We start from the raw sequence: 71,538 nt of genomic DNA, 5'->3' as shown, positions 1-71,538 counted from the left end.
AACTGAGGCTGGCTGCGAACCCAGATCCTCCTGTCAGCCTCCCAAGTACTGGGATTACAAGCATGCGCCACCAGGCCCAGCTCCCCAACCCTTTTTAATTTTTTTTTTTTTTTGTAAACCGGGCGTGGTGGCACAAGCTTGTAATCCCAGCATTTAGGAGGCTGAGACCTGAGGATCGCGGTTCGCAGACAGCTTCAGCTACTTAGTGAGGCCCTCCGCAACTCAGTGAGACCCTGTTTCAAAATAAAGAATAAAAAATAGGACAGAGGATGTAGCTCAGAGGTCAAATGCTTCTGGGTTCCATCCCCAGACCCGCAAAAAAAAAAAAAAAAAAAAAAAAAATTGCCGGGCGTGGTGGCGCACGCTTGTAATCCCCGGGCTTGGGAGGCGGAGACAGGAGGATCACGCAGGTTCGAAGCCAGCCGCGCTGGCTTAAGAGACCCTGTTTCAAAAATATAAAATAGGTCTGGGAGTGTAGCCCAGAGGTAGAAGGGCTTCCAGGAACCCCAGTACCACCAAAAAAAAAAAAAAAAAAAAATTGTGGTACTGGGGTGGGGGTGGCCCAGGGGCTTTCTACCTCCAGGCTACACCCCCGGCCTTTTTTTTTTTCTTTTGGTGGTACTTGGGGTGGAATCCAGAGGCTTTCTAACTCTGGGCTATACTCTCAGACCTATTTTATATTTTTTATTTGGAAACAGGGTCTCACTAAGTTGCTGAGAGCCTCACTAACTAGCTAAGGCTGGCTTTGCACTTGTGCAATCCTCCTGTCTCAGCCTCCCAAGCGCAGGGATTACAAGCGTGTGCCACCATGCCCGGCTCCCCAGGCCTATTTTTATAATTTATTTGAAAACAGGGTCTCACTAAGTTGCTGAGGCTGGCTCAAACCTGTGTGATCCTCCTGTCTCAGCCTCCCAAGCGATGGGATTACAAACATTTGCCACCACGCCCAGCACTTTTTTTTTTTTTTTTTTTTTTTGGTGGTACTGGGGTTCCTGGAAGCCCTTCTACCTCTGGGCTACACTCCCAGACCTATTTTATACTTTTTTATTTTTGGAAACAGGGTCTCTTAAGCCAGCACCGCTGGCTTCGAACCTGCGCGATCCTCCTGTCTCCGCCTCCCAAGTGCGGGATTATGTGCGCCACCACGCCCTGCTGGCACTTTTTAAATTTTGGAACAAGGTCTCACTAAGTTGCTGCAGCTAGCCTTGAACCTTTGTTCCTACTGTCTTGGCCTCCCAACTACTGGGATTGCAGGCATGTGCTAGTCCCAGCTCAGAGAGGAAGATCTGTTTGACGGAGGCCCTGAAGAGGGAGTGGGTTATGCAAATATTCGAAGAGAAGGTGTTCCAGGCAGATGGTACAGCAAGAACAAAAACATTGAGACAGATGTGTGCTTTCTATATTCAAGACAACAAGAAGAGGGCCAGGTGGCTAGAAAAGGAGGTAGCAACAGGAGATGAGGTCACAGAGACAAACAGATTCGTTTGTTTTGTTGAGAGCAGACTCAAGCGGCGTGCGAGGGGTGAAATCGAGGCAAGGGGTAACAGTGACTTGGAATAGCACCAGTGCCTGTGAGAAGTCAAATTTTGCATAAATGTTGAAGGTAGCACTGACAGGATTTGCTGATGGTTCTTGGACAAAGAATGAGAAAGAATCAATGGCAGCTGTGTGGTGTTTAGCCTGAGCAGCTGGAATAGAGAGGAGACTGGAAGAACAGGTGTCTGGGGATGGCGGGCAGCTGTTCTATGCATACAGCTTGAGAAGCCAACCAGGCCACAGGGAGAAGGCAGTGTGTGACGTGGGTGTGCAGCTCGGAGGAGGCCTGGCCTGGAGATGTGCATTTGAAAGCCAGCAGCAGATGAGAGTTACTGAAACCCAGGAGACCAGATGAGCTCAGCAAGGAGGAATGTGCAGATCAACGGGAGAGGAGCTCGAGGATGAATCCTGGGGCAGCCGCAAAAGAAAATGGCCAGGGAAAACAAATGTGGGCGGGAGAGAGAGCCCCCGCCCTCCAAGGCAAAGGGATGCAGCCATCTCCAGGACAGGGATGAGGTCTTCTGTGTGAAGCTGCATGTGACTGTTGGATTTGGCCATGCGGCAGGAGCTGGAGACAGGACAGAAGCAGCTTCCTTGGGTTCGTGGAGGGTCAAACCCCGACTGGAGTTGTTTGTTCAAGAATTTGAGGATGGGAAGGAGACAGGACTGACAACACTTTTGAGAAGTTCTTCTTGGAAGGGTAGGAGTAAGAAGACCATTTCCTAAATGGTAGTGTGAGGGCTCCCCAGACCCTTCTCTCCTACAGAACAACCATAAGTAATGAGAATTACTTCAAAAAACAATGTCTACATTGGGTACTGTGGCACACTCCTGTAATCCCAGTACTTGGAAGGTTGAAATAGGAGGACCGTAAGTTTGAGGCCAGCCTCAGCAACTTAGTAAGGCCCTCAGCAACTTAGCAAGACCTTGTTTGGGGTTTTTTGTTTGGCTGGGGTTTTGTTTTGTTTGTTTTTTGGTACTGGGGATTGAATCCAGGGGAACTCTACCTCTGAGCTACAGGAGGGTGTTACTAAATTGCCGAGGCTGGCCTCGAACCTGCCAAGTATTAGGATTATAGGTGTGTGCCGCTATGTCAGAGGTAGAGCTCCGCTGGGTTAAATCCCTAGTATCAAAAGAAAAAAAAAAGCAACATTTTAATTCCTTGGAAATTGTCCTAAGGGCACAAAGCAAATGAAGAAACTTTTAAATCTGTGAAATCTCAGTAGGAACAGGGAGTACGCAGCACTGAAATCTCCATCTGTGCCCTCTCTTGCCCGTCCCCAGCTCAGAGCGATGGGGACATCTGAGATGGAAGGTCCACTCTGGGCAGCTGTGGCCGTGAATAGCGCTGCCTTCCATGTCTCCAGTCAAGGGCTACACTGCTTCCCTGGGAGGGGCAGGCCACCAGCATCTCTCCGACCCCAAACTCTGTGTCACAGAGGCTCAACACCAGGGTGTTGCTGCCAAGCGGCTGGACCGTCTTTCTTCTCCCAGCCCCAGCCCCACTAGCGGGTCAGAGGCTCTACCCAGGTTTGGCAAGCTGATGATCCCGGGTCCCCAGTCACTCTTGCCCTGGTTTTCTCACAGGACAGACGTTCCACATGGGGAGGGGCAGGCCAAGAAGTCCAGGAGCTGACTGTCCCACACAGTGCTTGGCACAGGCAGCATAGTCTCAAACAAGCCAGTTACTTGTCCCTACCACCAACTCTGAAGCATCATTCCAGAGCCTTTGCCCAGGGGAGAGGTATGCTATGAGAACAGTGTCAAAGCCTCCCCCAAGGACACTGGTGTGTGTGTGTGTGTGTGTGTGTGTGTGTGTGTGTGTATGTGTGTGTGTGTGGCACTGGGGATGGAACCCTGAGGTTTTCTACCTCCAGACTATACTCCCAGATCTATTTTATATTTTATTTGGAAACAGGGTCTAAGTTGCTGAGAGCCTCACTAAGTAGCTGAAGCTGGCTTCAAACCTGTGTGATCCTCCTGTCTCAGCCTCCCAAGTGCGGGGATTATAAGTGTGCGCCACCATGCCGGGCTAAGACACTGGTTTTAAGTGCAAAAGAGTGTGGAGGAGTTCAAGCCTAAGGACACTTTTGAAAGCAATGGAGGTATTGCTGTTAAGAAAGTAAAAGGAGGCTGGCTGGTAACTCCGTGATAAAAAAAAAAAAAAAAAAAAAAAAAAAAAAAAAAAGCTAAACGGCAGGACTATAGGCTAGCTAGTTCATCAGAAAGGACTGGGGAAGTATCACGTATCACTGAATAGCCTTCCAGTGCTAGGGAAGTGGCTCAGGGTAGAGCACCTGCTTAGTATGTACGAGGCCCTGAGTTCAATCCCTAGCGATGTGCACACACACACACACACACACACACACACACACACACATACAACAACCAGAATAAAACATAGCCGTCAAATGGTCTGAACAGACCTCAAAACAAACCAGCATGGTGGCACATTCTTGTAATCCCAGTACTTGGGAGGCTGAGACAGGAGGATCACAGAGTTGAAGACAGTCTCAGCAGGTAGTGAGACTCTCATCAATTTAGTGAGACCCTGTGTAAAATAATAATAATAATAATAATAATAATTAATAAATAAATAGTAAGCTGGCACAGTGGCACCCACTTGTAATCCTAGCACTTGGGAGGCTGAGACAGAAGAATCGGAGTTTGCAGACAGCCTCAGCTACTTAGTGAGGCCCTTTGCAACTCAGTGAGACTCTGTTTCAAAATAAAGAATAAAAAATAGGGCTGGGAGGCTGGGCATGGTGGCACATGCTTGTAATCCCAGCATTCGGGGGGTGGAGACTGGAGGATCACGGTTCACAGACAGCCTCAGCTACTTAGCAAGGCCCTTTGCAACTCAGTGAGATTTCGTTTCAAAAACTAAAAAGACTAAAAAATAGGGCTGGGGATGTAATGTGGAGATACAATGCCCCTGGGTTCCATCCCCAGTACTGCCAAAAAAAAAAAAAAAAAAAAAAAAAAAAATAGGGCTGGGGTGTAGTTCAGAGGTAGAATGCTCCTGGGTTCAATCCTCAATGCCATAAATAAATAAATAAATAAATAAATAAATAAATAAATAAATAAATAAATAAATTGTTCTCAAAACTATCAGCATGTCTCACAGCTATAGTACTAGCATTTGGAAGGTTGAGACAGGAGGATCACAGATTCAAGGCCAGTCTCAGCAACTTAGTGAGACCCTCAGCAACTTAGTGGGACCCTGTTTCAAAAATAAGAAAAACAAGCCAGGTAGGTGGCACATGCTTGCAATCCCAGTACTTGGGAGGCTGAGACAGGAGAATCACAGGTTTGAGGCAATCCTCAGCAATTTATCATGACAGTGTTTGGAAGTAGAATGCCCCTTGGTTCAATCCCCAGTATAAATAAATAAATGCTTGAGGTATAGTACCTTAGAGGTAGAATGCCCCTGGGTTCAATCCCCAGTACCAAAACAAAAAAGAAAACAACAGTAACAACAGCAAGAACTACCATTGCAAAGGGGCCCAAGTTTAATTAGATTGAACTATTGAGAATATGGCGTTCTTGTTCCTCATTGAAAACAATAGAGCAATCACTTGAAAATTAGTGGAACCCAGAAACTGGGTGAGAATATAGATGTAAAAATCCTCACCATAATACCAGCAGACTGAATCCAGCAACATATAAAAGTGACTATACATTCTGACCAAGAAGTGGGATTTATCCCCCAAATGCAAGGTTGATTTATTTATTTATTTATTTATTTTTTATTTTTATTTATTTATTTATTTATTTGGTGGTACTAGGGTGGAACCCAGAGGCTTTCTACCTCCGGGCTATACTCCCAGACCTTTTTTATATTTTATTTGGAAACAGGGTCTCGCTAAGTTGCTGAGAGCCTCACTAAGTAGCTGAGGCTGGCTTCGAACCCGTGCAATCTTCCTGTCTCAGCCTCCCAAGTGCGGGAATTACAAGCGTGCGCCACCACGCCCGGCCTTGCAAGGTTGATTTAACATCTGTACGCCATTTAATATAATTTGTTCTATAAATAGACTAAAGGATATAAATCCCATAATCATTTCAATGGAGGCTGAAAAAAAATTGGATAAAGCGGGGCATGGTGGTGCACGCTTGTGATCCCAGCATTTGGGAGGCTGAGACAGGAGGATCATGATTTGTGGCTGTTAAGTTGGGTCCTGCACTCATGTGACTTTGTGTCACATGACCTCTGCAGGGCAAGGGAGGGGCTGAAACCCCCCGCGAGAATTGGGCGTTCCCGCGAGTAAAACCCCCATCTCGCGAGATGCATACCTTGAAAAGGAGAGCCCGCGTCCTCAAGCTTCGGACAGGCGCGCGGGCCCCACGGTGCCTCGCCCTGATCCCCGGGAGAGCCGTGCCATTAAAACTTTACATGCCACGTGCACCGGACCTCTCTCGTGTTTTTCACACTCCGCCGAACTCACTTATTTTTATTTTACTCGCATTTAATTTTTTATTTTACTTATCATTTGGTGCCGAACCGGGAGAACTCTTGGGTCCCTCCCCATTTTTTTTCCTTTTTTTTTTTCTGTTTTCTCTTTTTATTTTTACTCTCTTTTTGAGCCCCGGACGCTCCGACCCGCCAGCAGCTCGACTGTGAGGTCCCACACCAGCGCTCCGCTTGCAGGCGTTGCTCCCACCACTGCCGCTTGGACCTCCTAAAACCGCCGTTCCGCCTGCCCACGCCGCCCGCCGCTGGAATGGGACCGCGCCGCCTGCGGACTGCGCCCCGCCGTGCGCCTATGTCTTCTCCGCGCCTGGCGTTGCTTAGACCCGCCTGCCGGGGCCGCCTGCCTCCTCCATCTAGGTGGCCGCCACTCTGCTAAACAGCCCCCAGCCCGCCAAGTCCAGCCCGCGCTCCAGCTGGTTCCTCCACTCGGACTCGCGCCCTGGCGCCCTTCACCCTGTGCCTGCCCACCCCTGCTGCCTGGGCCTGGCCATTCCGGTAAGCAGCCACATGGAATTACTGGGGGGGGGGGGTCGCCAGCTTTGGCCCGCCATCTTGGACACGTGGAATCACTGGGGGGCCGCCATCTTGGCCCCACCATCTTTAACCCCTCCCACCTCATGGCCTCACTGGAGGCCTCGCCATCCTTAACCCCTCCCACCTCATGGCCTCACTGGAGGCCTCGCCATCCTTAACCCCTCCCACCTCATGGCCTCACTGGAGGCCTCGCCATCCTTAACCCCTCCCACCTCATGGCCTCACTGGAGGCCTCGCCATCCTTAACCCCTCCCACCTCATGGCCTCACTGGAGGCCTCGCCATCTTTAACCCCTCCCACCTCATGGCCTCACTGGAGGCCTCGCCATCTTTAACCCCTCCCACCTCATGGCCTCACTGGAGGCCTCGCCATCTTTAACCCCTCCCACCTCATGGCCTCACTGGAGGCCTCGCCATCTTTAACCCCTCTCACCTCATGGCCTCACTGGAGGCCTCACAATCTTTAATCCCTCCCACTTTCCACTCCTAACCAATCCTAGGAGTCGGCGGCCATCTTTCCGGCCTGAGCCAGGCAGCTTGGCACTTGCTCTGCCTGCCAACTGCCTGCGCGGGCCAGGACCTCTGCCTGCCGCTTGGACCTCCTAAAGCACCGTTCCAGCTTGGTTCTCCGGTCACCGCCGGGACCTCTGGCCGGTTTGCCCCACCCGCCCCGAGCCAGGCTCACTGGCGGTGCTCCTCGGGGCCCAGCCTCAGCATCTGGCGCGTGCCTGGAAGCCATTTTGTCTCCACGCCGCGGGCCCGGCAAGCCACGCCGCCTGCGCGCCCCCACTGATCCCGCCAGCCGCCAGTGCCGTCCACACCAGCCACCGGCATCTGCGCGCCCTGGCTCCACCGCGCCCCCAGCAGCTTCTCAGCGCTTGTCACAGCCAGCGCTGGCCGACAACACTATACTCCGGTAAACTGCCTCCTTCCCTTGGTTAGCGGGTTCCGGACTTGGGTCTTCCGGTCCACTGGGACCCAAAAATCCAAGCGCTTGGTGACCCATTGTCCCCCGGTCCACTGGGACCACGCTGCGGATGACCAGGTCATCCTCCGGTTTTGAGAAGGAATGAAGACGTTCTTCCCTATCTCTTAACCTCCGTTTCCGAACGATTGAGCAGGGAAATCGGGGACGCCCATTTCCTGTTCTTCATTTCCGCCCGCGAACCAATTATGGGGAGTCGAACCTTTATACTAGCAGATGCCCTGAGAGCCTGTCTGCCTTGATACGAGTTGGGAAATAGGTTGCGGTGGCCCAGGAACAGTTAGGAACTTTTCTAAGTGGTCTGGTATCCCTCCAAATGCTCTCCCCCATCAGCTTCCATTTATTTTCCCGCCAGCTGCCATTTTGTGATGGCGCATAGTCGCTGCCTGGTGATGTCACAGTCGCCATCTTGGCCCTCGCCAGACTGCAATTTTGCTGGGCGGCCCGCGTGGGCGCGCCCTAGGTGCTGTGGGAAACGCCGGGGCTGGGGCGACACCCTCTGCCCGTGGGGAGTCTGCGTTGCCATTCTTGCTGGACACCAGCCCCGGGATGCGCTCTTTGTGAGTATAGGTCTGTCACAGCTGACAGAACCTTAACATAGCATCTAAGTTTTAATTCCAGAGAGAAACAGGCGGAAATGGAGCGTACACTCCGACTTTGCCAAAAAGCAGATCCCTGGTAGCTGCCCTTCAGCTGGCGGTGGCGGCTCAGCCCCCTGGAGTGCCACCTAGGTGTGGAGGACTGCAACAACAACTACCTCCAGGAGCCTGCCTGAAGTGGGGCGAAGCCACGCCCACCAATCAGACTGTGCGCGTGTGGCCAGGAGGGCCACTGGAACAGTGCCCTTGGAAAAGGGTGAGCCGCAGGTGCCTCAACACAAGGGGAGCACCTTTCCAGACCAGGCCCTGCCGCTGGCTCTACTCAGCCTGGCTGAAGACTGACGGCTCCTGGATCCCTCAACCTCCATCCTCTTTGCCAGCTCAGGCCCTTGCCTGTTCAAGCCTCCTCAAGCACACATCACTAAGCTGTCCAGGGTAACCTCCAATTCGCACTGCAGCTATGCACCCACCTGCACCCCCTTCTGGGGGACTGAACTCCCGACTCCTCCTGGCCTGGGGCCCCTGACGACGCCCCTTGACAGCAGGAAGAAGCTAGAGGGTCCAATCGTCATCCATTATCCCTACCATCAAAAGGCCGGAATGTTAAGTTGGGTCCTGCACTCATGTGACTTTGTGTCACATGACCTCTGCAGGGCAAGGGAGGGGCTGAAACCCCCCGCGAGAATTGGGCGTTCCCGCGAGTAAACCCTCATCTCGCGAGATGCATACCTTGAAAAGGAGAGCCCGCGTCCTCAAGCTTCGGACAGGCGCGCGGGCCCCACGGTGCCTCGCCCTGATCCCCGGGAGAGCCGTGCCATTAAAACTTTACATGCCATGTGTACCGGACCTCTCTCGTGTTTTTCACACTCCGCCGTATGCACATTATTTTTATTTTACTCGCATTTAATTTTTTATTTTACTTATCAGTGGCCAGCCTCAGCTTCAAAGTGAGGCCCTCTGCAACTTAGTGAGACCCTGTTTCAAAATAAGAATAAAGCCAGGCATGGTGACACACACTTGTAATTTCAGCATTCAGGAAGCTGAGACCAGAGGATCGTGGTTCGCGGACAGCCTCAGCTACTTAGTGAGGCTCTCTGCAACTCAGTGAGACCCGGTTTCAAAATAAAGAATAAAAAAATAGGGCGGGGGGGTGGGTAGCTCAGAGGTCAAATACCCCTGGGTTCCATCCCCAGACCCGCAAAAAACATAAACAAAAACAAAACAAAATAAGAATAAAATATAGGGCTGGGGGTGTAGCTCGAGGTAGAATGTCTCTGGGTGCCAGTACTGCAAAAGAAAAAAGAAAAAGAAAAAGAAAAGGCTCACAGCTGGCACCCTTATTTTGTTTGTTTCTAGCAGCACTGAGGAAGGAAACAGGACAAGCACGCTATTAATTAGCTACATCTACTTTCTAGTTTTTCCTTCTTTCCTTCCTCCCTCCCTTCTTTCTGTCTTTTCTTCATTTTCTTTCTTTCTTTCCTTCTTTCCTTCCTTCCTTTTTTCCTCTTTTGTACTAGAGCTTGAACCAAGAGGCATTCTACCTCTGAGCTACACCCCCAGCCTTGTGATGTTCTTGTCTCAACCTCCCGAGTTCTGGGTAAGATTACTGGTGTGCAGTACCACACTGGCTTCCACTTCTTACTTAATATTATCATATTGGGTTGTAGGCTTTAATATGGATTTTGGGGTAAATAGACATTAAATCCATAGCAGATGGCAATACTTCCCACCTATAAATTGCTCTGTAGATTCAATATAATCCCTATCAAAATGTTAACTGGCTTCATACAAACTAATAAGTTGCTGCTAAAATTTATGTGGAAATGTAAAGGGCCCAGGTTAGCCAAAACAATCCTGAAAAAAAAAAAAACAAAGTTGGAGGGATCAGTTTTCACAATTTTAAAACCTACCACAAAGCTATAGTAATGAAGACCATGGTGCTGATGTAGAGATAGACATATAGATTGGGAGTCCAGACAATCAGTTGACCACCTATGTGTGTCTCTTTCTGGGGCAAACCCTTTGAGTATATTACCTAAAAGCCCATTGATAAGTCGGGTCCCTCCCCTCCCCAATGTGATCTCACAGCGGGAACAGGAAGTGGAACCCCAGAAGCCAGAAGTGAGATAACGTGAGACTTCAGGTGCCATGAGACATGCTTGAGATCGCGAGACTACAGATGTCGCGAGAGAATCGGCATGCCTATAAAACATCGGTGCCTCCAATCCACCACGTGACTCAGCTGGCTGATCAGGACTATGCGCAACTCTCCAGACGCGTGGCCCATCGGTTCCATCCCCCATGGCCGGCTGACTTCCCAGAGGGTGCCGGGTCCAAATAAAGCAGCGGTCTCTGATAACCCAGTTGATGTTTTTACCTCCCTCCTAAACTCCCTAACTCTATTTTAAACTTTAACCCTGATCTAGGAGGTTTTCTAGGTTAACTGGTGGGAACAGGAATTATTCCTGGCTGTATGAGCCAGGAGTGTTCTTCCCTCCAAACCTTTCAGGATAATCCTCCCCAGCCTGGGGATAATTTGCGACACACATGTGCCAGTGATAACTCAGTTGAACAACCGAATAGAGGCCAGAGCCTTTGCAGATCTCTGCATGTCCCTTTTCTCTCTGGTACTCTTCCCGACAAACTCTAGCTGTCTTGGTCACTCTGGACTCTGCTTTGTCCCTTCAACTTAGGGAGATCACAGAGCTCCTCTGGGGAGACCCCCTTCAAAGTCACAATCTTCAAAAAGCTCGGACAATTCTAAGACTCCCCTTGTTTGTTCTCCTTCTCTCAGGGTTCATTGCCTTTTATTATTTGATGTTTTATGACCTCAACACCAATGTTTCAAGCCAGGTGTATAATGGTGCACACTTGTAATCCCAGCATTTGGGAGGCTGAGACAGGAGGATCACAATGCGTGGACAGTCTCAGCTACTAAGTAAGGCCCTTTGCAACTCAGTGAGATTCTGTTTTAAAATAAAAAAAATAAACAAAAAATAAGGCTGGGGGTGTAGCTCAGAGATAGAATGCCCCTGGGTTCAACCCCTAGTACTGCAACAACAACAACAACAATATAAAAACAACCAATGTTTCATTTATTATGTCTTTTTTCTGATTTTTTTTGTGTGTATGTGTGTGTAGGGGTATTGGGGATTTAACCCAGGAGCATTCTACCTGTGAGCTACACCCCCAGTCTTATTTCATATTTTATTTTGAAGCAGGGTCTTGTTAAGTTGCAGAAGGCCTCGCTAAATTGCCGAGGCTGGTCAACAACCCGCAATCCTCCTGTCTCAGCCTACCAAGTACTGGGAATTTAAATCCACCATGTACCAGTATTGGGAATGGCCTAGGAAAATTTGAGAAAGCTCTGATTATTAATATATTTCAAAAATAATTGTGTCAAAATGGCAGCAGACATGGGTAAAGAAAGGACTTGATTTCTGCCTAAAACACGTAGCTATTCCAATGTAAATTAACCTAGCTCAAAGTAATTAACCAGTCAATAGGAGAGGAGAACTAGGCCTTTCTTTATCTAAAGACAGATCTTAAGAGAGGAGAACTAGGCCTTTATCTAAAGACAGATCTACATGCTGATCTAGGGAGGATGGAGAAGGGTTTGACCTTGCCCTTCATGAAAGGAGACACCCTGCCACACCTTGCTGAGGAAGGTACCTTACAGGGTAAGGGGAGGTACCTTAAAGGGACGTTCACTATGTCAGGATTACGTGAACAAGATGGAGTTCATGGGTATAAAAAGTCCGGTCCACGTGCCAGCCCTTTGGTGTATTCATTTCGAGTCACCCCCCCCCCCCATGCCATTTTGGCATGGGGCTGTATTTCTATTTTCTGTATTTCTATCTTTCTAATAAACTTCTTTAAATCTTCAGCAACTGTCCAAGCTATGCATATTTATTCTTAGCTTAGGACAAGAACCTGCGGTAATTTTCTGTTTTTGGTCATTTTTGGTTTTGTTATGGTTTGAGGGAAAGTGTGTCCCGGACCCTTCCAGGGGTCCCCAGGACCAGTTTCCCCACAACCACATTCTCTCTAAATCATAACACACCATGCCCAGCTTTTTCTGATTCTTAAAGAGAGGAGTGCTTATCTGTTTCCATATTCCATCTTGGTTGCTGGGGAAAATCTGGCACTATTCCAAGTGCTGGATCTATTAGAAATTCTTGGCTTCCATTTATATTCTAGAGAGAAAGGTATAGAAGAAAAATTAATATGCAAAAATACATGATTTAGGAAGATGAGTGCCATCAACAAAATAAAATGGTAATCTAATAGGCCGTATAGGTCTCTGAGGGTGAGGGTGACCTTTGAGGAGACAAATTAGGAAGGAGACTCACTTGAAGAGCTAAGAATGTTCTAACATAAGGACATATGACAAGTCCAAATGTTCCAAAACAAATATGCTTGGCTTGTTTGATGGGGCAGATACAAGGCCAGTATATCTTAGGGGGAGATGAGATTGGTGCAGGAGACAGAGCTCAGCAAAAAGGACCTTGTAGTTCATTGTTCCAATGATCTATTATTGCATAACAAAACACCCAGAAATTAGTGGTTTAAATCAAACAATGATTAAGTTTGCTTGCAATTGGGATGCCAACAATTCCTACTAAGAGTGTCTTATGTGGTTGCCATCAGGTGGTACCTGGTATCATTTTAAACCTTCTTCATTTGCATGTAAGAATTTGGGCTGGGTAGACAACTGGAGGCTGAAACATGTCTGCACCTTTGGTGAATGTTTCTTTGTGGTCTCTCCATGTACAGTAGAGTAGCCTGACTTCTTACATGGGTGTGTGAAGATTCTTAAGCAAGGATCTCAAGAAAAACTGTCAGAAGCTACAGGGTATTTTCAAGTCTAGCTTTAGTTGCTACTCAGTGTCTCGCAAAATTGCTGAGAGCCTTGTTAAATTGCTGAGGCTGGCTTTGAACCTGCACTCTTCCTGTCTCAGCCCCCTCACAATCACTGCAAAGAGTTTGAATTACATTATCCCAAGGGGAAACCACTGGTGGACTTTTTTTTTTTTTGCGGGTTTGGAGATGGAACTCAGGGGCATTTGACCTCCGAGCTACACCCCCTGCCCTATTTTTTATTCTTTAATTTGAAACAGGGTCTCACTAAGTTGCAGAGGGCCTCACTAAGTAGCTGGGGCTGTCCGCAAACCGTGATCCTCCGGTCTCAGCCTCCCAAATGCTGGGATTACAAGCGTGTGCCACCACGTCAGCAACTGGTGGACTTTTAACAAGATAATGATGTACAGTGATTTACAATTTGAAAAGACCACTTTGTCAAACGAGACAGATGTAGTGGTACACAACTGTAATCCCAGTACTTGGGAGGCAGAGACCAGAGGATGACAGATTTGAATTTAGCCTCAGCAATTTAGAGTTCCTCAGGAATTTAGCGAGACTCTGTTTTAAAATAAAGAATAAAAAATAGGTCTAGGGGGTGAAGCTCAGAGATAGAATATCCCTGGGTTCAATTCCCAGTACCTCAAAAACAAAATAAAAGAATCCCCACTGTGTTAAGATTAGTAGACACAAAGTCAACATTCAAGAATAAACTGCAAGCCGGTCGTGGTGGCGCACGCTTGTAATCCCAGCATTCGGGAGGCTTAGACCTGAGGATCGGTTTGCGGACAGCCCCAGCTACTTAGTGAGGCCCTCTGCAACTTACTGAGACCCTGTTTCAAAATAAAGATTAAAAAAATAGGGCTAGAGGTATAGCTTGGAGTTAGAATGTCCTTGGGTTCCATCCCCATTACAGCAAAAGAAGGAAAAAAAAAAAAAAAAAGAAAGAAAGAGAGAGAAAGGAAGAATAAAATGGGGCTGGGAGTGTGGCTCAGAGGTAGAACACCTCTCAGTTCAATCCTCGGTACCAGAAAAGAAAACAAAATGGAATCAACTGCATTTTTATAAACAGGCAAAAATAATTAAAAAATAAAAATTGTAATGACTTACCAAAACATTAAAAAATACCACTTACTAGAAATATATAAGTCTTTTTGGTAAACGGAATTGAAATAATTTAGTATCTACATAGAAAGAAAGAAGGAAGAAGTCACATACAGAAATACATGCACATATGCAATGGAAGACATACAAGAATGTTCATAGCAGCAATATTCATAATATCCTAAATGTGAGACAATTTATAATCTAACAGAACGAATAAAATGTGATATATAATTTATAGCAACAAAAATGAATACATTAAAGTCTCATACAGCATATATGAATCTTAATTAAGATATATACGATATAATTTCACTTATTAAACATTCCAAAGAATGGAGAATTGATGTTCTTGGTTGTATAACAAAATAACACTGTCAAGAAAGACAAGTGAGGGTTGAAGGGTCCGAGAATTGCCCACCAACCCAAATATCGAAGGAGTCACAAGAGATGTAAAATGCAAGCGAGGTTTATTGTGCTGCAGCTGTCCCGGCTAGCCAGGGGTCGAGACCAAGACGCTATGGCCGAGGCTCGACCCCTCCCCACTCCACGCTCTGAATTTTATAACCCTAGGAGGGAGTGATTACACACGAGGGAGTGGTTACACACGTCAGAGCCCGCCAAAAGTTCGAGCCGGCCAACCTTAGAATACAACCAATCAGATACAAGGACAAACAAGTACAACCAATAATTTTAAGACATGCATCCACACACGTCAGAGCCTGCTCTGCCTTTCCCACCCACCTTGGCTGGGCCAGGCTTATCTCTGCACTGAATAATCTGCCTGGAGAGCAGATTAGCCTGGCCTTGTTTGCTGATCTAGCTCAGAGATACGGGGATGGGGGTCCCATTTACAAAGACCTTGGCCGGCAAGCTGAAGATTAGAGGCTTTGACCTTGTGGGTCCCCTACCCTCATCCTTGAATCCTGCAACCTGGGCAGCTGGGCTTATGGATCTTTATTCTATTTCTAATCCTACCTTACTTCTATATCTTAACTCTATATTTTAATACCTTATTTCTAATCCTAATATGGAAGAAGACTTCTCTAGTTAACTTCTAATACTGGGGGGAAAGCGCTTCTTCCAGCCCACTTTCCAGCACCCCTACAAGGGTAAGGACCATCTTTACAAGGGAGATGGAGCCCACATTGGGAAGGAGCAAGGAGCATGTTCTAGAGTTTGCGTTATAATCTATTAATTTATCTAGATGGTGGTTATGTGGTATTTGCTTTATAATTATTCCTATAATAATTGTATGTGAGTTTTTCTTTTGTGTGTGTGTGGTACTAGGGATCAAACCCAGGTCTCCTGCATGCTAGGCAATTTCTCTACCACTAAGCTACATCCCTCAACCCCTTTTTACATTTTATTTTGAGACAAGATCTTGTTAATTTGCCCAGCTGGCCCTGGACTTAAGGTACTTCTGCCTCAGTCCTGGAGTAGCCGGGATTGTAGGCCTGTGTCACCATATGTCTATGCGCTCCTTTATGTGCATGTATATTTCACAGACTTTTTTCATTTTTTGCTGTACTAGGGCTGGAACCCAGGGGTGTGTTACCACTGAACTATATCCCCAACCTTTTTTTTTTTTGTTTTTATTTTGAGACAGAATCTCACAGCCTCCAGAGTACTTGGATTACTGGGGTGCCCCATGGAACCCGGCCCAGGTTCACTACTGATGCCCAGCAGGTGGGTAAGTGTGGATCCTCGAGACCTAAGTGTCCAGTAGTCATGGTGGAGGCCTGGACTAGGTGGAGAAGTGGTCTGATTTAGGCAGTATTTTACAGGTAAACATAATAGGATTTGATGTAGAATGTGAAAAGAGTAAAAGATAATGTTACGGTGAAATATGTTACAGATTGGGAGAATATGGTTTCGGGGAAACTGTCCCCGAGGACCCCTGTTAGGGTCCCGGACATAATTTCCCTCAAACCACAATAAAACTCAAAAAAGAGAAAAACAGAAAAAAACCGTGGGTTCTTGTCCTGAGCTAAGGATAAGTATACATAGCTCAGATACTTGATGAAGATTTTAAAGAAGTTTATTAAAAAGATAGAAATACAAAAGATAGTTACAGCCCCATGCCAGAATGGCATGGGGGTAGGTGGTCTGAGCCAATTCACCACTCCCAAGATACAGCACGTGGACCAGACTTTTTATACCCATGACCTCCATCTTGTTTAAGTAATTCTGACATAGTAAATGTCCCTGTAAGGTACCTCCCCCAGCAAGGTGTGGCAAGGCGGCTCCTTTCTGAAGGACTTAAGTCAACCCCCTACTCCTGATTGATCCTCCCTAGACTATCATGTAGATCTGTCTTTAGAAAGAGGAAGCCCTAGCTCCCTGTCCTATTGACTTGCTTATTACTTTTAGCTAAGTCAAAGTTTCAATAGCTGTTTGCTTCCTGACCAAAGCCAAGCCTTTCTCTCTCCAGTTCTGCCATTTTGACACAATTATTTTTGAAATATATTAATAATCAGAGCTTTCTCAAATCTTCCTAGGCCATTCCCAACACTGATACTGATAAGACAGCTAACCACACTGATTCATAAAACAGAGTAACAAAGTATGCAACAGTATTGACAATGCAGCCAGGCATGGTGGCACTCGCTTGTGATCCCAGAATTTGGGAGGCTGAGACAGGAGGATCATAGTTCATGGACAGCCTCAATTACTACTTAGTGAGACCTTTGCAACCCAGGGAGACCCTTTTTTTTTTTTTTTTTTTTTTTTTTTGGTGGTACTGGGGGTAGAACCCAGAGGCTTTCTACCTCCAGGCTATACTCCCAGACCTTTTTTATATTTTATTTGGAAACAGGGTCTCACTAAGTTGCTGAAAGCCTCACTAAGTAGCTGAGGCTGGCTTCGAACCCGTGTGATCCTCCTGTCTCAGCCTCCCAAGCGCGGGGATTACAAGCGTGCGCCACCACGCCCGGCTCCTTTTACAAAATAAAGAATAAAAAATAGGGCTGGAGGTGTAGCTTGGAGGTAGAATGCCCCTGGATTCCATTCCCAGTACCAGGGGAAAAAAATTGACAATGTTTTCCAACAAAATATTACAGATAGCCCTCTATATATGTGCTTCCACATCTACAGATTCAACCAACTGCAGACTAAAAATTTTTATTTTATTTTTTATTTATTTTTTTATTTTTTTGCAGGTCTGGGGATGGAACCCAGGACATTCGACCACCGAACTACACCCCCGGCCCTATTTTTTATTCTTTATTTTGAAACAGGGTCTCACTGAGTTGCAGAGGCCCTCACTAAGTAGCTGAGGATGTCTGCGAACCGTGATCCTCAGGTCTCAGCCTCCTGAATGATGAAAATTTTTATTTTGGGCACTAGGATTTGAACCCAGGGGCATCTACCTCCAAGTTACATCATCAGCCCTTTTATTTGGAGACATGGTCTTGCTAATTGCTGAGGCTGGCCTTGAACCTGTGGTCATCCTGCCTCAGCCTCCCAAATATAGTATAACTAACTACTATATGTCATTTGTATCATATCAGAAATCGTAATCTAGAGATTATTTGAAGTATACAGGAGGATCTATGTAGATTATATGCACACATTATGATACTTTATATAATGTCCTGGAGGATAAGGGCCCTGGAATCAATCTCCCAGAGATATGGAGGGATGGCCATGAGACATGCCAACATGTGTGACTAGGTATTAGAGCACTTTTGTCCAGTTCCTTCAGAGACTTTATAGGAAATCCAGGAAAATGGACCATTTGTGCTAGTATTGGGAAATGGCTTTGGTACTAATTTCAAAATGTATTGGGAAATGGCTTTGGTATTAATTTCCAAAATATAGAGAGTAGTCAGACCTTGGGTGTGGCACAGACACTCAGGCAGGGAGGAGGAGGCAGCCGTTACCTTGCAGAAGTAATGGGCACCAAAAGTGATTAGCAAGAACACAAAAGAGTTATAGTCCAGGGCCTTTGTATTTTAAAGACAAGTTTACATAATAAATAGCTTCTAGCAGACAGGCTAAAATTTCCCAAGGATGCAGGAGGATGGTACAGGTTTTTCTCAAAGAAGACAGATACCATGTGACCCCTGACTTTGTTAATCAAGTAACTTATTTTGGGTCTTAACAAAGACCTGGGCTTGTACATGAAGCAAGGGTGGGCCTACACCTGCATCAGGTCAGGAGCAAATTGCAAGGACTAAACAGGATGTAAGATAAGTGAATCCCCATAATCATATCAAAAGGCTTGCCCCAGCGTTGATAGGCAGATCTGTACCTAGTCAGGTCAGGAAGACTACTGGTTAAGCAAAGATGCGAGATAATAATCTTTATAAAAACTGTTCGGTATTCAATAACTTCAGTGTCTTACTTTCAAGGCACTCCACTATGTCACACTCTCTCTGACATAGTGATTTATAATTTCTGTCTCTTCTACCTTCGTAATAAAAAAAATTGCTTAAGTTTATAGCAGAACAGTTCTGGCTATTTTTCCCCCCTAAAATTAGCTAAGAACAAGAACCTGCAGCTCTGTCTCACAAGGTTACACAATTGACATAGATTACAGAGACAATGTGGGGATGAAGGGATAACAGATTTATCTGTTGATCGTTCACATGTAGATTATATGCCAGTATGGGGAATGGCCTAGGAAGATTTGGGAAAGCTCTGATTAATATATTTCAAAAGAAAATAATTGGTATCTTTCAAATTAGTTGTGTCAAAATGGAGGCAGACATGGATAAAGATAGGACTTGGTTTCGGCCTAAAAACAGACAGCTATTCCAATGTAAATCAACCTAGCTCAAAGTAATTAACTAGTCAATAGAGGAGAGCTAGGGCTTCCTCTTTCTAAAGACAGATCTACATGATGATCTAGGGGGGATGGGGCAGGGTTTGACCTCGCCCTTTATGAAAGGAGACACCTTACCACACCTTGCTAGGGGAGGTATCTTACAGGGACGTTCAAGTCAGTCATGAAAACAAGATGGAGGTCATGGGTATAAAAGGCCAAGTCCACGTGTAAGCCCTTTGGTGTACTCATTCGAGTCATCCCCTCATGCCATCTTGGCATGGGGCTGTATTTCTTTCTATTTTCTGTATTTCTATATTTCTAATAAACTCCTTTAAATCGTCAGCAACGGTCCAAGCGATGAATACTTATTCTTAGCTTAGGACAAGAATCCACCGTTTTTCTGTTTGTTTGTGTGGTGGTGGTGGGGGAATTACTTCTCCCCTCACACACACCACGCACATTTCACACCCACCCCACACACACACAACAGATTAATGCCTATTGTCTGACATTTATTTAGTTTTGGTACTGGGAATTGAACCCTGGGACATTCTACCTTCAAGCTATACCCTCAGCCCTTTTTTATTTTGAAACAGGGGTCATTCTAAATCATAGAGGGCCTCATTACATTGCTGAGGCTTGCTTTAAATCTGTGATCCTCCTGTCTCAGCCTCCCAAGTATTGGGTTTACAAGACTGTATCCCCACACCTACTTCTATGATATTCATTTGGATCCACAATTAAAAGGTGTAGCAATTATTCAATCACAGTAGGCATTCCATAAATTCTGACTAAACTATGAAGTCACTGTGTGTGTGTGTTACTGAGGATTCAATCCAGAGGCATTCTACCTTTGAGCTACACCCACAGCCATATTATTTTGAAACAGAATCTTACTAAGTTACTCCACAGTGGCCTCAAATATGTGATCTTCCTGTCTCAGCCTCCCAAGTATTGGGATTACAAGGATGTACCACCACACTCAGCGGAACAGACACTATTCTAAGAACTTTACCTGTATTAACTCATTTCTTTCAACATTGCTGTGAGATTATGGTTTTGTTTGTTTGTTTGTTTTGGTGGTACTGGAGTTCCTGGAAACCCTTCTACCTTTGGGATACACTCCCAGACCTGTTTTTTATACTTTTTTATTTGGAAACAGGTCTCTTAAACCAACACGGCTGGCTTCGGAATCCTGTCTCTGCCTCCCAAGCACGGGGATTACAAGCGTGCGCCACCACGCCCAGCGAGATTATGTTCATTTTATAGGTGAATAAAAGAAGGCACTGAGAAACTAGTTAAGAACTTAACTGAGGGTACAAACCTGGAATTTGAAGGCAGGTATTTTATTTTTGTGGCAGTGGGGATTAAACCCAAGAGCTCTCTTCCACTGAGCTACAGCACTTTTTATTTTTTGTTTTGAGACAAGGTCTGGCTAACTTGCCCAGGCTGCCCTCCAACTTGCTATCCTCCTGTCTCAGCCTCCCAAGTACTAAAATTACGGGTGTGAGCCACCGTGACCAGCCAGAATCCATATTTTTAATCAAGGCATTTCACTATGTCTTGTTTTTAGACAAAAAGGAAAAGGATAGCATAATTTCTGGAACTTCCTTGAGCTTCTCCGTACTGTTAACTTATAAAACCATGGTGGCATTTTAATATGACATATTGTGGGTATGGTCAGAACATAGTGTTAGGCTTCCCCACCTCCCTTTGTTAAATGCCACTGTTAGACGAAAATAACTAAGCATGTCCTTAAGACGTCATATTGCCCTGGCATGTTGCCGGTGATGACTTATGAAGACTGTTATTTCTTCCCGTATGTCATCGTTATTACTTAATCCTTTGGCTTTCCAGTGACAACCACAGTTATTTTCTATGGTGATTCCTAGAGTTAAAAATCTGAGCTTTTTTTTTTTCTTTTACAGCAAGCACGTATTTGTTATTTAAAAGCACATCACATCGTTTATTCAATATAACCATTAGTTAGCCTCCTCAGTTACAAGTCTGTTTTGAAAAAAAGAAAAACTCCATTGAGGTTTTGATGTTAATGATCCAAGATAAACAAGATTTTCAGCTTTGAGGAAAATGGATGTACCTTATAGTTATGTATTGGACTTGGTGTTCATTACTTTCCAGCACTTAAAGGGCCATTCAGGAGTGAGTAATATTATTACCTTACATCGTTAAGAGTTACAATTGACATCTTTTTTTTTTTTTTTTGGTACTGGGGCTTGGACCCAGGGGCATTCTGTGTGTGCGTGTTTGTGTGTGTTACTGGGAATTCAATCCAGGGGCATTCTACCTCTGAGCTGCACTTACAGCCCTATTTTGAAACAGGATCTTACTAAGTTACCCTACACTGGCCTCCTACTAAATTATCCACCATGCCTGGCTTGACATCATCTTTTCAATCTCCTCAAAAAAAAAAAAAAAAACTGGAAGGGGGGATGGCACACGTTTGTAATCCAGGTACTTGGGAGGCTAAGACAGGAGGATCGAAGGTTCACCGCCAGCCACAGGTACTTAGTGAGGCCCTCAGCGAATTAGTGAGAAATAAAGAATTTAAAGAAATAGGGCTGGGGGTGGGTGCCGTTCCCAGGTAGAATATCCCTGGGTTCAATCCCCAGTACCTCAAAAACAAAACAAACCGGGAAAACGATGCAACTTCCAAATCGCGGAGAATGGTATTAGAAAGTCACTTATCTGCTGGGTCAGGAGTTTTATAACCTGTTCATGTAACAGACACAGTGTACAAACGCCATAAAAAACATCGAATTATTCTGGAACCAGTCACACCTAGCCAGACTAGCTGGGAAACAACAGATGGTCAATGGAATAAAAAAGTTCCTTATATAATGGGCTTGTATTTCTTGAAGTTACGTCGTACCAACCCTACCCTAGTCCACATATGCTGTCCAAAGCTTAGCTAACTGGTCTCCTCGGCCTTTGGGGCTCCTCCAACAGACCTTCCTGGATGCCCTCGTCTGCCCCCTGGGAGACAGCCTCCGCCCCCGAAGGCCAGTGTGGAGGGAAGACCCGCAGAGGGGAGGAGACGAGAGCGCGCGCCAGCCAGCGCCGGGGTCCACCCCTCCTCAGCTCGGGGCGCTCGGGCCTCCCCCTCCCCCGGGCTGAGGCTGGAGAGGAAGTGGGAGGGCTGCAGCCCGCGGCTCTCGCCAGCGCCCTCCTTCGCACCCCCGCCCTTCTCCGCGCCCGGATCGCGCCCCTCGCCCCGGGACAGGAGCGGGAGCGGCCAGCGCGGCCGTGCTCCCGGGGAAAGGCCGGCGTCCAGGAACGCGGCGGCGGCGGCGGAGGAGGCCAGCGAGTCAGGCCCCGGCGCAGCCCCGGGGAACGCGGCGGCCGGAAGCGCGGCTGCGTCACTTCCGGGCGGTGCCGCGGCGGCCGCTCGCAAGATGGCTGCGCCCTGTGGCTCGGAGCTGCCCGCCAACTCGCCGCTCAAAATCCCGAAGATGGAGGTGCTGTCCCCGGCCTCTCCCGGCGGCCTGAGCGACGGAAACCCATCGCTGTCCGACCCGTCCACGCCTCGGGGCGCCTCCCCGCTCGGGCCGGGCGGCGCGGCGGGCTCGGGGGCCGCGGCGTCCGGGGGTCTCGGGCTGGGGGGCCGCGGCGCCGCCTCGGCCTCGGTCTCCTTCTCCCCCGGTGGCGGCGGGGGCGGTGTCGGGGCCGCGGCAGCCGCCGCCGCCGCTTGCCGGGGCATGTCATGGACTCCGGCCGAGACGAACGCGCTCATCGCTGTGTGGGGCAACGAGCGGCTGGTGGAGGCGCGCTACCAGCAGCTGGAGGGAGCCGGCACGGTGTTCGGCAGCAAGGCCCCCGGGCCGGCCATGTACGAGCGCGTATCGCGGGCCCTGGCAGAGCTGGGCTACGAGCGGACCCCGTCCCAGTGCCGGGAGCGCATCAAGGTAACCGGCCTCCCGGCCTGGGGCCGCGAAGCGGAGGCGGAGAGCAGGCGGGCAGCGGGCCTCGGGGGCGGGGGCCGGGCCGAGCCGAGCGCGGGGCTCCGCTCCGGGGCCCGGGGGCGATCTCGTCTTCTCCGCCTCTTTCTTCTTTCCCCGGGAAGGGGGCTTTTTTCCAGATGGCCGCCAGCCCGTAGGTTTCCTGAGTTTGAAGTTGGGCGTGCCACTGCCGCCGCCCCTCTTTCTTGCCAATTGAGGCTGTTCTGCGCTCTGAAGTTGGTAGTTGCTCATTGTGCGCGGTGAGGCGCTCCCCATGCCGCCCGCGCTGCTCGCCCCCAGCGCCGGGCCCCTCGCTTTGTTGCAGGCGGAGGGGCTCCCAAGCGAAGGCTTTCCAGCTGAGGCAGGACAGAGAAGGACCAAAGGGGGGGGGCGTTGAGCCCCCAGCTGAGGAATGTTCAGTCAGTGGCGAAGCCATCTACAAAACGTCTTGGGACGACTGGCCAAGCTCTTTGCTTCTAACTTGAAGTGCAAGGGACAAGTGAGATGCTTTTGAGAGTTGGAAAAGACCTGATTGCAGCCCGTTTGTGTCTTGTTAGCGTGGAGTTCCTGGGCACCTTGAAAGTTAGCCTGGCCAGGGAGTTCTGGAATTTAGATTGTGGATGCCTTCAGAGAGAGGTTGGCTTGACGCCTGTTGTTTCTGGCGAAGCCCCTTGGAAGCCAGCGTTCCCTGTGTAGTTACTGCTGGATGTGGCGAAAAGTAGAACACTGTGCGTCTGGCGGTTCTTGTGTATCTGTCTGCATGTTTAAATGCAGAGGCTTAATGTGGGCTAGAAGTTTTGCTTATTCTTTCGCTGCTTCTACTGACTTTTATCTAGGTGCCTGTATTTGTTTTATTGGTAGATAAAGAGTTGTATCTTAGTTAAGGTCTTTCCTACATCCTAGCGTCTGCTGAAAGATTCCGGTAGGATTTTCCCGGTTTTCACTGAAAATATTGTATCACTTAGTCATAGTATCTTTGTGCTGCTTTTTTAGTAGGGCTGGAACTTTTTCTGGGAACTCCTTGGGTAAAAACCACCAAGAACAGTCATAAGTAAGAAACAGTTACTCGAATGATCATAAAACCCAGTATGAACAGTTGTAGGGAGAGAAATTGTGAAGTTTCCCAGTTTCCCAGGTCTTGGATCCAGTAGTGTTCATTTGTGGATTTTGTTGCTTAGAACATTACCAACTATTGTTCAATTAATTTGCATCCATTGCTAAATTAGATTAGTTTGGTAACATATGCTTCTGGGACTTTTAATGGGAACCAGCTATTGTTCTTTGAATCTCCTTCGTTGTTCTACTCAAGGTCATTAAGGTAAAATTTGGGGAGAGTTCTAGCACTGTTCTGGACAGATCTATCCATTAACTTTTCTTGAGTTTAGGCATTTGTAATCATTTTAGTTTGCTTAATTTTTGTCCATAGAAATTTCCCAGAGGGGGAAATTGTACTATCAATACCTTGCTAAATATAAATTTCTCCATAAAATTGTTTCTCAAATAACCAGGGAATATCTAGTTGGAATGCTTCATTGTCCAGTTATGAGAAGGAAACCTAAAGCAAAGGAGATTGAGCCTCAGAAGAATTTTTAAAAGAGGAACAGTATACCTGTCTCCAGACAGGTAAGACCAAGTTGATCTCAGACTCTGAGAATACTTTGAGAATGTACAGATGATGATGGGTTCTCTCATCCACAGTAGTGGTTAACAAGAACAGATAACTTGTTTTTTTTAATGTGCTCTGCTGTTTAAATGGTATCCACTAAGAAACTCAAGACTTCTTCCTAAATAATGTTGATCTTTCTTGCCAGAATTAAAAACTCTTTAAGGACAGATTCTGGTCTCCCCTATTCATTGTTGTACTAACATACAGTAGGCACTGAATACTTATTACATTCACCAAATGAAATCTAAGAAGAGAATTTGGGGAAGTATAAAAATCTACAATAGTGTTACTGGAACTTTAACTCACATAGACTTTGGAACCCAATTTGAAAAATACTGCATTGAAAACTAAACTGTGTCCCTTTAGGAGACTTAGTATGAATATGATTCAGAATAGAAGCAAGTGTCACTTGAAATCATAGCCTTAGCTGCTATGAGGTGAGTGTCCAAGTAATTGCAGTCTCAAACCTCTTTACAGACATCTCTCAAACAAACCCTTCCATTCCAGGTTCAGAAATGCTAGCATAAAACAAACAATGCAGCTGGGCATGGTGGTGCAAGTTTGTAATCTCAGCATTTGGGAGGCTGAGACAGGAGGATCCCGGTTCACAGCCTCAGCTACTTAGTGAGGCCCTATGCAATTCAGTGAGACCCCGTTTCAAAATAAAGAATAAAAATTAGGGGTTGTGGGTATATCTTGGAGATAGAATGCCTCTGGGTTCCATCCCCAGTAACACACACACACACACCAATGCAGAAATTTTTTTCACTGTATTGGATTGATGAGAACTGAAAAAAGAGCCTCAGTAATACTTTTTGCTTTGCTTTTACAGAATAGAAACAAAGTTTGTAAGATAAAGACAAGTACTTCCTATACAGGCTAATGTAGCTCACTTATTATTATTATTATTATTATTATTAATTATTGTACTGGGGTTCCTGGAAGCCCTTTTACCTCTGGGCTACACTCCCAGACCTATTTTATACTTTTTTATTTTTGGAAACAGGGTCTCTTAAGCCAACGCCGCTTCGAGCCTGCGCGATCCTCCTGTCTCAGCCTCCCAAGCACTGGGATTACAAGCGTGCGCCACCACGCCTGGCGTTGTAGCTCACTTAAATGTGACCTCAGGGCTGGATGTAGCTAAATGTTAGAGTATGTGCTTAACATGCATGAGGTTCAGAGTTCAGTCCCTAGCACCACCAAAGCAAAACAAACAGCACAATGTCAGAAGTTTGCAGGGAGAAAGAAATAACATGTGAGTTGATTATGATCTTAGTTGAAATTTAAAAATTCCATTACAAAAATTTAATAAATAATTTCTTCCAAGTTTGAAAGGAAGAGATAAATAGTAACCGTTTTTTTCCATTTAGCTATTCTCAACATGTTGATGTACCCTTCCTCATGAAGGCAACAGAAAGCCCATGCCAACTCCTTCCCTGACCACCTCCTGAATAACCTTTAAGCATATCGGTTACTTTCTCTGGATTACACTTATTTGATGAATATATTAAAATTATAAATATTAAAAATTAATAGCCAGATGTGGTGGTATACCCCTGTAATCTCAGTATTGGGAGGCTGAGATCAGAGATTGCAGGTTTGAGGCCAGCCTCAGTATCTTAGCAAGACCCTATTTCAAAATAAAAATAAATAGGGCTGGGGTGTAGCTCAGATGTAGCATGACCCTGGGTTCAATCCCTATTGCAAGAAGGAGAAGGAAGAGGAAGAAATCATAATACTAAAAGTTCCACCTTTTTCCTCCATCCCTTTTTATTTTTTGTTTTGAAGCAGAATCTTGCTAGGTTGCTGAGGCTCACCAAGTTGCTGAGGCTGTCCTTGAACCTGCTATCCTCCTGTCTCGGCCTCGCAACTCCTGGGATTAGAGGCATATACTTCCATGCCTGGCTAAATTCCACGTTTTAATACTGTTCAAACAACTATTTCTAAGAATGCAAGGTATTAATTGAAAGTCAGGTATAAACATTTGTTTAGAGCTACAAAGAGTTTCATTTTCCTGTCTGTCATATTATTGGTATTTGTTCTCCCTTTTGGATAAAATGAATGTGTTTGAGACTTCCTTGCCACAATGATTGTGGTTTATTCTAAAGTTTTGTGGATTTTTTTGATGCCAGAAGAAAATTTGTCTGCCAACAATTTCAGCCTAATTTTGAAGTCAGATAAACAAATCTAGAAGTTGTTTTAGATAATCCTTGCATGCTTTTTCTCTTTTCTATAAACCTTCATGTGTCCAAACCAAATATTTGAGAGCTTACTATGTGTAGGGTTGTCTGTTCGGTGTTAAGAGTGAAAAAAAGAACTGTTAGCACCTGGTTTCTGTAGTGTAAGAGCTTGCAGTCCAGCTGAAGCTTGTGTGCACATATCAAAGAGTTAAAAAGCTAGATGAAACAGTACAAGGCAAGGTATGCAGGGTAGTATTTGATGAAGTGTCATATGGCCAAAGCCAACTGTAAGTGTGATTTCAGAGGGGGCAGTGATCTCATCACCATCCATACCATAGTAGTTGAAAGTTCATCTAGACTTGAAATCATGAAAGCAATAGTTTCTGAGCCAGATGCTGCATTCACACTTGAGTTAGTTACTCTGGTGCACTGCAAAACTCATTTTCAAGTCCCATATTTTTGGGTGTTCTCCAAAAATTTGCCTCTTGAGAGTTGACTTTATGCCCGAAACAGATATGTACTTCCATGTGAAATGCAAGTGATCATATGCCACCCAAAAGACTTGTTTCTGCTGAATCCATGCTGCTTGCTCATCAGACCTGGGGGTGGTGGTGGTGCTGGGGATCCAACTCGGGGCTTCACGCATGCTATGCAAGTTTTCTACTGCTGAGTCCTCGTCAAATTTAAAAGAGCTAAGGAGTCTTCTGGCTTGCAAACCAAAAGATTAATTTTGTATGGGTATTATTTAGATTTTTTTTTTTTTTTTTTTGGTACTAAGGATGGAATCCAGGGGCATTCTACCTCCAAGCTATACTCCCAGCCCTATTTTTTATTCTTTATTTTGAAATAGGGTCTCACTGAGTTGCAAAGGGCCTCACTAAGTAGCTGAGGCTGGCTGCAAACCACGATCCAGCTGTCTTAGCCTCCTAAATGCTGGGATTACAAGCTTGCACTACCATACCCAGCTGCATTGTTTAGATTTATTTATCAGAAATTGTCATTACTGTTAGAGAAAACTTTGTATTTTAGCATATAAATCATAGTATAGTATATTTGGTCTATAATTTTAGCCATCAAGCCTTACTTTTTGTTTTTGAGAACCAATAGGACAGAGCCAAAAGATTACCAGTGTCCACATTTTAGCAGACCACCCATATCTGAGGACTTTACTTTTGTAGACAAAATTTTGTTTGTAGACAAGATTTTTCTTTTGCATTATCATTTTTTTAAATTTATTTTTGTGGTACTGGGGATTGAATCCAGGAGCATCCTACCTCTGAGCTACACCCTCAGCCCTGTTTTTTATTCTTTATTTTGAAACAGGATCTCTGGATTCTGGAGGGCCTAAGTAGCTGAGGTTGGTCATGAACCTGTGATCCTCCTGTCTCAGCCTCCCAAGTACTGGGGTTACAAGGATGAGCCACTAGGCAGGGCTGCATTATCATTTAAAATCAGACCTATCATTTTCTGCATATTTAACTTTTGTTGCTCCCATTCTACCAGCACTTAAAGCTTAGGCATTCCAGTTTGTTGAAGCTCAAGAAGCTGAGGCATGATATGTATTTGTCTTAAAAGAATAGATCAGTTGGATATGGTGGCACAGGCCTGTAATCTTAGTACTTGGGAGACTGAGACAAGAGGATATCAGGTTCAAGGATAGCCTCAGCAACATAGCAAGACCTTGTTTCAAAATGAAAAATAAAAAGGCTAAGAGTGTACTTAGAGGTTGAATGCTGGTTCAATCTTCAGTACCCAAAAAAAAAAAAAAAAAAAGACTGACTATGCTGGCTGGAATTAAGGCTTTCAGTTGGAAAGAAAGAGATCTAACAAGCACATGCTAACATTGACTAAATAGCATTCTAAGTTTTTTTTCCAGGCAGTTTTGGAAATCTAGTGAAGAATAGTGTTAAATATTCTAAATACTTCATTAAGATACTATGTGAAAGGAGGAAAAAAATTTAGAAAGTATGTAGCATAAACAGTGCTTAGGAGGATGGCAGGTTCATGGCCTGCCTCAGCTACTTAGCGAGGCCCTGTTTCAAAATAAAGAATAAAAAATAGGGCTGGGGGTGCAACTCAGAGGTAGAATGCTCTGGATTCAATCCCCAGTAACACACACACACACTTTTTTGTGATTATGGAACTGTTCTTTCTGTATCTCAGTTCAGTATGGTAGTAGACACAAGTACCTGTGGCTGTTGGGCCCATGAAATGCGGCTAGGGTGCCTGATGAATTGAATTCTTATTTACTTTAATTTTAGTTAGTTTGGCTTCAGATTTAAATAGCCACATTATGTAGCCACCATATTGAACATTTGTATGGTAAAAGCTATTGCAGTATTTTTATTTTATAAAAGAATTCTCTTTGACTCATATTCATGCCTCTAGGGGGAGTTAAAGGTTCCTTCTTGCCCTCCCTGTCCCTTGAATTTATTTATTTTTTTTTAGTGCTGGCATTGAACTCAGGAATACTACATCTGAGCTACACCCCAGCCCTATTTTATTTTTTATTTGGAACCGGGGTCTTGCTAAGTTGCTGAGAGCCTCACTAAGTCTCTGAGGCTTACTTTGAAGTGCTATCCTCATCTCAGCCTCCCAAGTACATCTTTTCCCTTTTATCTGATTTAAGAGACAGATTTGACCAGGGATGTTCCCAGTGTGTTTGACAAGACCCCATTGATTTAGGCCAACACCCAGTCAGGGACACCACCTGTCATTGTTATTCTTAGATGTGCTATGCTCACAAGCTCAGCCAGCTGCCGCCCTCCAGCTCGGCCTTCTGCACCCCCTCACCTGCACCCATCCCTCTGAAGGCACCAGCTCCTGTTTATCCACCTCCCAGCCACCACTGACTGTTCCAGGGTCAGTGAGTTCTTTGCCAGGAAAGTTCTTGCTGCCCTACCTACTGTCTCTTCATCTCCAACTTGGAGTATTTAGAAAGGTGGTCACAATTATTAAATTGATTTCTCAACTAATGGACTATAACCTACAATTAGTTAAAAGAGAAGAGATACTGAGGTAAGATGAAGATTTTTCAATCACTGTGCTCATTTTTCTTTTTTCGGTGGTACTGGGGATTGAACCCAGGAGCATTCTACCTCTGAGCTACAACCCCAGCCCTATTTTATTTTTATTTTTGAACCGGTCTCACTACGTTGATGAGTCTCACTAATTGCTGAGGCATAGTCCTTGAACCCATGATCCTCCTATCTCAGTCTCCCAAGAATGGGATTCCAAGCATGCACCACCACACCAAACCATTGTGCTCTTAAAGATTTAGAATACCAAAATTACAGAGACAGTGATGGCACCAGCTCACATCCTAGACATGCCTGTGAAATGCTTTATGTTTTAGTTCCACAGAGTTGGATCCTGGTGTTAGAGAGTGAATGATCAAGGGATTGGCCAAGAAAGAAGAATGACACTGGAGACATGAACAAGAGGTCAAGTGATGTGCCAAAAAGCTTAGACTTTGTCCTCATTATCAAGGCATTTTGAACCATGTAGTAACCATGTTAGTCCTAAATTTGATAGCTGTCACTGGCTGTAAGTGGAGGATGGAAGGAGGCTTGTAGTAAGTTAGATGAGAGGAGAAGTTAGGAGTTAGGAGAGAGGACAGACTTCATGCACAGCAAATTCAAGGCTGTCTGGAGAATCTGGAAACTTTAAGGACAGGGTTTATTAGATCTTGACCTGTAATGCAGTTCACAGCACCAGCTTAACACACCGTTCTTGCTGCTGTCACTGGACACTTACACTGCTTGATAGCTTAAGTTTTAAGGCTTCATTTCTCGGAACCCAGTGAGCTACAACTAGGACACTCTATTAGAACTGCCCTGTGTTGCCTGTAGGACGCTGCTCTATGTACTTGCAGATTCTAGTCTGTTCCCTTGTCTTCATAAGTAGTTGTCCTGCTTCCTTTCCCTCTTTTTATTCACATTATCAAAGACTAAGGACTATAGTCATATCTAAGATTTCAATTATCATTCAGGCATCCTGAAGTATACTAGGTTAAGATAGAATCATAGCTTACCCCTTTGGAAAGCAGTATCTGTGTAATATTTTAAAAATGAGATATAATGGTGGGAGAGAGACAACTTTCTGAGTTTAGAAACAGCAGTCTAGCCGGGCATGGTGGCGCATGCTTGTAATCCCAGCATTTGGGAGGCTGAGACCGGAGGATTGCGGTTCGCGGACAGTCTCAGCTACTCAGTGAGGCCCTCTGCAACTCAGTGAGACCCGGTTTCAAAATAAAGAATAAAAAATAGGGCAGGAGGTGTAGCTCGGAGGTCGAATCCCCTTGGGTTCCACCCTCAGACCCGCCAAAAAAAAAAAAAAAAAAAAAAAGAAACAGCAGTCTAATACTGTAAAGTGCTTTAGATTTTAAACAGTTGTTAGGATCACAGTGATAATTGATAGGTACTCTTGAATTTTATTTCTGTTGTGGGGTCCAACCGTTGTGTTCTGTTCTGCCTATTTACCTCTGTAGAAGCTTCATTTGGTGTTTAGTAAAAATGAATGCCTAATGAATCTGTACCTTTTATGCATAACAGTCTATGCTAAGTCTTTCTCCCATTCTTCTCAATATGAAATTGAAGCCAGGTGTGGTGTCACACGCTTGTAGTTCCAGCATTTGGGAGGCTGAGACAGGAGGATCATGGTTCGGAGACAGCCCTAACTACTTAGTGAGGCCCTTTGCAACACAGTGAGACCCTGTTTCAAAATAAAGAATAAAAAATAGGGTTGGGGGTTGTAGCTCAGAGGTAGAATGCCCCCTGGGTTCCATCCCCAGAACCACAAAAAATATAAAATAAATATATAAATAAATAAACAATGGAAAGGTGTCTGCATTTAGGAAAAGGCATATATTTAAATCTGTATAATTCTCACCTGTTTGTAGTTGAGTCCTCAAAAGCCAATGGTAATACTTTTCTTCTTGGCACTAACCCAAGGGAGTATTAACTTTTCACTTAGTAGGATGTGTTATTACTCTTAGTAAAATAACCTGTTTGTTCTCAAGCATTTTAGGAATAGTAGTCTAAATTTTTTGTGTGTATGATAATGGGGATGGAACCCAGGGGCATTCTTTTAGCCTTTTTATTTTTTCAAACAGTCTTGCTGAATTGCGAAGAGCCTTGCTAAGCAACTGAGACTGTCTGCAAACCACGATCCTCCGGTCTCCACCTCCGAATGCTGAGATTACAAGTGTGCACCACCATGCCCAGCCTATCATTTATTTTTATATGCATGTTCTCAGCTGTATTCTTAAATTACATATTTGAGTTATCAACATAACTTAATATATATTGATGCAGCAGAGTGGAAGCTGTTTACTTAGTTATGTTTTCTAGGTGCATCTTCTCAGCCCATGCAAGACTACTTTGTTGTAATAGTGTGAACATTTGAAATTTACAATACTATTTCTCTGTTATCTGCCTTCAGATTACTTCATTTATCCAAATAAACCAGTTATGTTTGTAATTAATATTAAGGAAACCAGAATAAAAGTTTATATCTACCCAAAACTACTTTTACTACTTTTTAAATTTGCAGATACTTTTCTCTAAATGTAAGATCTGATTTGTAATTTGTAAAGAATATGATAGATCAAAAAGTACTTGGTATGTGATAGTCTTAAGGAATTTATATTCACTCATTCATTCATTTATTTGCACATCAAAATTTCATTGGGCCCCTTCTATGTGCCAGTCATTGATAGAGGTACTGGGGATATATCAGCAAACAAAACTGCTAAGAGCTTGCCTTCAAAGAGCTTATATTCTGGTAAAAAGTGATAAGACATTTTAAATATGTAATTAAAACAACACAATCAAAAACTCAAATAGCTGGGTGTGATGGCACACGCTTGTAATCCCAGCATTTGGGAGGCTGAGACAGGAGGATTGCGGTTCGATGCCAGCATCATTCACTTAGTGAGGTCCTTTGCAACTCAGTGAGACCCTGTTTCAAAATAGGAATAAAATAAAGCCAGGCGTGGTGGCGCACGCTTGTAATCCCCACACTTGGGAGGTGGAGACAGGAGGATCGCGCAGGTTTGAAGCCAGCCGTGCTGGCTTAAGAGACCCTGTTTCCAAATAAAAATATAAAAAAAATAGGTCAGGGAGTGTAGCCCGGAGATAGAAGGGTTTCCAGAAACCCCAGTACCACCAAAAAGAAAGAAAGAAAGAAATAGAGATTGAGCCAGGTGTGGTGGCACACGCTTGTAATCCCAGCATTCGGGAGGCTGAGACCGGAGGATCGCGGTTCGCGGACAGCCTCAGCTACTTAGTGAGGCCCTCTGCAACTCAGTGAGACCCGGTTTCAAAATAAAGAATAAAAAATAGGGCAGGGGCTGTAGCTTGGAGGTCAAATGCCCTGGATTCCACCCCCATACTCGCCCCCACCCCCCCAAAAAAGGCAGCCCCTATCATGCTCAGCCTTAGCAGTCAGAACCTATACTTATAACTACTTGATAATGTTGCCTCCTTATTAGTCACATACACTTTTTAGTACATTTTGACGATTGAGCCTGGCGTGGTGGCATATGCTTATAATCCCAGTACTTGGGAAGCTGAGATAGGAGGATCATAGGTTTTAGGACAGCCTCAGCAGGTAGTGAAATTCTCATCAACCAAGCAAGACCCTGTTCCAAAATCGGGCTGGGAATATAGCTTGAAGATAGAATGCCTCTGGGTTCAATCCCCAGAACCACACAAAGATAAATAATAAAACAAGGGTGAAAATATTAATGACGCCTTTATTGTAAAAGAGTCATTCAGTTATTCCTTCGAGTCTTTATTTATGTGATGGTATTCATTGGATTACCAACTATTCTTAAAAGGACTAAGTTTGAATGAGAACAAAATAAGTATTTACAGAGTAGACCTACTTTTAGTAGTGAAAGGAGGTAGGTCTGAAGCTTACCCAAGGAGGCTGTAGAATGTGTGCATTACCTCCGCCTCCCATTGCTTGCCTAATGTTCACATAGTTTGGGTACTTAACTTAGAGGTAGATGGTGGGGATGAGATGTATCATGATGTATTCAAGTAAGAACAAGTTGGTCAACAAGGATCTGCTTAAAAGATGGTCCTAAAGATCATAATGAAGCCAAAATTTTCCATCCATCTGGTCATGGCTCTGTAGTTGCTCTGATGTCCTAGGGCAAATTCAACATGTTTATAGTGATGCTGGTGTAAACAGACTGACTTTTCTGCTAGTCCTGTAAAAGTATAGGACATGCAGTTATAGGCAGTGTATACTTGATAATTAATGACTGTGTTACTGGTTTTTATATTTATTTTAATCATTATTTTAGAGAACTCAGTTTTTCTGTTTTTTGGTTGTTGCTTTTTTTTTTTTTTTGCGGTACTGGGGATTGAACCCAGGGGCATTCTACCTCCACGCTACACCCCCAGCTCTGTTTTTTTTATTCTTTATTTTGAAACAGGATCTTCACTGAGTCCCAGAGGGCCTCACTAAGTAGCTGAGGCTGGCTGTCAATCCGTGATCCTCCTGTTTCAGTCTCTCAGTACTGGGATTACAAATGTGCGTCACCATACCCAGCTCTAGAGTAGGTTTTTTTTTTTTTTTTAAGCACGGTATTGGGGATGAAACCCAGGGGCATTGTACCTCCAAGCTATACCCCCCAGCCCTATTTTTTATTCTTTTTAATGTTTTTATTCTATTTTTTAGTCTTCATTTTGAAACAGGGTCTCACTGAGTTACAAAGGGCCTCACTAAATAGCTGAGGCTGTCTGTCCTACAACTGTGATCCTCCTGTCTCAGCCTCCCAAATGCTGGGATTACAAGTGTGTGTCACCACGCCCGGCTCTCTAGAGTACTCTTAATACTTATGTATTTACTTACTTTAATGGTGCTGGGAATTGAACCCAGGGATTTTGCACATGCTAGGCAAGTGCCTTACCATTGAGTGACATCCCAGCTCCATTATACTTTAAAAAGTAAACTGTAAGCCAGGAGGATCGCACAGGTTCAAAGCCAACCTCAGCTACTTAGTGAGACCCTGTTTCCAAATAAAATAGAAAATAGGTCTGGGAGTATAGCCCATAGGTAGAAAAGCCCCTGGGTTCCACCCCCAGTACCACCAAATATAAATAAATAAGTAAATAAATAAATAAAGTAAAATGTAGCCAGGCATGGTGGCGCACACTTATAATCCCAGCATTTGGGAGGCTGAGACAGGAGGATTGCTGTTTGCAGACAGATAGCTTCAGCTACTACTTAGTGAGGCCCTTTGCAACTCAGTGAGAACCTGTTTCAAAATAAAGAATAAAAAATAGGGCTGAAGGTGTCGCTTGGAGGTAGAATGCCCCTGAGTTCCATCCCCAGTACTGAAGAAAAAAAAAAAAAAAAGAAAACTGTAAAATAGTATGCCATTTATGCTGGCATCAGCCTCATCCATCTCACATTCATTGCATCAAGAAGTCACTGGGAGTGACTGACCTACACCATTCAGATTTATGTAAACACACTGTGTTTTTCATACACCGAGAAAATCATGTAACAGTGCATTTCTCAGAACTTACCTGACCTGTGGCAGTCAGGTGGCTCATAACTGTAATAAATACAAAAAAATTGTGCATGCATATTGAGAAAGCTAAAAAGTCAGAAAACAAATCAGAGAATACAGGCTATATAGCAGCAACCTAGGTAAATATGGTTACTTCAGCTACTTATGAAAATGAACTATGAGCTTCCCAGAAACTATTTTGAATGTTTCATGAAGAGAAGTATAGGAGGTCCTTTTCTCAAAACCTAAGATACATTTACATTAACGTGAGGTAAGCCTTTAACTTTTTCTGTTTTAGGTTTCTAGTTTAAAAGAGAGATGCCCCATGTATCTGTATGTATGTGAGGCATTGCCGAGATCCCTCCCAGGGATGAAGCACTTGCCCCCAGCTGTCAGGAACACTGGCTGCTGGTAGCTTCTGGTTGAATTCCTCCAATACTATCCCTTTGCCCAAGCGAGCTGCTGTGTGTTGCCCAAGGTGAGGCCCACTCTGGTGGCAGCCCAAATCCAGTCACTGGTCAGTGGTTAAATACAGAGGTCTAGCCTTGCCTGAATTTAGGACATCTCTGAAGAGTCACCCAGGTTTGACCTGTGTTGACAACTATGCTGCACCTCAACATCTTTCTCTGCCCAGCTCCGCTTCTCAGTCTCTCTCAGGTGTAATTCCTTAGAGTACACCCCCTTAAGTCCCTGCACACAGTCCCTGAGTCTGTTTCCTGGAACATTTTAACATTGTTATAAGAAAGAGGAATAATAGGTGTATGTGTAGCTCACATCTCTGCACACAGTAAGCACTTAGGAAATGTAGGCAAGGAAAATATTTTTTTTTTGTAGAAGGTACAGAGGAGTTCTTCTCAGTGGCTCTTTTTCTAATCAGTCCTCATAAAGCTAAGAATATAAAAGTTCTTCCAGATGAGCTATAAAAATAGTGTTATGATCACCTGAATTGCTTCCTATCAACTTTCTAAATAAGTTCAGGTTACACAAAGACAGCTGATTATAATAGACTTAAAACTCACCTGTTTGCTTTTCTTTTTTATATTATTTTATTTGGTGGTACTAAGGATTGAACCCAGAAGCATTCTACCTCCAAGCTACACCCTCAGCCTTGTTTTATTTTGAAACAGGATCTTATTAGGTTGATGAGAGTCACTATTTGCTGAGGCTGTCCTCGAACTGGCAGTCCTCATGTCTCAGCCTCCCAAGTACTGGTATTATAGGCATGCACCACCATGCCTGGCTAAAGCTCACCTATTTTCAGATTTTTCATAGAAATGGTATATATCAGGATGTGTGTTTGTATGTTACTGAGAATTGAACCCAGCCAGGGGCATTCTATCTGGGAGGTATACTTCCAGCTCTGTTTGTTTATGTATAGTACTGGGGATGGAAACCCTGGGGCATTCTACCTCTGAGCTACACCCCCAGCCCTATTTATTATTCTTTATTTTGAAACAGTGTCTCACTGAGTTGTGAAGGGCCTAAGTAGCTGAGGCTACTTAGTGAGTCTGTGAACTATCTTCTGGTCTCAGCCTCCCAAATGCTGGGATTACAAGCCTGCACCACCATGCCTGGCTCTTTTTTATTTTTTATTTTGTTTTTTAATTTTATTTATTTATTTATTTATTTATTTATTTATTTATTTATTTTGCGGGTCTGGGGATGGAACCCAGAGGCATTTGACCTCCCAGCTATACCCCCTGCCCAATTTTTTATTATTCTTTATTTTGAAACAGTCTCATTGAGTTGTGGAGGGCCTCACTAAGTAGCTGAGGCTGTCCTCGAACTGTGATCCTCCAGTCTCAGCCTCCCAAATGCTGGGATTACAAGCGTGCGCCACCACACCCGGCTTTTTAAAAAAAAAATTCATTTTTTTGAAATGGTCTCACTAAGCTGCTGAGGCCGGCTGAGAACCAGCCATCTTCCTGTTTCAGCCTTCCAAGTACCACAACTGGCTGGCAATTTCAAGTAAGAAAATAACTACAAAATGGAGGTAGTCACATAGTCAACATATGAAAGGAATAAATTGGCCCATAGTTTCAGGGGAAGACTGCTCTGGACAGTTTCTCCTTTTGTAAACATCTTTATAATTAATAAAAAGCCACCTTTGTATTTGGGGAGCAATATTGTAATGATAAAGCTGTATGAATTTGTGTGTGTGTGTGTGTGTGTGTGTGTGTGTGTGTGTGTGTGGTGCTGTGGTAGAACCCAGAGGCTTTTCTACCTCTGAGCTATACTCCTAGACTTATTTTATATTTTATTTGGAAACAGGGTCTCACCTAAGTTGCTGAGAGCCTCACTAAGTAGCTGAGGCTGGCTTTGAACCTATGCTATCCTCCTGTCTCAGCCTCCCAAGCACTGGGATTACAAGCATGCACCACCACGCCTGGCGAAATATTTATTTATTTATTTATTTATTTATTTATTTATTTATTTATTTATTTTGCTGGAACTGGGGTTCCTGGAAGCCCTTCTACCTTTGGGCTATACTCCCAGAGCTATTTTTTATATTTTTATTTGGAAACAGGGTCTCTTAAGCCAGCAAGGCTGGCTTCAAACCTGCATGATCCTCCTGTCTCTGCCTCCCAAGCGCGGGGATTACAAGTGTGCACCACCACGCCCAGCTGAAATTTTTTTTTTTTTTTTTTTTTTTGGTGGTACTGGGGTTCCTGGAAGCCCTTCTACCTCCGGGCTACACTCCCAGACCTATTTTTACATTTTTATATTTGGAAACAGGGTCTCCTAAGCCAACGCGCGCGGCTGGTTTCGAACCTGCGCGATCCTCCTGTCTCTGCCTCCCAAGCGCGGGGATTACAAGTGTGCGCCACCACGCCCGGCTTTATTTTTAATGTGTTTGTTGGGAATGGTTCTTAATTTTTAGACATAGTTATGGAACAATTAGCTCATGATAAAGGTGTTTGTAGGAGAGATCTTTTTTTTTTTTTTTTTTTTTTGGTGGTACTGGAGGTGGAACCCAGAGGCTTTCTACCTCCGGGCTATACTCCCAGACCCATTTTATATTTTATTTGGAAACGGTCTCGCTAAGTTGCTGAGAGCCTCACTAGGTAGCTGAGGCTGGCTTTGAACCTGCGCGATCCTCCTGTCTCAGCCTCCCAAGTGCTGGGATTACAAGCGTGCGCCACCACGCCTGGCTTGTAGGAAAGATCTTTAAAGAGGAATATTTTATATAATGTGTTTAAATGTGTTTTCTTAGCTATAACATACTAATAAATTAATAGCATTTAAAATATTTTCTGAATAACCCTTGGAGTTGGTGCCCCAAGATGTGTAATAGAAAAAGATTGAAAAGATGCCAACATAGCAACTTCAGAGGTGATACAGGAGGTCAAATTAAAAATGACCTTTAAATTAAGTCAGTTTTTTTTTTTTTTTTTTTTTTTGTGAGTCTGGGGATGGAACCCAGGAGCATTTGAACTCCGAGCTACATCCCCTGCCCTATTTTTTTTTTTTTTACAGAGGGCCTCACTAAGTATTGAGGCTGTCCACGAACCTCGATCCTCCAGTCTCAGCCTCCCTAATGCTCTGATTACAGGAGTCCTCCACCAAGCCCGGCTTCTAAGTCAATGCTTTTTTCTTTTCTTTTCTTTTTCTTTTTTTTTTTTTTTTCCAGGACTAGGGATGGAACCCATGGGCATTCTACCTCCAAGCTACACTGCACACGCAGCCCTATTTTTTAGTCCTTTTATTTTTGAAACAGTCTGAATTGGAAATTCCTTGCTAGGTAGCTGAGGCTGAGGCTGTCCTTGAACTGGGATCCTCCAATTTCTTCTCAAATGCTGGGACTACAAGTCTAGACCACCACGCCTAGCTCTATAAATCAGTTCTTTACCAAACTGATTTTTTTCCCTTCCGTTGGGGAAGGAAATTCCAGAAAAATAGTGTTTTACCTGTTTGTTCAGTGACTATAGCTACCTATTGCTCCCTGTGTGTAGAGTAAGTGTTCACTATATCCTAATTTTTTGACCTGTCCTGCTCTGAATGAAGAAGCACTTGGGAGTCCATGTCTAGAAGGATTCTTGTATTCCAGAGACTCCCTACACAGTGTATTCCCTTACAGTGTTGTCCTAATCTGAGATAACTGAGGGTACGTGTGAAGTCCGCGAAGTGTAGGGATAAAAGGTCTATAGTTCATGAATTTAGTTCTGTGAGCAGTGAGTAATATTTGTTTTTGAGAATTAGTATTGTCCTCCTTGAAGGTTATTTCTGTTTATATTCTGAATGAACAAGCATATAGAAACCTAATTGAGAATCACATTTCCTGAGTTAGAGGATTGTAGGTTTGAGGATAGCCCCAGCAACTCAGTGAGGCTCTTAGCAATTTAGGGAAACCCTGTTTAATTTATTTATTTATTTATTTATTTATTTATTTATTTATTTAATTTTTTGGTTGTACTGGGGTTCCTGGAAACCCTTCTACCTCTGGGCTACACTCCCAGATCAATTTTTTATATTTTTTAATTTGGAAACAGGGTATCTTTTTTTTTTTAATTTTTTTTTTTGGTGGTACTGGGGTTCCTGGAAGCCCTTCTAACCTCCAGGATACACTCCCAGACCTATTTTTTACATTTTTTATTTGGAAACAGGGTCTCCTAAGCCAGCACACACGGCTGGCTTTGAACCTGCGCGATCCTCCTGTCTCTGCCTCCCAAGCGCGGGGATTACAAGCGTGCGCCACCACGCCCGGCTCACAAGAAACAGGGTATCTTAAGCCAGCGTGGCTGGCTTCGAACCTGCCTGATCCTCCTGTTTCTGCATCCCAAGAGCAGGGATTACAAGCATGCGCCACCATGCCCGGCTATGGGAGACCCTGTTTAAATCCAGTAATAATTAGCCGGGCGTGGTGGCGCACGCTTGTAATCCCCGCGCTTGGGAGGCAGAGACAGGAGGATCGCGCAGGTTCACTGGCTTAGGAGACCCTGTTTCCAAATAAAAAAATGTAAAAAGAATAGGTCTGGGAGTGTAGCCCGGAGGTAGAAGGGCTTCCAGGAACCCCAGTACCACAATAAATAAATAAATAAATCCAATAATAATTAAAAATAATTTTAAAAGGGGGCTAGGGGAGTAGCTTGGAGGTAGAATGCCCCTGGGTTCAAAGTTTAATCCCCAGTATAACACACACACACACACATACACACACAGTCTCTACTCATGAAGCCAGTCCTGACTCCTAAACACAGTGAGCGAGTCTTTCCAAGGCAGATTCAGAAAGAAGGAAGAGCAAGAAGCTGTTAGGGTTGAATCCTGGGCAGTCCTCCATAGACAGGTAAGATCGCTTTGCTTGTAGTGGTCATTCTTCTGTATTAGGCCCTGTTAAAATCTAGGAAACAACTGAGTTTGTCTTTCTATAAAGCTTTGTTAGAACTGTTTTAAATTATATTATTGAGTATTTTGCTTTATTTGCAAGGCAGAAGAAATAAAACTTGGACTGGCTGCAGAGCTTCATCTGGCAGGTAATTAGCTGGCCTCCCTCCCTAAAGAAAGCCATAACAGTAAGAACAGATGTTTTAAAAATAGCCCACTGCAGTTAGTCCTCCTTTGTTACAAAGAAGTTAATTTGCTCTGCTAATTATGTCTATGTCTGTGTGTGTGTGTTTTATACTCCTTTTTTGCTCTTGCCTTTTTGAAATGGTTCCAGGAGTCCTATCTACTTTAGTTTTATTGATTTTATAATCTATTGTGGTTAAACAATGATTTCCTTTGCTAATAAGAAACATTTGATCAGCTTGCTAGTGATTTGCTACTTTTATTTTTATTTTTTTATTATTTATTTATTTATTTATTTATTGTGGGTCTGGGGATGGAACCTAGGGGCATTTGACCTCCGAGCTACACCCCCTGCCCTATTTTTTATTCTTTATTTTGAAACCAGGTCTCACTGAGTTGCAGAGGGTCTCACTAAGTAGCTGAGACTGTCCGCGAACCGTAATCCTCCAGGTCTCAGCTTCCCGAATGCTGGGATTACAAGCGTGCGCCACCACACTAGGCTTGATTTGCTACTTTTAAATTAGCTTAACTCACACATACTCCCTGTGTGATACTATTCTAGGCACAAGGGAGTGGAGGCAAACAAGGTAGACAAAATCCCTACTTCATGGGCTTACAATGTAGTAGAATAGTTTTTCTTAGGCAACATCAAGGTTTTGTGAGTGGCCTTTGGTAAATTTTCATAGGCCAAATTCCTTTTGAAGGAATACTTGTCTTTGGGCCTTGGTTCCTCATTAAGTGAGAAAGTTGGACTAAGATTATCTTTCAAGTTCTTTTCCATATCAAAACTTCATTGGAGCCTGGTTTGCAATTAGAGCCTTGGAGCTCCACCCACCCCCTGCAGATCAGTATATTGCAGTATGGAAAGTTTTATAAAGAGACATTTGTCAAGTCTAGGGATAAAAAAGGGTATCCGGAGCTTCAGGGAAGTACTATGAGTTAGAACAAAGTTTAAGGCCCATATATAGTACATAAGACATTAGTGATCATGATATAAACAGTTTTAGTGGAGTAATAGACTGTGATTCCAGAGGTGAAGGACTGAATTAATGTAGACATTACCCATTCCCTTCCACCACCAGGAGGTGTTGAAATTGGAAGATATGGGAGCCTGGCACTGGAACTAAGGAAGGTAGTCAAGACTTACTTTCCTACACTTGTTCCCAGATGTGTTTTAAGCTGTTTTATTTATCAAGCATCTATATTATACAAATTCATTTTCAGTTAGAAAGTGATCAAGTACTGTGTGATACAATTGGAGCAAGTAATTAGCACAGTGAATAAATTTTTAAATATGGTTCTATTACCACTTCAGAAGAAGATTTTTTGCCCAGCAGGTGGGAAGGTGCTATATTTTTATAAAGAGTGAAGTGAGATTTCTGTATGCTTTTTACTGGTAGAAATTATTTCCTTCAAGAGATGAGGGAAAGAGGGTATGGTGGCATCTACCTCTAGTAATTCTATCTAATTGAGAGCTTGAGGAAGGAGAATTTCTTGAGCCCAGGAGTTTGGAGCCAGTTTGGGCCACATAGCAAAACCATGTCTTTTTAAAAAAGGAAGAGGAGCTGGGGATGGGGGTTAGTCCTAGAGCAGTTGCCTAATGTGTACAAGGCCCTGGGTTTGACCCCCAGTACTGCAAAAGAAAAAAAGAAATAAAAAGGCAGCTAATTTACCTCCTAAGAGAAATATTCAGCCAGGTGTGGTGGTGCACGCTTGTAATCCCAGCATTTGAGAGGCTGAGACAAGAGGATTGCGGTTCATGGACAGCCTCAGCTACTTAGACCCTTTGCAACTCAGTGAGACCCTGTTTGTTTGTTTTTTTGTTTGTTTGTTTGTTTGTTTGTTTGGTGGTACTGGGGTTCCTGGAAGCCCTTCTACCTCCGGGCTACACTCCCAGACCTATTTTATATATATATTTTTGAAACAGGGTCTCTTACGCCAGCGTGTCTGGCTCCGAACCTGCGCAATCCTCCTGTCTCCGCCTCCCAAGCACGGGGATTACAAGCATGTGCCACCACGCCCAGCTGAGACCCTGTTTTAAAATAAAGAATAAAATATAGGGCTGGAGATGTCGCTCAGAGGTAGAATGCCACTGGGTTCCATCCTCAGTACTGCAAGAAAAGAAAAAAAAAGAAAAATATTAATGTGCTTTATCTAAATAAGTAGGATACTGAGCAAACTGGTTAATTGTACTTGATCTGACTATGCCAATCTTTAGAATACCTTACAAAGCATATATAACAAGTTGAGTCTTATTTTAGAGTTTCTGATTAGTATATGTTGTATTCTTGTATGGAAGAAAAACTGACAGAGTGTAGATCAGAGGTTTTTTTTTTTTTTGTTTTTTGGGTTTTTTTTTTTTGTACTGGGGATTGAACCCAGAGGCATTCTACCTCTGAGCTATACCCCCAGCCCTATATTCATTCTTTATTTTGAGACAGGGTCTGGGTTGTGGAGGTTCTCACTAAATAGCTGAGGCTACCCATGAACCTGCGATCCTCCTGTCCCAGCCTCCCAAGCGCGGGGATTACAAGCTTGCGCCACCACGCCGGCTCCCGGTTTAGAAATTCTTAAGCTGAGTTTGTTTGTTTGTTTGTTTGTTTGTTTATTGGTTTTTTGTTTTGTTTTGCAGAACTGAGGGTGGAATTCAGGAACATTCTATCTCTAAGCTATATCCTCAGCCCTACTTTTTTTTTTTTTTTTTTCAGTACTATGGATGGAACCCAGGGACATTCTACTTCTGAGCTACACCCCCAGCCCTATTTTTTAGTCTTTTATTTCAATTTTAATTTTTTTATTTTTGGTGGTTCTGGGGGTAGAACCTCTGGGCTGTACTCCCAGACCTTTTTTTTTTTTTTTTTTGGTGGTACTGGGGGTGGAACCCAGAGGCTTTCTAACTCCGGGCTATACTCCCAGACCTATTTTATATTTTATTTGGAAACAGGGTCTCACTAAGTTGCTGAGAGCCTCACTAAGTAGCTGAGGCTGCCTTCAAACCCATGTGATCCTCCTGTCTCAGCCTCCCAAGTGCAGGGATTACAAGCGTGCGCCACCACGCCCGGCCCAGACCCATTTTTTTATATTTTATTTGTAAACAGGGTCTCAACTAAGTTGCTGAAAGCCTCACTAAGTAGCTGAGGTTGGCCTCGAACCTGTGCAATCCTCCTGTCTCAGCGTGTGCCACCACGCCTGGCTCTTTTTATTTTTTTACTATTTATTTATTTATTATTTATTTATTTATTTATTGTGTGTGTGTGTGTGTGTGTGTGTGTGTGTGTGTGTGTGTGTGGTACTAGAGATTGAAGGAACCCAGGGGCTTTCAACCTCCTGGCTGCACTCCCAGACCTGTTTTATATTTTATTTGGAAACAGGGTCTCACTAAGTTGCTAAGAGCCTCACTAAGTAGCTGAGGCTGGCTTTGAACCTGTGCAATCCTCCTGTCTCAGCCTCCCACGTACTGGGATTACAAGCGTGTGCCACCATGCCCGGCTCTTTTTTTTTTTTTTTATTTTTGAAACAGGGTCTCACTGAGTTCTGAAGGGCCGTGAACTGTGATTCTCCAGTCTCCACCTCCCAAATGCTGGGATTACAAGTATGCGCCACCATGCCTGGCCCCAGCCCTACTTTTTATTCTGGTTTTTTTTTTTTTTTTTTTTTTTGGTGGTACTGGGGTTCCTGGAAGCCCTCCTACCTCCGGGCTACACTCCCAGAGTGTAATTGGAAACACTCTGGAATAATTGGAAACAGGGTCTTTTAAGCCAGCGTCTGGCTTCGAACCTGCGCGATCCTCCTGTCTCCGCCTCCCAAGCGCGGGGATTACAAGCATGCACCACCACGCCTGGCCTTTTTATTCTGTATTTTGAAACAGGGCCTCTCTGAGTTGCAAAGGGCCTCACTAAGTAGCTGAGGCTGTCTGTGAAACATGATTCTCCTCTCTCAGCCTCCCAAATGCTGGGATTACAGTCCTGTGCCACCACACCTGGCTAAGCTGAGGTACTTGTATGGGCTCTTCAGTTAGGCCATGAACTCCTTGAAATTGTATGGACCACTTTGGTCTTTGTGCATTTTTCTGGGGAGGGGATCATGACCCCAAAATGTTAAGAACCACTGCACTGGAGAAGAAAAGGAAAGGCAAAGAAAGAATTAAAAAGTTTTGTGTGTGTGTATGTGTGAGTGTGTATGTGTTTTGCTAAAACTTGCTCTGTAGCACTAGGAACTGGGAGGAATGTGACTCAAGTTTGCAGGGTTTTTTTTTTTCTTCCCAGCTTTATTTTGTTGGATTTTTCTTTGGTTTGGTTTTAAGGGTTTTTGGCAATTGACAGTTAGAAATCAATGTACAGAAAGTGTAATGAAGTAGGTAGTAGAAGTTGTGCAGGCCCCACAGGCTTTTTTCTTAGGTGACTTTCTAATCAGTAGTTGCAGCTCAGTGCCAACAGGAGAATTGGTACTGGATTCTTCGCGTCCCTCTTACTTTGTGCAGAAATGGTTTTATTGACTTAATGTCTACTATTGAAGCTTTTTTTCTCCTACTTTTAGGCTTACAATAACTGTATAGTTGATTAAAGCAAGTCTGGTCTTACTAAAGTCCACTTGGTGTTTTGTTTTTGTTGCCTGGGTTAACTGTGAGCAATGAGTAATAGTTGCAGTAGCAGTAATTTTAGTTTAAAGGAAGAAAAAAGAGCTACTCTGCAAAGACTTTTGTTACTTAAAAAAAATCCATTGACCTTAGTTTGAGGTATTGTTTTTGACACTATAAGAAAAATCAGTCACTGGAGATTTACCCCCAATATAATTTCTCTCTCTTATATCATAGGTGATTTTTAAGGTTTTGTTTGAGAATAAGTATATTCTTTGGTCATTTGGGTGAAAGTAATTGCAGATTTATCACATTTAGTTGTCAGAGGATTAAGATAATTACACAGTCCATTTCTAGTATGGCCAGTTTGACCACTACATTTGAAAATCTATTTCATTGCTTGTTTTTCTTATAGCATTATTTCCTGCTGTTATAACTAAGCTGTTGTCCTTGCAAAATTGACTTTGTTTTTCATCTGACATCTTAGACTGATCAAACCAGTGTTTTCCAAACAACACACATATATACCTTTTATGCCTTATTTCTATTCCTCCTCACTAAATGCTATTCCACTTAATAGTACTGTTAGAACAGTGGTTTTCTCATGATGATTAATTTATGACTATATCAAATGGGGCGAATTTGGAGAAAATGTTTGAGCTAATAGTGGAATTGGTTGGCCTATGCCTTTATGATTTATTTAATTTACTTCCTACTTTGCCATATTGGGGAAGAACTAAATCCCATTTTCTGAAAGTTGGAGGGCCTGGAGGATACTGAATCAAGAAAAACCTTAATCTCACCCCCAGAGTAGCTTAATATTGCCAGGAAGGGCTTTGATGAAACCACTGGCCCTGCTTATAGATCTTATTTTCCAAGCCTTTCATTATTTTATTTGCCCTTTTCTGAACTCTATAATTTCCCTCTCTTGTAGCTGGTTCGATGCCCAGAACTGAATGCTGTGCTCCAGCTGTGGCCTCACCGGTGCTGAATAGAGAGGAAGAGCCACCTTCATAGCTTACATGTGATTCCTCTGCTTATACAACCCAATACTGGATTTACTTACTTTGGCAAGATAGCTGCATTGTGCACTGTATTTAATGTTACGTGTACTGTAACCTTGGGTCTTTATCTGCATTGCTGCCGTTAAACCCCCAATCCTGCCAATCTAAAACCCCTGCCTTTGTTTACCCACCCCTCCCCCATAAATTCCCATACATTCATCTATAATGAATGTCATCTATTTATGCTCTCATTTTCTTTTACTCTAATCTTAAACTTTGGCAAACTTTCAGCCTGTCCTATAAGTCGTTAGTTGTCAGCCACCTCACTTTTCTCCCTGCTTTGGTAAAAGGACGTCTTCCAAGTCTTTTCTCTGGTTCTTTTTCCTTTTGTAGTTTTTAAGAACTTGGCATGGTGAATTTAGTGAGTGTTCACCTGGCATTTCTTCTGAGTCTTATACCCATGATTTCCTGATAACCTGATGAAGTTGTTACCTTTACTTAAGTTCTTGTTATCCAGATTTTCCTGACCTTTTATCCCTCTGGCTCCATTCAAGATAGTGTTATTTCACAGCTCTTCCTCCAGGGAGGAGGGAGAAAGGACTATCAGTGTACTGTAGATATTTCGGACCACAAGGAAAATTATTATTTTTAATTGTGAGTAGCATAGGCTTTAATACTTTTAAGCAAAATTTCCCCTGAGGTCTTAATTTTGGGGGAAAAAATCACAGCTTCAGTTATTATACATTGCCAAGATGGGTGAGGTAAAGGAAAAAGAATGGGAAGCAAGGTTTTCATGTTGAACAGGATGTAGTTCTCCAAGAAAGCCAAATAGAGGCTCTTGTTGGATTTGGCTGTCTAGAATGGGAACTGAGGCTTTTTTCCCCTAGGTTTTGGAGCATTATGTAATCTCAGGTTTGGAGTAGGTTTTTAAGTTGATTTGCTTAGGACTGTAGACACAGACACCCAGTCTTAATAATATGCTCATATTAATGGTTTAGAGTGTAGAATATGTAATCTCTCTGATTTACTATGGCTGATGAGAATGAGAGGGTCTCTCTGTATCCCTTTTATTATCTATTTCTAGCTCTTTCAAGTTTAATTAAATCCCATTGTTTACTTATGGTAGCAGTTGAGCAGATGTATGAGGTCTTCCTTTTTGTTTTTCTATCTTAGTTGATATGTCCTATTCAAATAGTCCCTGCTTAGATTTGTGGTCTTTACTGAACCTTGTAAGTTACCCCTTATGTGTATTTATATCTTGAGAGAATTAAAATCAACTCAAAAATCATTTCAACTTTATTTCAACACATCAGATTACTGTCAGAAGTTACTGGACATCTTTCCTTTAGGCATCTGGTAGATACTATACATATCAGCATATTGCACTATAAAAGTGTGTTATAAATATACAGTGTAAATAACAATTGACAAATAAGATCTGTTAAAATATATCACCTGACACTTCTTCCATATAGTATCAGATATTACTAGTTTCATTATTCACAGTTACATAAGCCAGATGACACTTCAATCGGAATTTGATGGTTTCAAATGAAATAAGTTTTCTGTGGTTCCCCACCATATACATTACCAAAAATCGGTGGCTTTGCTATGCCTTTGTCACTTCCTAATAGTGTGGCACCTTTCTTTAAAGGAACATTAGCTTTATTTTTTGGCTTGTGGAATAAGCCTTAGGGACAGAGATAGCTGGGATCTTGGAGTGCTGGGTGCTCTTTTCTAGGTGCCAGTCAGTAGTGAGCAGTGCAGTGGTTTCTTTCTCCATTTATGGCCTTGGGAGGGTGAAAGGGACAGGGTCAGGACTCTTCATTTACGATCCTTGAAGGAGTTGAAAAAAAAAAGTGGTTGAAGTGTTCTTGGAGGCAGAAACTAGACATTGTGATGTGAGATAAAAATAAATGGGCAGGAGATGTTTGTAATACAAATTCCAGTCCCCTAGAGAGGGCAGGGGGTGCTGGGAGAGGGGAACGAGGAGAAAATCAAATGAAATCTGCTTTGTTTCCTTCCATCAGAAGGTTTGTTCATGACACATTTCCCAAGTTTATATTTGTAGTTTGTTTTTGTAAGTTTTGTCTTATATGGTTGTGACCATTTTTTACCAAAAGAAAGAAGAAACACTTAAAAAAAAAAGGTGTCTTATTAGAAACCTCAGTTTTCTAGGACATCATCTGAAGCACTAGAAGAAATCTCAAGAAAGGGAGGCTGGCCAGGTGTTTGTGCAGGTAGGATGGCTGGCTTTAGGGTAGGTGACTCTATAATTATCACTCTGTCCATGCCTGAGGAATATTGTCATATGTGTCAGGCTTTCCTTATCCCTTTTGCCTGTCTGAATCTCTGGCCTCAAAGGACGATTTAAAAAGTATTTGACAGAGTATCTATCTTGTAGTTTTGTCTACGGTGATTTAAAAGATCCTGAACTTTCACAGAGGCTCTGTAAAAATTATCGAAAGTTGTTTTAGTTTGGTGAAACTAGATAATATTTTGTTAGGTAAATCTCACCTTTAGAAGAAATTTATAATCTTGCTTATCAAGTCAGAGGTGAACTGGTTTTGAACAGTTGAGATGAAAAATATTTGGAAGTTACAAGGGAAAAAAGGGATCTTGTCTCTCAAGACAATTTTGAGTGAAACCTAGTAAAGTAGAAGGGAGACTAAAAGGAAGCAGAGATGGAAGAGAGCTAGAATGTGAGTACATTTGGAAGCGGGGACTAAGTCCATGATTAATCTTTTGAAATATCATATAAGAATGCAATATGCATACCATTAAGCTCAGGAGATTGGGCTGATAACCAGAAATATGCATTAGAAATAAAAATGATGGAAAAGCTGAAGGATAGTACAAAACAATAAAGTTCTCCGGGTTTTATCTGAGTACTTACATGCTGATGTTTATTTGCTGTGGTGCCATGAGACAGGAAAAGAAGTGAAATCCCCCAAACTCCCTCTACCCAGAAAGAAACTGTTGGCCATGTTTGTTTGTTTAGCTAGCCATTTGAGTTGCTAGACCAGTAAACTGTCCAGTTTTTAGATGTAGGTATTAGTGTACTGATCTCTGAGATGGAAAACTTGTGGCACTGTTGGTTTGGCATCTGTTTTGAAATTTAGCAGCCTCCACAGAGTGAGTTAGGAATATATGTAAGAAGTCTGTTTTACTAGCTAATTCGTTTAGGCAGCTATTCCTTCCTAAGAGTAAGGAAGCTGTTGTTTGCTTTTGGAAATTCTTCTTTCTGTCCTCCTTCCCTCCCTTTTCCAAATTCTGGGCACCATAGTAGCTGTCTCTCTCTTGTTCTCGTTCTCTCTCTCTCTCTCTCTCTCTCTCTCTCTCTCTCTCTCTCTCTCTCTCTCTCTTCTGTGGCAGGTGTGCATCCTATTGGCTGGCTGGTATTTCTTGTTGTTTTTTTCCCCCTTATTCTTCTTAAATGGGGGAGGGGGTATAAAATATGTTTATGGTTTATACACAATAATGTTGTAATGTTTCTTGTTGTTTAATAGATAATTAATTGCAAAATATTTGTTTAAATTATAACATGTTTGAGTAAATGCTAAATTAGTTTTTTTCTAATATAATAATGAATTTGAAATCTAGCATTCCTGTAACAATGTGTCTCTGTTTGTCTGTCTGTGTCTGTCTAATAGTAATTAATATCTGTGGTCCGTACCTGGAAGAGGAAGTACAGCTTTAAAGGAATAACAAAAGACTTTGTGTCTTAGACCCTTCGCAGGTGTTACAGTCGGGTGAAAGAACATGGTGTTGGGAAAAGAAAGAGCAGTTACACATTTGAACAGTTGGAACAGGTGTTTGGTCAGGGAGGATGGGATGCTCAGCCCTGCCAGCCTGTACTTATTAACAGTAGTGGCTTGTACCAGGAGCTGGAGTCAGACGGCAGCACTATGGAGGAGTATTCACAGGAGGACTGGGGCAGCCACAGTCAGGATCTCCATGGCTACCCCACAGATCAGGAATTGGGTAAGAAAGCTGATATATATGATACTTGTGTGTATTTATCTACCTGGCATGTGCGCTGTTACTTATCACCTGTGATGTATTCTGGTACAATCTCTACCCACTGCAACGTCAGCACAAGGCACATCATTAGTCTAGCCTAGTTTAAGGTGACATTCATTTGGTGATTTGGATTCCAACAAGATTCCTAAAGATAGAAGAATTCCTAATTCTGACCCACACAGGAGGCTCAGTGGCAGGTAGAATTCTGTGCCATTCTAAATACTCTAAATCTTCTAGTTCTAAGATTCCTGCCAAGAGAGTTGACTCTTGTCCCAAATGCTATGAATGAATCTTATCTTTTCCTCCCTTTATTCCAAATGCTTTTCTGTCTGTGATTTGAGAAAAGCCTTCCCCCAGACTTTAGTCTGAACAAAAAATAAGGAGAGGCTTGCTTATACTAAAAAGAGCTGATACCTGACTATGTCAGTGATCAGTTTCCTTCAAAGTTCCTGAGGAATCCTATCCCAACAGTAGCTGGGATGTTTTTACACAGTAAAGGCATTCAGAGTGGAGGATGAAACTCCTGACCATCAAATTAAAATTTGTTTGACCTTATTTGGAGTGTGTGTCATTTTTGTTTGTTTCTTTTTGAATTATGTAATCCAATATTGATTTTCATAATTTGAAAGTACAAATCAGGTGTCTGATTAGATTTCTGATCAGGTGTCTGCCATTGTACTCTTAACAGCATGTTGCACAATCAGCACTCACTTTGAAGTAAATGTTCTTCCTCCCCAGTGAGGTGTACAAAGGATTGGTAGTATAAATGTCTTTCCTTAGCTTAAAGTAAGAGTCCACACACAGGCACAATTTGTTTGCATCTTTCCTGATAATATAGAAATGTTAATGCAAAATAAAAAAGATTAAATGCTAATATATTGCTTAGAAATGCTGCTTTCAAATGGTCTTTCAAATACTGGAAGAAAGAGAAGAAAGAGGCTATAAAACTATAAGACTAGCAATATGTAAGAAAGGGACTTACAGATTAGAAAAATAAGCTATGTATGGTGGCACAGACCTGTAATCCCAGTACTTGGGAGGCTAAGACAGGGATCCTAGGTCTGAGGCCAGTGTAGTAAATTAGCAAGCCCCTGTTTCAAACTAAAAAATAAAAAGGGCAGGGGGTATAGCTCAGAGGTAGAAAGCTCACTGGATCAAATGCCGAGTAGAATTCTCCCCACCCCACACACAAAAGACTAAAAGAAAAAGAAGGGCAAATGCTAAATGAACCCTGTCTCTTAATTTCACGATGTAATAGGATATGAATTACTTTGGCATTCTATAATACTAGTTTTGCCATGAAGAGTTAAATTTCCCAAACCTTCAGGGGAAAACAGTAACATACAGAATATGCTGATCCTGATTTTGGGAAAATAATTGCTCTGTAAAACCTACATAGAAAATCTAAATAGAACAGAATTATTTTCATTCTTGTTCTTTTAAAATCATGTTTGCAGTGAAATTAAGCTTTAAGCTCCTAGCCAGAAATCCACTGGTGACCTTGAAGAATTTTATACTTGTAGAGCTGGTTTCTGATCTTGCATATAAATGCATGCATATCATTATATAAGAGTTATATTTTTAAATCTGGCATTGGACAGTGTTGGACACCAGAATTAAGGCCTGGTATTGAAAAGTCTAGAATGAGCAATAAATATAGCTACTTATCTACATAAATGTATTCCACCACTCAGGAAAACATAATTTGTTTTAAATCTTTGCTTTACAGATGAAATACCTGTCACAAAGAGAACATTAAAAATAAAACAAGAGTCTTCTGAAGAAGCACAGTAAGTAGTGGCTTCATCTTTCCACAGAATGTCTGCCCAAGTTTAATGACCCTGGGGAGGGACCTAAAGTACCTAGACGAGGGACCTAAAGTACCTAGACATCCTATAGAAGTTATAGCTCTGCCACTAAGGGAGCTTGTCTGTTCATTCTTAGCTTACGTTTTCCAGTGGTGACCTGAAGTATTAATAAATATAATATTGACTGAGAAGAAATAAATGTGCTACATGAAAATAGGCAGGTCAGTAGTGTTTGCCTTTGTGTAGATGTGGCATCTAAATGTTTAAGGTACAAAGATTGAGTCACAAGGACTTGTGTTTATTGGGGGTTAGGTAAAATGATAGGAGGGCCAAAGGGATACCTAAATTCTTTATAGTATTACAATTTGGGGATCATCCCAAAAAGCAAGCTCTTAGGTAACCTGTTTATTCATTTGGAAAAGAAAGTAGCTATAGGAGGAAGGACTTAGAAATGAGAAAGTCCAGGGACACTCAGCCCTGCCCCACACTCTATTCACTCCATCCTCCACAAATGGCAAAACTACAGTTCTCTTGTTTGAAGCCACCTAGTTTGCAGTACTTTGTTAAGCAGCCCTAGGAAATAAACAAACCATTGTGGTGGTGCATCCCTGTATTCCCAGTACTTGGGAAGCTGAAACAGGAGGATCACAGGTTCAAGACCAGCCTCAGCAATTTAGCAAAACCCTGTTTCAGAATTTAAAATGTAAAGGGCTAGGGGTATAGCTCAGAGGCAGAACCCTCCTGAGTTCAATTCTTAGCATCACGGGGAAAAAAAAAAATTTTTTTCTAGGATTTTTCCTTGTATCTCTGGTGTTCTAAAATCATACTAATCAAATTATGTCATGTACATGTACAAATATGAATATACTATGCACCAATAAAAAATTACACTGCAACAACAACAAAGTCCTGGGACAGCATTCCCCCACTGGTCTTAATTATTTTTACCCCCCTAAGAGTTTAGCATCATTCATTATATTTACAGTTCTTTTTTTTTTTGTGTGTGTGTGGGGGATACTGGGGTTTCTAGAAACCCTTCTACCTCCGGGTTACACTCCCAGACCTATTTTTTATATTTTTATTTGGAAACAGGGTCTCTTAAGCCAGCAAGGCTGGCTTCGAACCTGTGCGATCCTCCTGTCTCCGCCTCCCAAGTGCGGGGATTACAAGCGTGCGCCACCATGCCCGGCTATAGTTCTTTCTTAATAGCTTTAAGTAAATGCTTGATTAAATCTATTATTTATGGGACAGGTGAGGGGCGCCATTCGTTTCTACCTGGTAATCTCAAAGCATTTAGATCATCTACTTGTTCTTGTGTATTTCATCCCACACATGTGATCTTGATGTTTGAGAGAATAGAGGAAAACACAAATGGGTGAAATAAAAAGAACACTAATAGAAAGCAATACAGTATATTTATATTCGTCTTTTTCTCCCTTTTTTGTGTGTGATACTGGGGATTGAACCCAAGAGAGTTCTACATCTGAGCTATAATCCCAGTCCAATTTAATTTTTTTATTTTGAAACAAGGTCTCACTAAGTTGGAAAGGAGCTCACAAAGTTGCTGAGGCTGACTGCAAACCTCAGATCCTCCTATCTTAGCTTCCCAAGAACTGGTATTACAAGCCACCACACCCAGCTATTCATTTTCATTCAGCAGACCACCAGTACCCTTTTGCAGATGCTCGTTTCTTTTCCAGAATATCTTCTTAGAATCAGAGAATTCCCAAAGTCTAGGGAGAGGGTGAGCATTCAGGGATCAGTTTTCCCAAATTGTAGCTATTAACCCATGCCTAAACAAAGACGTATATTACCCAAATCAGTAAGTTTAAGGCCATCTCTTGGTGGGAGGTGATTACCTTTTAGTTTGGGAATTCACAGCTGGGTTTGGTGGCACACCTGCCACCCCAGTGTTGAGGCTGGGATAGAAGGATCACAGGTCCAAGGTCACTGCCAGTGTGTAGTAACCTAATGAGCCTGTTTCAAAGCCTGGGGCTGGAGATGTAGCTCAAAGGTAAAAAATGCCCTGAATTTAATCCCTGGTAATTAACACACACAACCCACCCCACCCCCACTCCCACACACACTCACTCACTTCACCCCTTATAGTTCAGAGGTAGAATGCCCTGAATTTATTCCCTGGTGTACCAAAAGAAAAACTGATTTCTGTGTGTTGTTATGTTTGTTTGTTTTGGGTACAGCTCTATGGCTGTAATTACTGTTTTTAAAAAAAGAGTTATTACAGCCGGGCGTGGTGGCACACGCTTGTAATCCCAGCATTTGGGAGGTGGAGACTAGAGGATCTCGGTTCACAGCCAGCCTCAGCTACTTAGCAAGGCCCTTTGCAACTCAGTGAGACCCTGTTTCAAAATAAAGAATAAAAACTAGGGTTGAGGGTGTAGCTTGGAGGTACAATGCCCCTTGGTACTGCCAAAAAAAAAAAAAAAGTTACTACAAGTCGGGCATGGTGGTGCACTGTTGTAATATCAGCACTTGGGAGACTGAGACAGGAGGATCACAGTTTCAAGCCGTGTTTGAAAGCCTCAGCAAGTAGTGAGATTCATCAATCAAGCAATACCCTGTTTCAAAATAAAAATAAGCCGGGTGTGGTGGTGTACGCTTGTAATCCCAGCATTTGGGTGGCTGAAACAGGAGGATCACAGTTTGAGGGCAACATCAGCTACTTAGTTGCAACTCAGTGAGACCATGTTTCAAAATAGAGAATAAAAATATAAGGGGGGGGTGTCACTCAAAGGTAGAATGCCCCTGGTTCCATCCCCAGTAAGCAAAAATAAAAATAGTCAAAAAATACATATATTATATAGTGCTGGGGTATAGTTTGGAGGTAGAATGCCCCTGGGTTAAATCCCCAGTACCACACAAAAGAATGAGTTACTACAAATCCATATCTTCAAACCCTATTTTTCCAAAGAGCTTCTAGCTCTGTCACAAAAATTCCTCTCCCTTATAGCCACTTGGGACCTGTAAGAGAGGCCTAATCAATATAACTGGGTATATATTCACACTTCACAGAATTGGTGTCATCAGCCTCAAGTCACCTGAACTTTTCTGGTGGTTGGAACTTTAGAAACCAGGGACTATTACACAGTTTTCAGGAGTTGTATAATAACGAGGTCTAGTTCTCACTGTGCTCCCTGGCTTAGTGACGGAGAGGAGCCCCAGGCTCAGATGTGCTGTGGGCTCTGGTCAGCAGGACAGGAAGCTGACAGGCTCTGGGAGAGTCTCTGGCCTGTGCTGCCCCTCGTCCAGCTTCAGCTCAGGGACAGGACGTTCTGAAGAGCTTCCTGGTAGGCCATTTATCTCCCAGTCAGTGCAGCAATTTCTTCAGAACTGTTCTGTGTGGTATCTGGCTGTAGCACTAATGACATGGAGCTATGACAGTGCTGAATAGCTTCATTTGGGCAGTGGGTCTGGTTTTCTCTGTAGGCATATCTGGGATTAGCTGAGCTAGCTCACACTACCTGTAGTAAAGTACACCTGCCTTCATTCACTAATAACCACCTCCTGATATGTTCACTTATTCAACACATTTATCAGTTGCCTACTGTAAATCAGGCATTGAGGTACATCAGAGAGCAAAATGGACAGAAGTCTTTGCCTTGGTCCCAACGCCTTAATAGAGTCAGCTTTGAGATCAATAACCATTTTTGAAGAGGACACAGAAAGGTGGTGGCTATGAAAGATAATTTTCCTTTAAAGCCTTGACCCATGCAGAAACATAGTCCTATATTTTAGTCTCACAAGCACCATAATCAGGCATTATAAAATCGATTGCCTTTGTGTTCTCTGAGAAGAGGTACAGTTCTTCAAATACAGTGATTGTATCTAGATGGAATCTGTTGCCTGGGAAGCATTCAAGACAAACTGAAAGGTAATGGGTAAATCCAGAGCAGTCTTAGGCCCCAGGAAGCAGATGATAGCAAAATATTAGCCCTCCATCATTTTGCAAAGAAAGTCCAAGTGAGAGCTGGGTGTAGTACTTTCAAGCCGGGCATGGTGGCGTAAACTTGTAATCCCAATACTTGGGAGGCTGAGAAAGGAGGATCACAAGTTCCTGGCCAGCCTCAGGTACTTAGTGAAGCCCTCTGCAACTTAGTGAGACCCTGTTTCAAAATAAAGAATAAAAATTCAGGCTGGGGGTCGGGCATGGTGGCGCACTCTTGTAATCCCCGTGCTTGGGAGGTGGAGACAGGAGGATCGCGCAGGTTTAAGAGACCCTGTTTCCAAATTAAAAAAAAAAAAAAGTATAAAATAGGTCTGGGAGTGTAGCCTGGAGGTAGAAGGGCTTCCAGGAACCCCAGTACCACCCCCCGCCCCCAAAAGAAAAATCGGGCTGGGGCTGTAGCTCAGGGTAGAATGCCCCTGGGTTCAATCCCAGCACCTAAATAAATAAATAAATGAATAAATAAGTAAATAAATAATAAAAAGGGCTGAAAGTGTAGTTTAGAGGTAGAATGCTCCTGAGTTCAATCTGAGTACCAAAAAATAAAAGAAAGAAAGACAATGGCTATATGAAGTTTCCCAAGAATGTCCTAAAAGCTCTTCCACCAGGAGTGAAAATCTTGATAGAAAAGTCTCAAGGATCTGTCTTCCATGGCCTCCTTTCAAGAAGCTGATAGTAATCCACTTTTCATGCCTCTCTTTGTAAGTCTAGCAAGGGAGTGTTTGTAGGTTAAACCTGCAATTGATGTAGAGTGTAATACATTGTTGCTGAGTTAATATTTTACTAACTAGTCTTCCCATATTGATGTGTTGAGAAAAGTGTGTGTGTGTGTGTGTGTGTGTGTGTGTGTGTGTGTGTGTGTGTGTGTTATTGGGGACTGAACCCAGAGGCATCCTACTTCTGAGCTGTATCCCCAGCCATATTTATTTTTATTTTGAAACAAGGTTTTGCTAGGTTGATGAAAGTCTCATAACTCGCTGAGGCTGTGATCCTCTTGTCTCAGCCTCCCAAGTACTGGGATTACAGGTGTACATCACCACACCTGTCTTGAGAAACAAATTTGTAACTTTTGTGTGTGTTTATGTGTGTGTGTTATGTGTTTATTATAAGAAATATCAGTTAAAAATGATAAGCAGCTTGTTAAATGGTAATTTCCTAGCATTTTCTGTCTTATTCTGTTAACTGTACGTGTCAAATACTTTGTACTTTTATCTCCCTTTATAAAGGGTTTCCTAGGACAATATCAATTCATTATCTTAAATCTTTCTTAAAACCTAAGTCTAATCTGAATTCTCAGATTTTAGTGTGCTAACTTGATAGTTCTTTTAAATTAGGAATAGTAATGAATTCTAGACAAACAGAAAATACTTTGTTTTCACTAGGTATGGTGGTACACACCTATAATCTCAGTATTTGGGAAGCTGAGACAGGAATATCACAGGTTCAAAGCTAGCTTCAGCAACTTAGTGAGGCATGTACCAACTTAGCAAGACCCTGTTTCCAAATAAAAAATAAAATAGGGTTGGAGGTGTAGCTAGCTCAGAGGTAGAATGCCCCTGGGTTCAATCCTCAGCACCACAAAAACAAACAAACAAAAACTATTGAGCCAGGCATGGTGGCCCACACTTGTAATCCAGTACTGGGGAGGCTGAGACTGGAGGGTCACAGGTTCATAGCCAGCCTCAGCTATTTATGAGGTATGAGGCCCTCTGCAACTTAGACCCTGTTTCAAAATAAAGAATAAAAAAATAGGGCTTGGGCCGGGCGTGGTGGCGCACGCTTGTAATCCCCGCACTTGGGAGGCAGAGACAGGAGGATCGCGCAGGTTCGAAGCCAGCCGCGCGCTGGCTTAGGAGACCCTGTTTCCAAATAAAAATGTAAAAATAGGCCTGGGAGTGTAGCCCAGAGGTAGAAGGGCTTCCAGGAACCTCAGTACCACAAAAAAAAAAAAAAAAAAAAAAAAAAAAATAGGGCTTGGGTATAGCTTGGAAGTAGAATGCCCCTGGGTGCCATTCCCAGTACCATACACACACACACACAAAGAATAAAATAGGGCTGGGGTATAGCTTGGAGATAGAATGTCCTGGGTTCAATGCCTCACACCACAAAAAATAAGTAAAAATAAAATATATCTGGGAGTGTAGCTTGGAGGTAGAATGCCCCCTGGAGTGTAGCTTGGAGGTAGAATGCCCCCTGGGTTCAATCACCAGTACCAGGAAAAAAAAAAAAGTTTCATACTAGGTTAGTCATAATCAATTGTAAGTTTTCCTACATCTCACATTTATGGGCCAAAGTTAATGAACTTTAAGACTTTCCAAGTTAGAAATTAAGCTGTTCTTCAGGTGTCATTGGATACTTTTCTGAGGAAAGCACCTTTCACCTCCTTTTAGCACTTACGTCTGAAGGCTGTCGTAGGCATTGCAATAGCCACTTAAGAAATTCGTGACCCGGGCGTGGTGGCACATGCTTGTAATCCCAGCATTTGGGAGGCTCAGACAGGAGGATTGTGGTTTGAGGACAGCCTCAGCTACTTAGTGAGGCCTTTTGCAACTCAGTGAGACCCTGTTTCAAAATAAAGAATAAACAAGAGGGCTGGTGGCGTCATTTAAAGATAGAATGCCCCTGGGTTCCATTCCCAGTACATATAGAAATTTATGGTCTTCATTCATGTAGCTCATGCCTGTAATCTCATTTTGGCGGCGGACACAGGAGGATCATAGATTTGAGCCTAGCTTCTACAATTGAGACCCTATTTCAAAATAAAAAGGTTGGGGGTGTTGAGAAGTAGATTGTTCCATTTCAATCCCCAGAACCAAAAAAGGGGAATATGATCCTTAGATTTCTGAGATCCCAGGGTCCTGTATACTAATATCTTTTAATCTTGTTATAGCCAGCTTATAGAAGATAGTAAAAAACAATTTATCTTTAAGTCTTTCTTACATTTTGATGCTGTAGTTACATAATGTAGTAGTCATTAGTCAGATGTGGTTCTTTAAATGTAACTTTTGGGGGGAGGAAGAGTACTAGAGATTGAACCAGGGGCATTCTGCTTCTTGAGCTACACCCCAAGCTCGCTCGCTCCCCCCCCCCCTCTCTCTCTCTTTCTCTCTCTCTCTCTCTATTTATTTTTGAAACAGGGTCTCACTAAGTTGTAGAGGACCTTGTTAAGTTATTGAAGCTGGCTGTGAACCTGTGATCCTGCTCTTTCAGCCTCCCAAGTAGTAGGATTATAGGCATATGCCACCAAGCCTGGCTTTTAAATATAGTTTTAAATTAAATATAATTAAAAATGTAATATCTCACATAAGCCACATTTTAAGTTCTAGTGGTTGCCAAAACAGCAGAGATACAGAATGTTTCTATCATCACAGAAAGTTGTGTTGAGCAATGCTGGTGTAGACACCTGAAGAATGTGATTTTTATTTCTTTCTAGGAAGCGAGACATCATGCAGAATATCGTACAAATTTTGGAATCAGTACAGTTGAAATGGGAACTGTTTCAAAGCTGGACAGACTTTTCAAGGCTCCATCTTTCTAATAAACTGGCCATTTTTGGAATTGGCTATAACACGCGTTGGAAAGAGGATATCCGTTACCATTATGCTGAGATCAGCTCGCAGGTGCCCCTTGGCAAGCGTCTTCGGGAGTACTTCAACTCTGAGAAGCCCGAGGGACGGATCATCATGACTCGAGTGCAAAAAATGAATTGGAAAAACGTTTACTACAAGTTTTTAGAGATCACTATTAGTGAAGCGAGGTGCTTGGAGCTGCACATGGAAATTGACTGGATACCCATCGCCCACTCGAAGCCAACTGGTGGGAATGTGGTTCAGTATTTACTGCCAGGAGGCATTCCTAAAAGCCCAGGCCTTTATGCCATTGGCTATGAAGAATGTATTGAGAGGCCTCTCTCACCCCACATGGATCGACGCTCCCTGGAACCAGGGAAAGAGGGCCGGGTTGACCTGGAAACCCTTTCAGCGCAAGCCTCATTACAGGTGGAAATAGAACCCACCCGAATTACCTATTGCTACCTCGGGATTGCTGAGGTCAGGACTCTGCAGCAATGCTTATTTTTACATTTCCAAGCAAATACCAAAACCTTCAGCAAAGATTGGGTTGGTATTAATGGGTTTTTATCTCAGAACTGTATTGTGGATCCTGGGGTTTCCCCCAAATCTATCTATATCAAATTTGTAGAAGTAGAGAGGGATTTTCTTTCCGCTGGCTCTTTAGTTGAGTGCCTGGAAAAAGCCATTGGCTATCCCTTAAAATTTAACAACTGAATGTCATCCTTCATAAGGATCCGGGCTCTTACCTCCCTCTTCTCTACCCATTCCTGTTACCCAGACTGCTCCTCATCCAGATGCTGCCATCGGACTCTCCATGGGAACTTCCCACAGTCGGGCCAGTACAACTCCTGAGGAATCATTGTAGACTTTGGGCAGTCAAATAGATCCCACCTGGAAAGGCTCATTTTGAGCAAGCAAGATAAATAATGAACTTGCATGGTGGGTCAGCTGTTTCTTTTTTAAAAACAAGACAATTTTTAAATGGATTTTAGAGCCCTAATGTAAACAAATGTAGGTACATTCCATATTGGACAAAACTTATACTTTGAGTTTCATATGAAATTGAAAAATTGTATTTTTTTCACGATGTTTTCATTTTTACACATCTGTCTCTATATAAGTATTATTTACAACTCTGAATAAATAAGCAATAGATAATGGCAAGTTAAATCTTGAGTCGTAGTAAATGAGACTGTCTTTCAATGTCACCTTTAGCTATTATTGTACATAGAGTTTCATTTTTTCACCAGCCAGGTGTTTTGCTATTTCCAATCAGTGTTGCCTGCAAAGACCTTTGTTTCTGTGATGTACCAACTTTATGGTTGTGTTGCCATTTAAACTTTTTTTTAAAAAAAAATATTAAAGGAATTCCTGGCCTCTTGGCGTGCTAGTTGAACTTTTTGTAGCAGTGTGGTAACACTGGCAGGGGACTGTGCTCTGGCTACTGCTAAGAATGAACTGAACACACAGCAGGGTCCACTAGCACTGTCCATTTTCTCACTATCCCATCAACCAGTGCCATCATTTCTTGTCAGAGTACCAAACGTCATTGGATATCTCCTTTTGTGTTGCTATTTTTAAATGACTAGAATATTCCTTCTGACTCTAAGGACTTAAATTTGTAAGAGACTTTCATTCCTCCTCTTTTACACTTAGTAAGCAATTGTAAGTCTCCCAAGGAGTACAAGTGAAAAATTGATGTCTTCTTGCTGTGTGTAAAAAAAAAAAAAAGTGAAGATTCAATGGAAACAGCTTAAAAAAACAAACTTTAAAAAAGTGATCCGTAGGAGAATAAATTGGAAGCTATCTGTTAGAAAGGTAACTCATGTTTAGCTCTTTCAGAGATTTCAAATGGGTCAGCCACCACTCCACTTAGAGATTAGTACTCTTGGCTGAGAATAGCTTTCTAGCAGAGTAGTCAAGGATCACTTTGATCTCATGGCAGGAATGTATTAGACTGGTTATTTCTCTTTAATGATTCTCCAACATCTACTTAAAATGGGCTGCAAATCCAGGTAAGAGCTGTCATTCTTCCTGTTTCTCTATACTAGTGAAGCTAATGTTGCATGTTGTTTAAAATGTTCTTTTCTCATAACTTGTATGGTCTCAAAACTTTTTCTTTCTGGTGCCTTTTGGTGCTTACTTATTTTTCTAATGACTAGAGAGCTCATAATCAGTGGCATGGCATTGAGTTATGTTATTTGAGTCCGGGCTTATAGAACTGGCTGTCTTCCGATGTTAGCTGCTAAAAATAGGTGCTAATTCAGGGAGAATGTAAATATCCCGAGAGATGAGTGTAGCACCTGCTCCCCCTGGGCACAGGCTATAGGCAGGGGCCTCGGGAAATCCTCACACTTTTGCTCTTCACTGGGACTTGTCCCAGCAGCTGAGGCGCATTAGCCATCCTGCAGCAGTCTCAGTATTGAGTGCCAAGTTCTGCAGGGAAACCATAAGTAGTCATGTTAGTCTCCCCAGAACTTGTCCACTGACCAATGCCAACACTAACTGTGCATTAAACACTTTGTGCATTAAATGTTGCCATCCTACTTCTCATTGTTGTTACTTAGCCCAGGCAGAACATTTTGGGAACATTTAGTGAGAATGTTTTATACCTACTTAACACTCTTGGGAATGGAGCCTTGCCGGGGCATTGTGAGCAGTGTGGAGAAGATGGCAAAGACCAGCTCCAGTATGAGTTTTCACCACTTGGCTTGAGATGGGTGAGAGTGGGTAGAGGAGGAAGATGAGTATTGGGAAATGGCGACTTGCTAATATGATTATCCAGTTTCTTTTGCAAGAAGACAGCAGGTTGTCAGGCAACCTGACATTGCTAACGACAGGCATTGCTAATGCCAACAACCAAAAAAGGTGGCCCCTGAAGGCCTTGACTAAGCCTTACAACTGATTCAAGGAGGGTGGAGATACTGTATACAAATGTAAACGTCAGTGCAAGGAAATTCTTGGAGATCTGAGGTGAAGTATGATTGGACGAAATATAAACTGCGAGCTTAGCTCTTGCACACCTTTTTATGTAAATAGTACCCAGGGAATACACAGGTTACACCTCATTTTACACCAGGGCAGAAAGCGGTGCCCATCCTAAAGTGCATCTTAGCAAGAACTTGCAGCTAGCAATGGAGCTGCTCTGTTGACTTATACTACTTAACTCCCTCGGGGTCAAAAGGAAGAAGTGGTTGGAGTGGGAAACAGGAAAATTACTATTTGGCTGGGGTGAAGTCCTGAAGAGACTGCTTCTGTGTGACATGGAGACAGTCACTGCTCGCATATCCTTGGTTATGGCTTTATTTCCCATGTGGTTAGTCTTTGGAGGTCTGAATTACTATTATTATTTTTTATACTGGAGATTGAACTCAGAGATGTTTTACCTCTGAGCTACCCCCATCCCTATTTTGAAGCAGAGTAACTTAAGTTGCAGAGGGCCTTACTAAATTGCTGAAGACTGGCCCCAAACCTGCAATTCTCTTTTATCAGCCTCCCATGTATCACCATGCCTGGCCTTTTTTTTTTTTTTTTTTTTTTTTTGGTATTGGGGATTGAACCAAGAGGCATTGTACCTCCAAGCGATACAGCCCTGGTTTGATTTTATTTTGAAACAAGATCTCACTAGGTCACTAAGAGCCTTGCTGAGTTGCTGAGGCTGGCTTTGAACCTGCAGTCCTCCTGTTTTAGCCTCTCATGTGCTGGGATTACAAGCATGTGCTGCCACGCCTTGCACACCTGACTTTTGAGATCTGAATTCTGAAGGCCAAGTTAGCTCCAGGGAGTGAATGCTGAGGCTGTGTCTTATGTAGCACTTGACAAGAATAAGCATGCCTGTGTGATTAGATGCCTTGGCATTACTGGGTTACAGCCAAGATTTTGTACCACCTTTCTCTGAAGAAGTTGCTTATTTGGGGTGACTTAAACCTGTACTGGCAGTAAGGGAGGGGTGTTCTACAAGGTGTACTTAGCAATGTATGCTAACTGAAAAAAAAATAATTTGAGTGTGGTAGAAAAGAAAAATTAAACCAATAGCCCCCTGCCCAGTCTTTTTGCTAACTAGAAATTTTTAGGAGCCTGCAGAAGGCTGTGAGGCCGGCAGTTACTGATTCCTATTGCCTTTGCAGCCACTGAGCTGCCAACTGTTAGATTCCAGAGATGGCAGGAGCGGTCTAGTGTTTCCATGGGCATTTCTCACAGCCACTGCATGGCAGGTATTTGAAGAGGAGCCAGGCAGGTCCCACTAGGAAGAAACAACTGAGAAGGTCTGGACAGGAAAAACAAAGGAGACACCCCATAGAGTGGAGGCACAGAACACAACCCGTGTTGAGCAGCAGAACTGTGTGGAGTGGGGAGAATTCACTGGGCCCGTCTGTTTTTATTCCCAAATAACTGTGGCCCCCAGAGCGGGCAGCGGGCAGTGTCAGGAATTCATGGTTATGCTTTCTGTTCCCAGTGACCTTTGCAAAATGGCTCTGCTCTGCTGGAATGTTTGAAGCCCTCCCCCACCTTGGTTAGAAACGCAAGAACAGGTGCATGCCGTGAAGAAGCTGCGGCCGGCAGAGGGCGCAGAGGAGCCTTTTGGCCAAATGGCAGGAGGGAGGGTGCGGTTAAATTAAATTTCGCAGTGAACAAAATCTAGCCCTGGGAATTAAAGGATCAGAGCGGGCCTGAGCCCTTCGTTCGCTGTAAGGATAGGAGGCAGCGAAGATAGGGATAAAGGAGAAACGGAAATTGTGTCCTACCTCCCCACCGCCCCTCCTCTCCAGTCACCGTAAAGAAAAGCAGTTTATTTCAGGAGTAAGGAACAGAGAATGAGACTCGTTACCTCCTCGTTTTCCTCATTTCCTGGGGCAGCCATGAGCCAGTATACATGCCAGATTAATCCTCAGCCCCGGGTTTTAGGGTGTCTGGGAAAACTCAGCCACTGTCCCCTGCCCCTAGGGTAAGAGAGGCCCCACTGCTGGCGCGTTGGTGGGGGCCGGCGTTGTGGGGCGTGGGGTGGGTGTGGCCGTGACCCTTCCCGCCCAGCCCCGGGTGAAGCCACAGAATCCCCGCGGTGACCCTTCGTGTCCCCGCCCCACTCGCCCTCCTCCAGAAAGTCTGCCCGGTTAGGCTAAGGACGCAGTAGCCCAAGCTTAGAGCAGGTTGTTGGGGCTCTCACACTGTCAGTCTGTGGCCCCCGAACTTCGACGGTCCCCAAACTCACTCCCTTCTTAGCCATCCTTCCTGCTGCACGTGGGCACAGGGCAGGGAGTGAGAGCCCTGGACTCTCTCTCCTCCTGGCTTCCAGGGACAGTTGTGGGGTGTCATGACATAAGGACCCAGCCTGCAGCTTGATCTGTAGAGGCCCTGTGATCCCGCTGTCTGGGTGCTAGAGGGGCCCACCCCCTGCGGCCTTCGGAGGCCCAGGACTGCGACCTCTCCGCCCCCTCGGATGCTCCGCCCCCTGTCGCAGCCTGTCCCCACCCCACCACCGGCACAGCACGCAGTCTTGGGCTGGCTGCCACTGACACAGTGGCCTGGCTCCTGCGCACGGTCCAGCTGTCGCAGTCTTGGCACCTGTCGGACAGTGTGTCCTGGAACTGGTGCACTCTGTCCGGACCAGGGAGGGCCATGATTCCCTTGCCCACCGCCCCTGTGACCAGCTCGCTGTGGTTTTTGCTCCTAGGGCTGAGTACCCTCGGTGAGTTAAACTTGGGACCTGGGGGGACCTTGGGATGTGGGATGGGGCGAATCCACCCTGAGAGAACTCTGGGGTCTGGTGAAGAACTGGGTCATGGGACTCCTGCTTCGGACCCTTGCCCTCCCATCGCCCCCCCCCCATCCGCACTCTGGGACATCACTGCAGTGCTCTCTCCCCACTATAGCAGGGACAGCTCTGAGTTTGGGTGTGGTGAGGGAGGCTAGGTAGGGAGCTTGTTCAAGCAAGAGAAGGGCATCTCATGATAAGAGAATCTCCCAGCAAGATCTGGATACCTCTAGGCTGAGTTATCTGAACCATCCCCGGAACCATTCCACCTTCCAATCTCCACACACAGCAGAACTAGATGGGCTGAGGCGCTTGATGAGACACCAACTAAACAGCTTAAGGTCTTAACTCCAGCCCCCCCTTGCCCTACCCCCACACAAGCTGATGAGAAAGATCACAGGAATGCCCTGGTCCCCAGGCTTGCCCAATGCGCGGCAATCCTCCAGCCCAGTTCCTCTCTCCTGCCCCTCCTGCTTCCTGCCCTGGAAATCAAGGGAGGTGCCCCCGGTGCATGACCGTAAGGTCACTGGACACAGGAAATGGGGACAGGCTCAAATGCTGGGAGAAATGTGACAATCTTCACCACCACCACCACCCTTACAGTTTCCAAGACCTAAAGGGACAAAGGAGATGGGGGCAGGGTGGCACAAAGCTTGAGTGTGGCAAGCTCCAGGGATACTTCACCAGGGGCTGAGGGACCTAGCAGAAACTGAACACATCGTCCGCTGTCACACTTGCTACCTTCCAGGCCCCTTTACTGTCCCCTTCAAGAATCCCAATCCCAGTTTGGCGACATGAGCTTAACTTTTCTCTCAGGCCCGAGGATGCCAGGGCAAATAAGGCCTAGAAGACTGTAAAGGTCAGCCATAGTGATGGCACCTCCTTGCTCCTGTCCCTGCCGACCCGGATCCCACCTCCTAGCCTGGTGTGTGCTTCTGTGGTGTTGGGACATGGAGTATTAGGGTTCCGGGGTGTCACGAGGAGCTCCCTAGCCACACCAAGGTCTGGACTGATTCCTATCCACTGGACTTGGGAGGACCTGATGCAGAATCTCCCTGCTTCTCATCTCTCTTCTCCCAACTTCAGCCCTTCCTTCCCTCTATCCCAACTCCCCATCCCCCTCTGTGCTGGGGGGCTTCCGAGCAAGGGCGGAACATCCAAATGCTGCCTGGTCATCCTTTACAGCTGATCTGCAGCCTCTTTTCTCATGGCCCTAAGCCTCAGTTTATCATACCCGGAGGCTCCGGTGCTGCCAACTGCCCTGGGGGTTGCCTGGCCCCGCCAGCCTCTTGAGGGTTAAACAGGCTTCAGATTGCAGTGTCTGGGGCAGGCATGGACTCTCAAGAAGGCCCTTCTGCTCTAAGCCTACTCCAAGGCCCAGCGCTGCTGCCCCTGGGGCGTGAGAAGCCTGCGGGGGGAGTTTCTCAGAGAAAGAGGGAGACTAAAAATAGTGGCCCTGGGGAGCGGTTCCATGTTTCTTTGCCCTCCTTTAGTCTCAGAGTGGGCCAGAATGGTCCCTTTCTTGGGCTGTTCCTGGGACCTTCACTGGGGCCCAACACCTCCCCATTTCTCCACCCGCAGCACCCAGGACCAAACAGGGCCACCAGTTGGGGCACTTCCTCCCGTGGACCCCTGGAACGGCAGGCAGGAAACCTCAGGCCATCTCCAGCTGCTGGATTCGCACTGAGGGCACAGGACAGGAGACATTTGTCCAAACCCTGGGAGTGTCCATTGTTGTGTATTTTAAACCCTACTCTCCCTTTTGCCAAGTGTAATTCTAAATGCGGGACCCAGCAGAGGTCGCTGGGGCACCCATGGCAAAGGGAGCTTGCATCCTTTCTGGTTCCCAGGCAGGTTCCAGGCAGGAACCATTTCTGGACACAGGGCCGGGTGTGCTGCAGAAAGGGGAAGAGCCGGCACTGCTCCCAAGGTTCCCGATGTGCCTGTCCTGGGCGGAAATACCTGGGGGGAGTTGAGCTCCTTGAGGCCGGTTTGTTTTCTTCGCCTGGAGAGCCTCCGCCTCCGGTCCAGCGCCGCCGCCCCCCCTTCATTGTCTTCTGCCTTATCGCAGGGTACAAGTTTCCTGCCCAGCCCACTGGGACCCACCAGGAAACAGGGAGGGGGGTGCTGCAAAGAACAAGGAATAGAAGTGGGGGTTCTGAAAAGACGCAGCAGCCGGGATGCTGTGGGGGTGGTGTGCATCCTGGCCTGATGGCTCCCGGGTCCTTGGAGTTCTGAAGCCCAGCTCCTGCTGTTCCTGCCATTGGACTGGATGCTGACTCCCTTCAGGGATGTGGTGTCTCATACTCAGAGTGCTATGGCTGGGAAGAGCAGGACCACCAGTGCCCCAAAGTTATTTACTCCCCAAAGGGCTAGGACTTCATTGTCCCTCTCAAGGGCAGAAGAGTATGTGTTCCAGGATGCTATGGTGCAGATGCCCCAGTCCACCTCTGGAACACCTGTGGGTAAATCTCTGTGCTTGTCAGAAGACTCTGACTCGCCCTATAATTCCCTACAGCCCAAGAGAACCCGCTCAGATCTCCCAGGCCCACCAAGGGCTCTTGAAAGCTCTCTGGGACTCGATCCCTCTGCTTTTCTAAGGAAGCCAACTTGGCCCTTAGCGGGAGGTTCAAGAGCACTGCAAGTCTCTGGGCCAGTGCGTCTCACCAGCCACCAGCTGTTCAGAAGGAACCGCAGGGTTAATCTGTAACCAGAGGGTCCCCCAGCCCCCTCTCCCCAACTGGTTGAGAACTCAGGGGCAGGAGCCCTGGTGGCCCCAACTAGCGTGGCCATTCTCTTTTGCCTCTCGCACAAGGAATTTGGGGAAGCAGGTGTGCAATGTTGGGCGCAGATCAAGAGCAATAGATTTGTGCCCCTGCTTGATGGAAATCTGCCCTCTCTTCTTGGGGCTCAGAATCTGCTATTCAAAAACATAGAAGTATTCCCTGAACCCTATTTAAAAAAAAAACACAACCATATGCTGGGGGTGAGAGGAACCCAGACATTGGGTCAGCAATCCTTGGGCATCACTGAGACCTCCATTGGTGGGACCTGGCAAAGGAAGTCTGTCTTCTCAGGAGAATTGTGGTTCGTGGACAATCTCAGCTTCTTGGTGAGGCCCTTTGCAACTCAGTGAGACCCTGTTTCAAAATATAGAATAAAAAACAGGGCTGGGGGTATAGCTCAGAGGTAGAATGCCCCTGGTTTCCACCTCCAGTACCGCAAAAAAAAAAAAAAAAAAAAAAAAGTCTTTCTTCTGTCTGCATGACCCTCTCCTCCAGTGAGTGGGGCATGATCCCAGGCCGAGCCGGAGCCGAGAGCCAGCCCCCAGCACTCATGCTTCCTCACTCTCTCTCCAGTATCCCTCTCCCAGGCTCAGCTGAAGCTCCACGTGCCTCTTGGCCTCAGCAAGTTGCAGGCAGTGGAAGGAGAAGAAGTAGTGCTCCCAGCCTGGTATACTCTGCAAGGTGAAGTGCCGTCTGCCCAGCAGTGGGAAGTACCTGTTGTGATATGGTTCTTAGAACAAGAAGGGAAGGATCTAAAGCAGGTGAGGGGGAAGGCATCCTTGCTAGTGGTTAATGCACTCATCTGGGGGTGTAGGGAAGAGCTGGCCATTCTGGAAGGGGCGGCCAAAGATTGGAAGCTAAGGGACACATTTCAGAGAAAAGCAAGTTCTCACAGTTTCTTCTCATCTTGAAGATTTCCTCCAAAGACTTCTCTTTCCCCCACAATTTCCCTGATACTCCAGCACCCAAAACACTAAAAGGAGAGAGACATTTTACTCTGCTATGGTGGAAGTGAGGCTATAGATTGGGGTTTGGAAAAAAAGGGAAAGTTTATGGGAAGCCGGGCTTGGTTGCACATGCTTGTAATCCCAGGACTTGGGAGGCTGAGACAGGAGGATCACAGGTTTGCAGCCAGCCTCAACTATTTAGTGAGGCCCTCCACAATTTGGCGAGACCCTGTTTAAAAATAAAGAATAAAAAATCAGGTTGGAAGCTGGGCGTGGTGGTGTATGCTAGTCATCCCAGCATTTTGGAGGCTGAGACAGGAGAATCGCGGTTTGAGGACAGCCTCAGCTACTTAGTGAGACCCTGTTTCAAAATAAAGAATGAAAAATAGGGCTGGGGATGTAGGTCTGAGGTAAAATGTCCCTGGGTAAAATCCTTAGCAGCTTAAAAAAAAAAAGAGGAAGAGGAAGAAGAAAGAAGGAAGGAGAAGGAGAAGGAGAAGAAGAAGAAGAAGAAGAAGAAGAAGAAGAAGAAGAAGAAGAAGAAGAAGAAGAAAGAAAGTTAGTTTATGAGAAGTAACACACAACTTTGAAAAGGTGCTGTGTTCCTGCACAGTTGAGTACAGGCTTAGGACCTCTTGTCTCAAGTGACTATCTCTGTTCTCCTGCCCCTTTATACCTGAGGGCTGTCTCCCACCTCCCCTGCTTCATGATGCCAAGTTCAAACAGGCAGGTTTGCCTAGAAGCCCATGAAACAATTCTCAAGGCCTACACGCACATGGACTCCTTCCAGGGTCCCAGAGAATGTGTTCAAAGAGGTTATTTGGTCTTGTTATTATTAAAATCGCCATTATTTTGTGGTGCTGAAGATTGGGGGCATTCCACCACTGAGCTACACTCCGGTCTTTTTTTAAAATTTATTTACTTATTTATTTTGTGGGAATGGGTATTGAACCCAGGGGCATTCTATCTCCAAGCTACACCCCAGCCCTATTTTAATTTTATTTTGAAACAAGGTCTTGCTAGGTTGATCAGAGTTTAACTATTTTCTGAGGCTGTCCTCAAATCTGAGATTTTTTGTGTGTGTGTGTGTGTGTGTGTGTGTATGGTACTGGGGATTGAACCCAGGGGCATTCTACCTCTGAGCAACACCCCCAGCCCTATTATTTTATTATTTATTTTTGAAACAGGGTCCCACTAAGTTGTGGAGGACCTCACTAAGTAACTGAGGCTGGCCACAAACCTGCAATCCTCCTGTCTTAGCCTCCCAAGTACTGAGATTACAAGAGTGTACCACCATGCCCAGCCCTATGTTCTTTTCTCAGCCGGGCATAGTGATGCATGTCCTATAATCCCAGTACTTGGAAGGATAAGACCAGAGGATCGCAGGTTTGAGGACAACCTCAGCAAGTAGAGAGACTCTCATCAACCTATGGAGATGATGTTTAAAAATAAAAATAAAAATAGGCCTGGGGTATAGCCCAGAGGTAGAATGCCTCTGGGTTCAATCCCCAGTACAAAAAAGAAAAAAAAAAGATGTCCTCCTCCACGTGTATAAGTCCCAGGCCCTATAAAACCTGTCTCTGCTCTGCAGTCTAACTTTGTTTTATACATTGTCCTCCTTTGTCCCGTTATGCCATCCTTCTAAACACACCCTGGGTAGTGGGAGATGAGGAGACAGCACATGAGACAGGAAGTATCCTGGCCAAGGCCCCTGGTGCAGTGATTGGTGGCTGGGAGGTGGGTGAACAGGAGCTGGTGCCGTCAGAAGGGTGGATGTAGGTGAGGGTCAGGTGAGGAAGGCCTGGCTGGGGAGGGCGGCTGACTGAGCCTGTGGGCAGAGCACACTGTGGAATAGTAACAGTGACACATGGTGTCCCTGACTAGGTGTTGTCCTACATCAATGGGATTGTCTCAAGTGCACCGGAAGCATCCCTGGTCTACTCCATGCCCTCCCGGAACGTGTCCCTGAGGCTGCAGGGCCTTAGGGAGCAAGACTCTGGCTCCTACCGCTGTTCCGTGAATGTGGTAGACAGTCAAGGCAAAAGCAAGGGCCACAGCAGCAAAACCTTAGGGCTCAGCGTGCTGGGTGAGTGAGAAGCAACCCTCCTGCATCCCCCCACTGTGGCGAGTCTGCGGTCTCTCTCCCAGGGGCCAAGTGGGAGGCTTGGGATGGGGAAAGCAAGGCTGGGGAAGACCTAGGGTGTGGGTTTTAACTATCTCCCTTCCCTTCCCCAGTTCCTCCAGCTCTTCCATCCTGTCGCATCCTGGGTGCGCCCCAGGTGGGGACCAACGTGAGCCTGAGCTGCCAGTCCCCGAGGAGTAAGCCTGCCGCTCAGTACCAGTGGGAGCGGCTGCCCCCATCGCCCCAGGTTTTCTTTCCACCAATTTTAGGTGAGGGATTTTCCTAACA

General features: G+C 44.3%; 2 protein-coding genes across 4 annotated transcripts in view; both read left to right on the top strand.

Moving 5' to 3' along the window:
• Positions 1-22,074: 22,074 nt before the first annotated feature.
• Positions 22,075-60,357, top strand: MSANTD2 (Myb/SANT DNA binding domain containing 2; the record flags this gene model as incomplete). Of its 3 annotated transcripts, none has more annotated exons than XM_080719753.1 (4): positions 22,075-22,782; positions 50,005-50,260; positions 52,029-52,089; positions 59,505-60,357. In XM_080719753.1, the coding sequence occupies 4 exons, from the start codon at positions 22,273-22,275 to the stop codon at positions 60,355-60,357; spliced, it is 1,680 nt and encodes a 559-aa protein (XP_080575879.1). The 3 variants fall into 3 exon arrangements, with proteins under 3 accessions (XP_080575879.1, XP_080575880.1, XP_080575878.1); XM_080719754.1 differs by having other exon boundaries at positions 22,195-22,782; positions 50,161-50,260; XM_080719752.1 differs by having other exon boundaries at positions 22,273-22,833.
• A 4,145-nt stretch (positions 60,358-64,502) lies between these two features.
• ESAM (endothelial cell adhesion molecule) overlaps positions 64,503-71,538 on the top strand; it is a gene marked incomplete at both ends in the record, with an annotated part of 10,465 nt that continues 3,429 nt past the window's right edge. Inside the window, 5 exons of the mRNA XM_080719028.1 lie at positions 64,503-64,588; positions 65,022-65,329; positions 68,755-68,942; positions 71,013-71,214; positions 71,364-71,519. Coding sequence (XP_080575154.1) covers positions 64,503-64,588; positions 65,022-65,329; positions 68,755-68,942; positions 71,013-71,214; positions 71,364-71,519 — 940 coding nt within the window. The remainder of the gene's footprint in view (positions 64,589-65,021; positions 65,330-68,754; positions 68,943-71,012; positions 71,215-71,363; positions 71,520-71,538) is intronic.

The sequence above is a fragment of the Muscardinus avellanarius genome (genome assembly GCF_963383645.1).
Source record: "Muscardinus avellanarius genome assembly, chromosome: 1".
Taxonomy (NCBI): domain Eukaryota; kingdom Metazoa; phylum Chordata; class Mammalia; order Rodentia; family Gliridae; genus Muscardinus; species Muscardinus avellanarius.
The sequence above is the reverse complement of the archived record's forward strand: the minus strand, read 5'-3'. Positions and strand labels throughout refer to the sequence as shown.